The sequence below is a fragment of the Ovis canadensis genome, chromosome 7 (assembly GCF_042477335.2).
Source record: "Ovis canadensis isolate MfBH-ARS-UI-01 breed Bighorn chromosome 7, ARS-UI_OviCan_v2, whole genome shotgun sequence".
Taxonomy (NCBI): domain Eukaryota; kingdom Metazoa; phylum Chordata; class Mammalia; order Artiodactyla; family Bovidae; genus Ovis; species Ovis canadensis.
The window spans coordinates 77,288,964-77,350,840 of record NC_091251.1 but is presented as its reverse complement, the minus strand read 5'-3'; the positions used below and the strand labels follow the sequence as shown (position 1 = coordinate 77,350,840).

The window sequence follows — 61,877 nt, the reverse complement described above, 5'->3', positions numbered from 1 at the left end:
TTTCAACTTTAGCATCAGTCCTTCCAATGAATATTCAGGACTGATTTTCTTTAGGATGGACTGGTTGGATCTCCTTGCAGTCCAAGGGATTTCTAAGAGTCTTCTCCAACACCACAGTTCAAAGGCATCAGTTCTTCGGTGCTCATCTTTCTTTATAGTCCAACTCTCAAATCCATACATGACTACTGGAAAAAACATAGCTTTGACTAGAGGGGCGTTTGTTGGTAAAGTAATGTCTCTACTTTTTAATATGCTGTCTAGGTTAGTCATAGCTTTTCTTCCAAAGAGCAAGCGTCACTGCACTCACCATCTGCAGTGATTTTGGAGCCCCCCAAAATTAAGTCTGTCCCTATTTCTACTGTTTCCCCATCTAATTGCCATAAAGTGATGGGACCAGATGCCGTGATCTTAGTTTTTTGAATGTTAAGTTTTAAGCCAACTTTTTCACTCCTTTTCACTTTCTTCAAGAGGCTCTTTAGTTCCTCTTCACTTTCTGCCATAAGGGTGGTGTCATCTGCATATCTGAGGTTATTGATATTTCTCCCAGAAATCTTGATTCCAGCTTGTGCTTCATCCAGTCCGGCATTTCTCATGATGTACCTGCATATAAGTTAAATAAGCAGGGTGACAGTATACAGCCTTGACATATTCTTTTCCTGATTTGGAATCAGTCTGTTCCATGTCTGGTTCTAATTGTTGCTTCTTGACCTGCATACAGATTTCTCAGGAGGCATGTCAGATAGTCTGGTATTCCAGACTAATCTCTCAGAATTTTCCAAAGTTTATTGTGATCCATACAGTCAAAGACTTTGGCATAATCAATAAAGCAAAACCAGATGTTTTTCTGGAACTCTTGCTTTTTCGATGATCCAACAGATGTTGGCAATTTGATCTCTGGTTCCTCTGCCTTTTCTAAATCCAGCTTAAACATCTGGAAGTTCACAGTTCATGTACTGTTGAAGCTTGGCTTGGAGAATTTTGAGCATTACTTAACTAGCATGTGAGATGAGTGCAATTGTGCGGTAGTTTGAGCATTCTTTGGCATTGCTTTTCTTTGGAATTGAAATGAAAACTGACTTCCAGTCCTGTGGCCACTGCTGAGTTTTCCAAATTTGCCGGCATATTGAGTGCAGCACTTGCACAGCATCATCTTTTAGGATTTGAAATAACTCAACTGGAATTCTATCACCTCCATTAGCTTTGTTCGTAGTGATGCTTCCTAAGGCCCACTTGACTTGGCATTCCCAGGATGTCTGGCTCTAGGTGAGTGATCACACCATTGTGACTATCTAGGTCATGAAGGTCTTTTTTGTATAGTTCTGTGTATCCTTGCCGCCTTCTCTTAATATCTTCTGCTTCTGTTAGGTCCATACCATTTCTGTCCTTTATTGTGCCCATCTTTGCATGAAATGTTCCTTTGGTATCTCTAAGTTTCTTGAAGAGATCTCTAGTCTTTCCCATTCTATTGTTTTCCTCTATTTCTTTGCTTTGATTACTGAGGAAGGCTTTCTTATCTCTCCTTGCTATTCTTTGGAACTCTACATTCAAATGGGTATATCTTTCCTTTTCTCCTTTGCCTTTTGCTTCTCTTCTTTTCACAGCTATGAAAAGTAATGGACAGCACATCCCAATATGCCACAGACCTTTGTTAGGTAGAAACACCCCCGCCACTGATCCTTGCTGAAGGGGCAAGTCTGTAGGCAGCCATGATTTGTCCCACATGGTGGTGCTTTCCTGTGCTTAGCTCCCTCCCGATCCTCAGTACACACAAGATTTGTCCCAAGAGCCACCAGCCTTAGTGGCTGTTGTTGCCTGTGTGTGTGTGTGCTCAGTTGTATCTGACTCTTTGTGACCCCATGGACTGTAACCCCCCGGGCTCCTCTGTTCATGGGATTTCACAGGCAAGAATACTAGAGTGGGTTGCCGAGATGTTGCCTAACTGGTACCAAACACTGAGCTGGGCCAATTGCTTTCCCACTGTTAGTCTTGTTACTTTTACTTGTCACGATATAGAGAGGTACTTTATATTGTACCTCTTTACAATATAAAGTACTTTTTATATTGAATAGTTCAATTCCTGATAACAGGACCGTGTTCTCATTCTCTTAAATGAGGTTGTTAGCAGTGGGAACTGAGCTTCAAAGAATGCTATTTGATGGAGAAGAAGCCAAGTGCAACCTACAGAGCAGAGGGAAAGAAGATGCCAGCTGGGAAGTATAGAATGAAGCAGGTGTACAGCCAGCAGCTGAAGCATGTTAAAGATGGAGCCCTGAACTGAAGGGCTACCTTCTGACTTCGAGATTCCTGGAGCCCTCTTTGATCCAGGGCCACTCTTCAGAGCTCCCCCCCTTTCTGAGGCCTGGTTGGTTGGTCATCTTTTTCTGGGTTCCTCTGCGTGTCTATCCTTACTAGAAAGCCTCCATTACTTTTAATACTGATATGTCTGTTCACTTGCATAAAGTACCTACCTCCAGCATGACCTTTGTTTCCATCTGCCCTTCTCCCTACAGTTACTGTATCTCCAGCCCAGCTTGTGTACAGACATGCCCTGGTCTCATCCCCCACTGACAGAAACACTTGCCTACCCTGCTGCTGCCTGCCAAAATCAGTAGTCTTCAAAAAGCATCCAAAATGCCATGTAAACCATGACGTCTGCGGTCCATTGAACCAAACATATAGCATCTTCTTAAACACACAAAAGAAACTTGAACAACTAATATCATCAGAGAAAAATTAGAAAGTATAAATAAGCAGAAAGAGTAGAAATAAAGAGCCTCTTGCTGGAAGTGAAAGGGGAGAGTGAAAAAAACTGGCTTAAAACTCAACATTCAGAAAACTAAGATCATGGCATCTGGTCCCGTCACTTCATGGCAAATAAAAGGGGAAACAATGGAAACAGTAACAGTAAAAAAAACCAGTTTATTTTGGGGGCTCCAAAATCACTGCAGATGGTGACTGAAGCCATGAAATTAAAAGATGTTTGCTCCTTGGAAGAAAAGCTAGGACCAACCTAGACAGCATATTTTAAAAAAGGCAGAGACATTACTTTGCTGACAAAGGTCCATCTAGTCAAAGCTATGGTTTTTCCAGTAGTCACATATGGATATGAGAGTTGGACTATAAAGAAAGCTGAGTGCTGAAGAACTGATGCTTTTGAACTGTGGTGTTGGAGAAGATTCTTGGGAATCCCTGGACTGCAAGGAGATCCAACCAGTCAATCCTAAAGGAAATCGGTCCTGAATATTTTATTGGAAAGACTGATCCTGAAGCTGAAAGTCCAATACTTGGCCACCTGATGAGAAGAACTGATTCACTGGAAAAGACCCTGATGGTGGGAAAGATTGAAGGCAGGAGGAGAAGGGGATGACAGAGGAGGAGATGGTTGGATGGCATCACCAACTTGATGGACATGAGTTTCAGCAAGCTCTGGGAGTTGGTGATGGACAGGGAAGCCTGGTGTGCTGCAGTCCATGGGGTCGCAAAGAGTCGGACGTGACTAAGCGACTGAACTGAGCTGAAGAAAGTACAAATAAGCAAAAGGTAGAAAAGATCTACCACTTGGAGAAACCCAGTGACATTTTTGTATATCTCTTCCCTTGTCTCTGGAGGAATTCTCTGACTCCATAGCATTTCAGGTCACTCTTAAGAATTATGGAAATGGGACTTCGCTGGTGGTCCATAGGCTAAAATTCCACATTCCCAATGTATGCAGGAGGCTCAGGTTCAACCCCTGGTAAGGGAAATAGATCCCACTTGGCTGCAACTACAAATCCCGCATGTGGCAACTGAGACACAGAGCGGCCAAATAAGTATTTTAAATAAAGAATTATAGAATTATGCTCAGTTTTTCAGGTAATAAAAATTCCAATCTAATGTCAAAACTTCAATATCTTACTTTCTTTAAAGCTCCCTGTCTTCCCTCCCCTTTTCTTCCACTCCACCTCCTTTAGGCTGGGAAACCTGCAGCCATGGGGCTTGGGGTGTGGCCTGTCCCTCATTACTGCCTTGCTTTTCTCCTCCATTCACTGGTCTCTCTGGCCCTTGGGGATTAGAGGAAAGGGGCAACATAAGGGAGCAGAAAATGACGTATTCTGGTAGACGTGTAATCTGGAGTTGGTGCCCTCTGGGCTCAGTTCAATCAGTTCAGTCGCTCAGTCGTGTCCGACTCTGCGACCCCATGAATCGCAGCACGCCAGGCCTCCCTGTCCATCACCAACTCCCGGAGTTCACTCAGACTCATGTCCATCGAGTCCGTGATGCCATCCAGCCATCTCATCCTCGGTCGTCCCCTTCTCCTCATGCCCCCAATCCCTCCCAGCATCAGAGTCTTTTCCAATGAGTCAACTCTTCACATGAGGTGGCCAAAGTACGGGAGCTTCAGCTTTAGCATCATTCCTTCCAGAGAAATCCCAGGGTTGATCTTCAGAATGGACTGGTTGGATCTCCTTGCAGTCCAAGGGACTCTCAAGAGTCTTCTCCAACACCACAGTTCAAAAGCATCCATTCTTCAGCACTCAGCCTTCTTCACAGTCCAACTCTCACATCCATACATGACCACAGGAAAAACCATAGCCTTGACTAGACAGACCTGGGGTGCTCAGTGTCAAATACTAACTCTTTTTCCCTCATGAAATGATTTTGTTGGTTCCTTACCGATTCCCTCAGTGGGAGCTTTGGCTGCAAGATACTTGACTCAGGTCATCTTCCTAGAGCTGGTGACTTTACCACCGGCCCTCCCAGCTCTTGGCTTCTAGGAGTCAGCATGTCACTCTCCCTTTGTTTCTCCAGTCCGGCATCTTGAGTAGGGTCCCTGGTTCAGTTCCCTTCCTCAAGACCCATCTTGCCTATAAAAATCATGTGTCTTTGCCTTGCTGCTGTTGGTGAAGCGGGGAGGGGGTAGAATTTGCTTCTGACTTCAGGGTCAGCTCTCAGATCTAGCTCTGCATACCGGTCTGATCTCATTCTCTCCTGTTCCAGCCTGCTACGTCTGAGCCAAGCTGCCTTATTTTTGTCCTTCTATAACAGCAAGCTCAGCCTTTCTCACTTGCAGTAGCTTCTTATTGGAAAGATTGCCTACTCCTCGTGTCTACTCCTCACCACATCCCCTGCAACATTCCTGTGGCTGAACCCTTTTTTTATGAACTGAATTTAAATGGTGTCACTCAGACGATTTCCTGTCATCCTTCCTAAGGTGGCACCACATTCACACTCACATTCCATCTGTTCCCATTCTCCACACAGCACTTAACCACCATCTGATGTTTTTCTAATTTATGTAACTGGTCTGATGAAGTGTCCCCCCCCCCCCACCCGTTAGAAAGCTTCCTTAATGATATAATGTTTCCATAATATGTGAGTCCCTTAGTTGTTAAAAGTTCCTGTTCTGATACTAAGATGCAGGTCTGTTCCTTTTAAAAATTCCATCTCAGATTGAAATTAAACCTCTGCATCAGCACTGGCTAAACTTGTGACTGGGGGTTGGCGGGGGGTGGGGGGAAGTGCCTGGCCTCAGTCCCCTTGCACTGCTGCTTTCAATTACCGCCTGTGTGCAGATGGAGGAGGGAGGAGACAGGCAAGATGTTAGCTTATGTGCCTGCCCAGATCAAGCTGACCCTGTTCTCCTGGTTGGGTTTCTTTCTTTGAGCATCTCATGCTGCTGGTGGGTAGGTTGCTTCTGGATGTCATTGCTTCTTTGTTTAACACCAACTAGCTGTGGTTCCCAGAGAAGGCAATGGCACCCCACTCCAGTACTCTTGCCTGGAAAATCCCATGGATGGAGGCGCCTGGTAGGCTGCAGTCCATGGGGTTGCTGAGGGTCGGACACGGCTGAGCGACTTCACTTTCACTTTTCACTTTCATGCACTGGAGAAGGAAATGTCAAGCCACTCCAGTGTTCTTGCCTGGAGAATCCCAGGGATGGGGGAGCCTGGTGGGCTGCCATCTCTGGGGTCGCACAGAGTTGTACACGACTGAAGCGACTTAGCAGCAGCAGCAGCAGCTGTGGTTCCAAGAGTGGGGTAAGCATTCAGATGATGATTCCTAGGGGTCATCCTTTGGATTTTAAGGTGACTTTTGGGGGTTTCTTCATGATTACTTTTTCTACAACTTTGCTTTTACTGGATTAATAATGATCATTTCCCCCATTTTTCTTGTTTTTTTTTTTTTAATGTATCCATTGCTATTCCCTCCCCCAAATACCCCAACAGATTAATAAAATGCCTAGAGCAATGCCTCCAAATGCTTCAGCACGTAAGAAAATCTGTCAGTTCTCCTTTCCTCCTCAGAGCCCTACTTCCCCACCTCCCATTCTCTCTCTAAATCTACACACGCACTGGATGCTCTAGAGGCATGAGGCCAGCTGCTGTCCTGAAGCCTCCTGCTCTTGTTCGTTAGTTGAAGCCCCTTGGTTAGAACCCACGTATTCCTTATCTTATTAACTCATTACGCTGAGGCTCTTGGCACATGGGAGGACAGCTTTCATGTTTCTGAAAGTGTTTTTCCTCCATACTCACAGTTGATTTGTGGTTTGGCTGGTGTGCCAGATGGTTTTTGTTTGTTTCTCCAGAACCACTTTCTTCCTTTTCCCACCCTGGTCTCTGCCCTCAGGAGGCTGATCTTTAGGAACTATATAAACTGGTTCCCTTGCCTTCTGCTTTATTCTTGAGTTCAGCCAGTCTTTAAGGAGGATGGAGAGTGAAGGGAGGGTACTTATTCTCTCAGTCACTCCATTGGGTTTTCTTCTCCAGGGTATGGGCCTCCACTGAAAATCATTTCTAGGATTTCCCTGGCTGTCCAGTGGTTCTGACTCCATGCTTCCAAGGCAGGGTGCACGGGCCTGTCCCTGATCAAGGAACTCAGATTCCACACGCTGTGTGGCCAAAAAATAAGAAGAGAGAAAGAAAATCATTCCTGCACTCCATGGTAGTTCTTGCCACATGATGTGCCTTTTTCTGAATCCTGATAACCGCCACCTCCTCTCTATCCTCAGGCCCGGTGGTGGGAACAGCAAAGCTTTTAGGGCTGCAGCATCACTTCCCAGTCTTTAGTAATTAATAGTCCTTATTCAAATCTTCCTCAAGTCATTTGAATTTAGAGTGTCATCTCTTTTCTGGGTATTAAATTGTAGGGTAGAAATCACTTTCCCTCAGAATTTTAAAGTCATTGCTCCTCCACCTTCTACCTTCAATGTGCTGTTGAGTCTGTTGCCTGTTGAACTCTAATATTTGACAAAAATATTAATTAACAAGGAAAGGATAGTCTCTTCAATAAATAATGTTGGAAAAGCCAGATATTCACATGTAAAGGAATAACATTGGACCCCTATCTAGCACCACTTACAAAAATTAACTTGATATGAGTTAAAGACTTAAATGTAAGACCTGAAACTATAAAACTCCTAGAAGAAAACACAGAGAAAAAGCTCCTTGACTTTGGTCTTGGCAACAGGTTTGGATATGACACCAAAAAGTGAAAGCAACAAAATAAAAAATAAACAAGAGGGACACTATCAGGCTAAAAGCTTCTGCACAGCAAAAGAAACAATTAGCAAAATGGAATGGCAGCCTACAGAATGGGGAAAAATATTTGCAGACCAACTGTCTGACAAGGGATTAATAGCTAGTATACATAAGGAAGGCTGAACACCAAAGAATTGATGCTTTTGAACTGTGGTGTTGGAGAAGACTCTTGAGAGTCCCTGGGACTGCAAGGAGATCAAACCAGTCAATCCTAAAAGAAATCAGTCCTGAATATTCATTGGAAAGGCTGATGCTGAAGCTGAAGTTCCAATACTTTGGCCACACGATGTGAAGAGCTGACTCATTAGAAAAGACCCTGATGCTGGGGGAGATTGAAGGAAGGAGAAGAGGCCAATAGAGGATGAGATGGTTGGATGGCATCACTGACTCAATGGACATGAGTTTGAGCAAGCTCTGGGAGATGATGAAGGACAGGGAAGCCTGGCGTGCTGCAGTCCATGGGGTTGCAAAGAGTTGGGCACAACTGAGCAACTGAACAACAACTAATAAGGAACTCATACAACCCAGTAGCAAAAAACCTCAAACAATTCTATTAAAAAATGGGCAAAGGACTTGAAAGACTTTTCTCCAAAGATGACACACAAATAGCTAACAGGTACAAGGAAAGATGCTCAGTATTACTAGTCATCTGGGAAATGTAAATAAAAATCACAATGAGATATCACCTTGTGCCAGTTAGAATATGTGTGTGCTCAGTCATGTCCAACCTAGCCTGCCAGGCTCCTCTGTCCATGGGATTTTCCAGGTAAGAATACTGAAGCGGGTTGCTATTTCCTTCTCTAGGGGATCTTGCCGACCCAGGGATTGAGTCAGGGTCTCCTGCATTGGCAGGCAGATTCTTTACCACTGTGCCACCTGGGAAGGTGCCTGTTAGAATAGCTATCATCAAAAAGACAGAGGTAAAAACCATTAGCAAGGATGTGGAGAAAAGGGAACACTTGCGTATTGTTGGTCAAAATGTATACTGATATAGTTACTATAGGAAACAGTGTGGATATTGTTCAAAAAATTAAAAATAGAATTACTGTATGATTTAGCAATTTCACTTCAGTTATCCAAAGGTAAAGAAATTACTTTCCTAAAGAGATATGTGCACCCCCATGTTGATTGCAGCATTATTTATAATAGCCAAGGCATGGAGACCACCTAAGTATCAACTGGTGGATGAACGGATAAAAAAATATCACACACACCCAGCAGAATATCATTCATCCATAAAAAAGAAAATTTGATCTTTTTCAACAATAGTAAGGGACCTTGAGGGCATTATGCTAAGTGAAATTAGGCAAAGAAAGACAAAGTGTATGATTTGACTTGTGTGTAAAATCTAAAACAGCTGAACTCAGAGAGAGTAGAATGGAAGTTGCCAGGGGCTGGGGGTGGGGTGGTGGTGGGAAATGGGCAGATTTTGACCAGAGGATACAAACTTCCAGCTATAAGATGATTAAGATTTAATGTGCAGCATGGTGGCGGTAATTAATAGTCCTGTGTTATGTACTTGAATGTATTGATGTACTGTTAAGAGAAAATGATAATTATGTGGAGGTGACGAAGGTGTTAACTAACCTTATTGTGTTAATATTGCAATATGTTTGCATCAAATATTCATGTTGTATATCTTAAATGTATGTATAAGTCAATAATATTTCAATAAAGCTGGAAAAAAGCATTCTAATATACATTAGTTTCCTTTCAATCATTTCCCATGTATTATAGAAAGATAATTGTGTATAGTATGTATCCAATTTTATGAGTAATGTAATATGTAAGTTTTCCATTTAAAAAGGTACTATTTATAAACATAATTAGATAAATTTATAATATTTTTCTGAGTGCATATGTCATGGTTTAGTTAACAATTCTTTTATTGTTGGGATATTTTGGTCGTTTCCAATACCATTGCTAGGGATATTTTTTGTGCAAAAGGCTTTTCTATGCTTTGGGTGATTTTCAAGAGCGTTATTATCCTGAGCTGGGATCCCAATGGCTATGGGACAAGGGACCCTTGCCAATACAGAATGTTTTCCTTTATTTAAAGTACTACCTAATTTGATTTAATAAAATGGGATTTATTACTGGTTTTAGAGAGTTTTCATTGTGCTTATTTATCTTTTGTCTTTCTTTTTTTAAACTGAGAGTGTTTCAATTTCCTTATTTTGGTCTTTTTTTGTATTTTGAAATTGTTATTTATTTTATAATTGACTGTTGATTGGGTGCAGTTGTTTATGTGTATGATATATAACTAACTGGTTTTAGTTTAAAAGGTATACCAACGCCCAGAGATTTGACAGCCTATTTGTTCTCTCATTATTTTAAATGGTTAGCCTTGAATTTATCTAATCATATGGTATCAAGAGAGAATTTAAATTATTAATGTTATTATTATTAATTTATTAATAATGTTATTATTATTAATCAACAACGATTTTAACATCACTAAAAGTATTTTTTTCCAATAAGTTGGGATGCCTCCTTTAAAAAGTATTCAACTATAATGTGGAACTGGGTATTTTTCTGGAGTTCTAAGATATTGATATGTTTGTTGATTTTTGTGCCTCAATCATACTTATAATTATTACAGCTTTGTCAAATCTCATAAGGTGAATTTCTTTTCATCTTATTTTGTTTTCAAATATTATTTTGATATTTTCATGTATTCTTTAAGGTGAATTTTAAAATGTTCCAAATCTCATTTCATTACAACTGTGGTAACATAAATTCATTTGAGAGAAAATGACATCTCTTTAAACTTCAATCAAGGAAAACCTTTTAGTTAGGTCTTTCACTTTTCTTACTGAAGTGGTATCATTTTGGTTTTTTTCTTTTTTGTTTTCCGTATTGGTGGAACACATTCCTTGTTGAAGGTTCTGGGTATTTGTTTTAATTCATCTCTAGTCATGTGATTAATTGTGAGATCTCTCCCAACTGCTTACTGTCAGAAGCGCCTGACCCAGGGATGGCTGAACAAGTGAGTATCATTGGACTGGAATATGGCCCAGGAACTGGAAGCACCTAGCTTGACCTGCAAGACTGAATTTTCTGGTTTCCACATCAAATGCGGAAATTTCTTGATCATCTGCCACGAGGGTAATATAACACCTGTGTGTATTCCACTGTTAGCGCAGTTGAACTGCCTAGCCATTGATTTTGTTTGTCTTTTCTCAATCTCACCACTTTGGTGTTCTCAAAACCAACTACACTTCCCCTTACTCTTGGATCATCCTGACCCTTCTTGCCTCACAGCCACTTTCATTATAAATTCAGATTCAGTTCCCATTACAACCTTCTCAGCCTGGGAGTGGTAGTGGCTCCTGGCTATTTCTGGCTGCAGTGCACTGTACATCCCCGTGTTTGTCTCCGTCAGCCCTGCCCACACCACTGCAAACAGTCCAGTGCATTGCAACACGGTGACTGTCTCGGTCGGCACCTGCCCTGGCCTGACCTGGTTGCAGCCCAACTTCCAAAGGTGAGAGTCCTTATAACCCTGGAGGTGAGAGGTGGAATCTCATTATTGTTTTACTAGCCTGGGGCTGGGTTCAGTCTCTGGGTTGGGAAGATCCCCTGGAGAAGGGAAAGGCTACCCACTCCAGTATTCTGGCCTGGAGAACTCCATGGACTGTCCACGGGGTTGCAAAGAGTCAGAGGCGACTGAGCGACTTGCGCTTGCACTTTCAGCTTGGGGCTTTCTTTGAGAAACAAATGGGGTTGGTCCAACAGAACTGGAGGAAAATGAATTCTTTTAAAGTTGTAAACTTGTTACTTTAAAAAATTACAAAAGACTTCTATTAACAAAAGTGTATAAAGATCATGAGAGGGTACAGTTTAAAGATTAACCATAAGAGTGTAAAATCCAAAGGTTAACAGATAAAGCAGGTACCCATGCACTCATTGGGCTTCCCTGGTGGCTCAGTGGTAAAGAATCTGCCTGCCAATGCAGGAAACCCGAGGTTTGATCCCTGGGTCAGGGAGATCCCCTGGAGGGGGAAATGGCAACCCACTCCAGTATTCTTGCCTAGAAAATCCCATCCACACAGGAGCCTGGTGGGCTATGGTCCATGAGGACACAAAAGAGTCAAACACAACTTAGCAACTAAACAACAACAACAATGCACTCATTAGCCAGCCTAATTACCACACGTAGAAGCCCTGAGAAGGTGCTACACACGAGCTGAAAAGTACCTCCACGCACCACAACTTGCTGTTATATCGGCAGATTTGCTCTTTTTATTTTTTCCTCCTTTTTTTTTTTTTTCTGAGCCAGTGGAGTTACTAGACTCCCCACATCAGGTTCTGTGATGTTCAGGGTCTTTTAGAGGTTGGCTTAGGATGACATGAACAATATATACTCAAGCAGTGAACATGTTGAACTTTTGACTGTTACTGAGTTTGAATAACTTGCCATTCTTGTTTAGGAAAAGAAGCAGGCTCCAGTGGGGAAAGTGGCTACTTTACTTCTGGTTAGATATGGTTTTGGAGAAGGCAATGGCACCCCACTCCAGTATTCTTCCCTGGAAAATCCCATGGATGGAGGAGTCTGGTAGGCTGCGGTCCGTGGGGTCGCTAAGAGTCGGATACGACTGAGTGACTTCACTTTTCAGTTTCATGCATTGGAGAAGGAAATGGCAACCCACTCCAGTGTTCTTGCCTGGAGAATCCCAGGGACGGCGGAGCCTGGTGGGCTGGCATCTGTGGGGTCGCACAGTCGGACATGACTGAAGTGACTTAGCAGCAGCAGCAGCAGATATGGTTTTGGTCCACTCGTGTTATTTATGGTTTCAACTTACCCTGGGAGTCCACTTACTCCTGGGTTCTGTTGACTGCTTTCTCTTTAGCATCTCTTCACTTTTGGCCTGGCCTTCTATTGCCTGGTGCCCTTGTATATCTCACAGTCACACTCCCAGAGACACAGGGTGTGCGTGTGTGGTACACTTGGAGAAGCGGTGTTGGTTGGGTGGAGCAGCGCCCAGGCAGCAGTTCCAGGCTCCTCTACTTGCCAGTCTATGATCAGTTCAGTTCAGTTGTGTCCAACCCTTTGCGACCCCATGAATCGCAGCACGCCAGGCCTCCCTGTCTATCACCAACTCCCAGAGTTCACTCAAACTTACATCCATTGAGTCGGTGATGCCATCCAGCCATCTCATCCTCTGTCGTCCCCTTCTCCTGCCCCCAATCCCTCCCAGCATCAGAGTCTTTTCCAATGAGTCAACTCTTCACATGAGGTGGCCAAAGTACTGGAGTTTCAGCTTTAGCATCATTCCGTCCAAAGAACACCCAGGACTGATCTCCTTCAGAATGGACTTGTTGGATCTCCTTGCAGTCCAGGTGCTAACTATGATAAACTTCCCTAAACCCACACATCCTGGGCACGACCCTGTTCTTTGAGGTTCCAATGGGCCTGAAAAACCACTCACAGATCCAATTGGTAGAACATCTAGTAAAGGAAATTTGAGAGCAATGTGTCCCATAGGGAAAACGAAATACAGAAGGTGTTCTGATTACAATGTCAGGAAATCACACGTGCAAAGCCATCATACAGAAGATCAAGTGCTCCCTGGTGCTAAAAGGTGGCTAAATAATTTCTTGAAATAATTATTGTGTTTTTCTCTTGTATTTCCTTCTCCCCCCTATACTGTGAAGATGGCTAGGCTGTTTAGGCTTCCATGCCTAGGGGATATTTGCAGACTGGGCAGAATAAGCCATTGAGTTAATAGCTTCCTCGCTCTTTGTGAAAGCTCTAATTGCACTTAAGAAATTGCCAGGTGTTCCTTATGGAGAGGGTGATGTGTGAAGATTTTGGGGGTCAAGAAGAGAAAGAAGAGAGAATAGCTAGCCAGTCTCCTGAGCTGGAAAGCAATCAGAGGTCGGTGGTTTTGCACTGTTGTGGGTACCTAGCATCTAGGCACTGCTCTGCCCAACTAGGGCAACGTCCCCAAGCTGACCCTGTCTCTCAGGAGTTTGAATGTGAGATATATAAGGATGGTCAGCAACAGAGGTGAAAGGATTAGTCGCTAAGTTGTCTGACTCTTTGCGACCCCATGGACTGCAGCCCACCAGGCTCTTCTGTTAATGGAATTCTCCAGGCAAGAATACTGGAGTGGGTTGCCATTCCCTTCTCTATGGGATCTTCCTGACTCAGGGATCGAACCCCGGTCTCCTTCACTACAGGCAGGTTCTTTACCATCTGAGTCACCAAGGCCACAAATGGAGAGATACTAGAGAGAAGGTAGTCAATAGAATGTCAGAGTAGAGACCTGCGCCCTGCTCTGTGGGCCCTGGGGAGGTGGTGATGTAATAGAAAGGGGGACCCCAGGGTGCCGGAGGGACCAGAGTTTCTAACATTGGCAAAGATTCTAATACCTGCCAGTTTTGCTACTGTGGTCGCATACATTTCCAGGACACTGGTGTGACACTGGAAAGGAAGATCCCCAATAACACCTGGTACAGAAACTTCTACTAATGTAGTGGAAGCAGAATTGGAGTTGGAATTAAGTGATTTAAAAACAGTAAAGAACACAGCACCTTCTCTATGACTCAGCAATTTCACTCCTAAGTATTTACCTAAGAGAAATGAAAATATATGTCTGCAAAGAAAGACTTGTGCAAGAATGTATATAGCATATTTATCCATAATAACCCAAGACTGGAAATAATCTAGATGTCCTTGTGATATATTCTTGTACTAGAGTATTACAGAGCAACAAAAAGGAATGAGCTAGTAGCACAGCAATAACATTGATGAATCTCAGAAACATGCTGAAAGAATCCAGACATAAGAATACATACCATATAATTTTAATGGTAAGGTACTCTAGAAAAGACACATCTAATCTGTAATGACAGGTCAGCAGTAGCCTTGGGCTAGGCATTGGGAAGAAGCACAGTGGAAAATTTTGGTAATGTTGCAAATGTTGAACACACTGATTATGGGTGGTTACTTGAGTGTATAATTTTGCCTAAATTCTTGACTGTGCACTTGAAATGGGGATATTTTATTTTATGCAAAGCAAACTTTAATAAAGTTGATTTTAAAAATGAATGAACTCCTGTGGAAGAATCTCAGAGAAACCCTCCCCCCCCATATTATGCTGAGTCCAAGAAGCAAGATGCAAAGAATATATATAATATGACTCCGTTTAATGAAATTCAAGAAGGACAGATGAAGGTAATCTACAGTGCTAAAAGTAGGACAGGGGTGGGGATGGGCCATGTGGGAACTTTGTGGGGTGATGGTCGAGTTCTCTATCTTCTTTGGGAGTGGTCGTTACAAGCTTATGTGTATGTATTAAAACTTATACTCTTAAAATATGTGTTTTCCACTGTTTTAATATTTTACCTTCATGTGGCTTTATTAAAAAAGGCACACATGATAATAAAGAATAACAATAGACATATTTTGCATACATGAGATTGAGTCATTTTTGCACATTGATTCTTCTCATAGTGGTTGTATAATAGGCACTCCTAGGGCAAAGGGCAAGGTGGATGAGAAACCACATCTTGCTGGACAGCCTACTGCGGGCTGTTTGTGTGTGGTGGTTTAGTTGCTCTGCTGCTGCTGCTGCTAAGTCACTTCAGCTGTGTCTGACTCTGTGCGACCCCATAGACGGCAGCCCACCAGGCTCCCCCGTCCCTGGGATTCTCCAGGCAAGAACACTGGAGTGGGTTGCCATTTCCTTCTCCAATGAATGAACGTGAAAAGTGAAAGTGAAGTCGTTCACTTGTGTCCAACTCTGTGACCCCATGGACTGCAGCCCACCTGGCTCCTCTGCCCATGGGATTTTCCAGGCAAGAGTACTAGAGTGGGGTGCCATTGCCTTCTCCGTTTAGTCGTTCAATTGTGTCCAACTCTGTGACCCCATGGAATGTAGCCCACCAGGCTCCTCTGTCCATGGGATTTACCAGGCAAGAATACTGGAGTGGGTTGCCATTTCCTCCTCCAGGGGGATATTGCCAACCCAGGGACTGAACCCACATCCCCTACACTGCAGGCGGATTCTTTACTGCTGAGCCACCAGCAGTCTATTTGTATGTAGCCTTAATCCAATGATTTAGAAATGTATGTGGTAAACAGAAAAGAATAGAACAGTCATCAGCTCTGCCTCATACATAGCAGTTGCGAGTCAGACATCATTCTGGAGGGACAGCAGCTGCATTTCCCCAAAACTGGGGCTGCGGGAAGGGATTCTCCTTGAAGCACATGAAAAATCCTTGAACAAACCCTGAGCTCTGCCAACAAGAAGGAAGTGGGAGTGGCTTGAGGGACAACCAATACTTTCTGCTCCACCTCCTGTTTTCCCCAGCTCTAGAGCTATTCTTTCCGAGGCTTATGTCTCAGTCACATGTCCGGATCCAGGTGCTACCCACAATCACCAGGTGAGGTTGTTTTCCCCCAAATATGCAAACCTCTTCTGGAAGACTTGGAACTACAGACTCACAATTTCCTATGCTCATTACTCAATGTAAGGGCCCAGGTCCTCCCACAGCATCGTGGGTTCCTTATGGTATACGTCACCTGGGTGGCTTGTTCCCCACCTGTGGGAGACCTCGAGTTGGCTGAGGGCAAACTTAGCCATTATCATAGTGCTGGGGCTTTCTCTTTATGATACTGCCATGTCTTGGCGGAGTCTATCCACCCCTTTTTACAGAGAGGGTGCGTGGTCTGCGAGCCTACTGGGCTAAGGCAAGAGGAATGTCTCCTTGGTAGGACTGAATGTGGTGCTGAGTGGAGTGGAATCACTCCCACTCAGTGGTGGATGTGTGAAGACAACCTGCTGTCGAATGGCAGAGTTCTCTACAGACACCAGCGGAAAGGAAAACTGAGCTCAGCCGCCAAGTGCTCTTCAGAGTTTGGCAAGGTAGTGCTGGTTCCCATGGATGCTTGCAGCTTCCTGGAGCTCACGTTCTCCTGACGGCTCAGCACCTCCTCTTCCCTCTTCCTCAGCACTGGCTTTCTTTATTTAGTCTAAGGGGCTGGCAAGTTCTCTCACTTTGTATCTGAACTTTTGAGATCCATTTCCATTCCTGGGATGGGAAGATCCCCTGGAGAAGGGAAAGGCTACCCACCCCAGTATTCTGGCCTGGAGAATTCCATGGACTGTGTAGTCCATGAGGTCGCAAAGCGTTGGACACGACTGAGCGACTTTCACCTTCACTTTCTTACACTGCATGCTTTGTGTTTGTGGGCTTTATTTTCTAGCTCTGTGGTGGCTGACCTGCACCTAGCTATCTGGGCTGAGGACCTAGGCAGTGGGTGGAGTGGAAACAAACTCATAGAAAGATGACTTGAACAAAGGTGAGTCAGGGAAAGAGAGAGGAGGAGAGAGAGAGTGAGTGAGCAAGCAGAAGATTAATCTGCAGTAGCATCCAGTCCCAAGCATGTATGTAAATAGAAGCAAGAACTTACCTGACCCCATACTACAAAATTATTCCCATGGGCTAAAAAGGGTTAATGCAACTTCTAAAAAAATACTGAGATTTGTTTGCACTTACTGCTGATAATGGCCCTCCAAAATGTCAAATAAACCCAATCTTTTCCTCACAAGCTGCCTTGTCTATGGTTGGATGATCTAATTAACCATTTGCCCTCATTAAAATGGGTGTATTGGCTTGGTCAAAAAGTTTATTCAGGTTTTGCCACAACTTCTTATGGAAAACCAAACAAACTTTTTGGCCAACTCAATATTTTCTAAGCAGTTAACAGTTGTGTACCCTTGTCTGAAGCAATGCACTCCAATAGGACTTTATGTGATGATGGAAACAGTCTGTATCTACATTGTCCAATAGGGTCCAGAAGCCACAGCAGGCTATTGATCACTTGAAATAAGGCTAGTGGAGCTGAGGAACTGAGTTTTTAGTTTTATTCAATTTTAATCAATTTAAACAGCCACGTATGACTAATGGCTCCTATATTAGCCAGCACAGGCCTAAAGTTTACCTGTGTGCTCTGCTAAAATGTGAAGGGAGCCTCACATTGCCCCAGCCTCTGAGTGAATCAGTCAGCATTCTATCTGACTTCTACCTTCTCAGGTGATTCGTCCCTTCAAGAACTGAGGGTGGGTCCTTGGAAGGCTGTTGCACTTTGTGTGATAAGGTGTTTGACATAGTTACCAGGCAAGGGAAAGATATATTTCATGTCATGACCTGAAATAGACCGCCAGCTATTTCTTTAGCAAAGATGAATTTATTCCAGATCAGTTCAGTTCAGTCGCTCAGTCGTGTCCGACTCTTTGTGACCCCATGAATCGCAGCACACGACCCCATGAATCGCAGCACGCCAGGCCTCCCTGTCCATCACCAACTCCCAGAGTTCACTCAGACTCACGTCCATCGAGTCCGTGGTGCCATCCAGCCATCTCATCCTCGGTCGTCCCCTTCTCTTGCCCCTAGTCCCTCCCAGCATCAAAGTCTTTTCCAATGAGTCAACTCTTCGCATGAGGTGGCCAAAGTACTGGAGTTTCAGCTTCAGCATCATTCCCTCCAAAGAAATCCCAGGGCTGATCTCCTTCAGAATGGACTGGTTGGATCTCTTTGCAGTCCAAGGGACTCTCAAGAGTCTTCTCCAACACCACAGTTCAAAAGCATCAATTCTTCAGCACTCAGCCTTCTTCACAGTCCAACTCTCACATCCATACATGACCACTGGAAAAACCACAGCCTTGACTAGATGGATGGATGTGAGAGTTGGACTGTGAAGAAGGCTGAGCACCAAAGAATTGAAGCTTTTGAACTGTGGTGTTGGAGAAGACTCTTGACAGTCCCTTGGACTGCAAGGAGATCCAACCAGTCCATTCTGAAGGAGATCAGCCCTGGGATTTCTTTGGAAGGAATGATGCTGAAGCTGAAACTCCAGTACTTTGGCCACCTCATGAGAAGGGTTGACTCAATGGAAAAGACTCTGATGCTGGGAGGCGTTGGGGGCAAGAGCAGAAGGGGACGACCGAGGATGAGATGGCGGGATGGCACCACGGACTTGATGGACGTGAGTCTGAGTGAACTCCGGGAGTTGGTGATGGACAGGGAGGCCTGGTGTGCTGCGATTCATGGGGTTGCAAAGAGTCAGACACGACTGAGCGACTGAACTGAACTGACCTGAACTGACTAGATGGACCTTTGTTGGCAAAGTAATGTCTATGCTTTTGAATATTCTATCTAGGTTGGTCATAACTTTTCTTCCAAGGAGTAAGTGTCTTTTAATTTCATGGCTGCAATCACCATCTGCAGTGATTTTGGAGCCCCCCAAAATAAAGTCTGACACTGTTTCCCCATCTATTTCCCATGAAGTGATGGGACCAGATGCCATGATCTTCGTTTTCTGAATCTCCAGATCAGTAGAGAATTGCAATTTGGGATCTTTATCCATGTGCAAGTCCTCCAGTTGGCAAGGGAAGAACACTTTTATAAAGGGGGAAAAGGAAGTTGGGAGGACTGTCGCAAGCATAGAGCCCAGGGCTTTTTGTTGGCTGAGTCCTTAACCAGGAAAGAAGAGGAAGCTATTTTCTTCCTGTTGGGCTCTGCTATCATCACAGGGCATGAGAGCTCCCCCTTCTGGTCTCCAGACCCTGTTTAACTCAGGTTTCCATTTATTAATTTTTCACTAAGGGGACAGGGGAGCTTGTTGCCAAAAGGTAGATCCTCGAGGTAAATGGTGATGAAACATCATTTTCCAAAATGTAGATTGGATTCATTTACAAGAAGGTGGCTGGATCTCATGTTTGGCATGGACAGTTTTCCTCACAAACACTTGTTTACCCGGACAACAGGAGTCTGTCCGCTCTCATTAGATCACGAGTTCTCCTGGCACAAACGTTGCCTAGCGCTGCATTTTGCCATGCTTCCATGGCCTGCAGTACTATATACATCTTTTCTGACACCCTCTCTCTCACCACTGTATCCAGTCAATCAAGTCCTATTGAGCATTTCTCCTAAATATTATTACATCTATTCACTCCTTTCTCTCCTAGTTTCCACAGCTTTAGTCAGAGCCACAGCAACTTTTGCCTGGATCATTCTTGTGGGCTCCTTGCTTCCAATCTCTCGCTTCTCTAATTAGGGTCATCATGTCAGTTGGGCAATTTGTATACTGCCAGAGGTGACTGGCCAAGGAAGTTAGTGGGACTGAAGTATAACCTGCATTCTTGTGCCCAGGTATGAAGCTCTGTTTATCTGGAGAGAGTACCTTTGTAATTTGCACCAAGGTGCCACATAATCCTGATGGCTATCCAAGACGGCAGCCACTAGCCACATGTGGTTCTTTAAATTTTAATTAATTAAAATAAGTACAATGTAAAGTTCACTTCTTCAGTTATACTAGCTACATTGCAACTGCTCAATAACCACTATACTGAACAGCACCGATAAAGAAAACTTCCACTATTTCAGAAAATTCTGTGGGACAGCTCTAGATAGAGTGCTTCTAAACCACTCTCTATACATTTTGCTGGTGTGAGCGATCTTTTAACGGAAAGCTAAACGTATCGCTCTCTTGTTTAAAAGCTTTCAGTGATTTCCACTCCATCAACAGCAATATTTTAGCAGGCGGGTGAGCCAATTTTGTGGGTCTCAACCAATATTAAAAACAAAACAGCAAAAAAGAATAACAGGACAGGTACTCATGGATATGTAGTCTTGTTTTGTGAAATTTTTGTTATATCTGTATTTGTCTCTATATCCAGATGTCCATCTCTAATTCAACGTGTGTGATGTTCTGTTGTGTTGCAGTGAAAAAGTCAAATTATGTGTGATGAGCTGATTGAAAAACATAGGCTTATGGGATATGAAGTCTGAGCTCCTTAATCCGCATATCCTTGTATGATATGATCTAAACCCTAGGGAACCCCTTTCAGACTCTCAACACTGTCTTAACCACTAATTTAGAACAGCTAAGGTGGTTTCACCTAAGACATTGAGCTTTTTATCTTACTTTCATCTCTGCCTTTGCTTACGTTGAACCCTCTCCTTGGAAGGCTGATTCTATAGTCTGGACAAATATGCCTGGACAACTTCTACCCACCATGTTAGGCTTCGCTTAAGAAACACGTACTCCAGGAATCCTTTCCTGAACGGGCGGGCTGGTTGCTGTGCTCTGACCTTTCATAACGTGCCGCAGGGTTATAATACTGTAATAATTTATTTACATATTCATTTCCGGCATTATCCTAACTTCTTTCCGTGCAAGTATTATGTTACTCATCTTCGTATCTCAAAGGAGAAGCACAGTATTTGGAAGATATTGGGCACTCATTCAGTGAACATTTTTGTTCAAAGAATAGACAAGCGGAGTAAACAAAATAAATCAATCCGCTATGCAAACAATATAAGCGCATGGCGGACTCTGGCCACCGGAGGGCGCACTGCACCGGGACCGGTGCGCAGGCGCGTTGGGAGGGCAGGCGCCGCGGCGGCGGAGGCGGTGGCAAGCGGCTGTGTGGGCTGTGGCCGCGGGAAGTGAATGGTTTTACCCAGAGGGCCCTGCGCGGCCTTTCTCCGCTGGCACCGGCGCTGCTCCCTTTCCCCCGGCCATGGCGTTCACGTTCGCGGCCTTCTGTTATATGCTGGCGCTGCTGCTCACCGCCGCGCTCATCTTTTTCGCCATTTGGCACGTGAGTAGCCGGGGCCGGGGGAAGGAGGGCGAGGTGGCTGCGCAGCCTCTTCTTGCCCCGGGCCCGTGGTCTGGGCGGCCACGGTCTTCGGAGGTCGGCACGCTGGGGATGGGGCCAGGCCGGGGCGGTGCAGGCCGCGCGGCCGGGGGTCTACGCGTCCCTCCGTCCCCGGGTCGGGAGCTGCAGGTCCAAGAGGAGTCGAGACGTCGGGCGGCTGGCTGGCTGCGCCCGCGGTATCCCGGCGCAGGCCGCGCGCGCCGCTGCTCTTCCCGCGCGGGGTGGGGCGGCCACGGTGCTGATGGGCCCTGAGGGACAGCGCTTAGCTAACCGGCTCCGCCTCCTCGAGGTCTCGCATCACTCCGCAGGATGTCAAGGGCGCAGAGGGGCGTGCTACGTGCTTAGCTGTAATGAATTTTGCCTAATTATTGTTAATATTTAATATAGATTGCCTTTGTTCTCGGGTATTCACAGGAGTGTGGCCCAAATGAGATAATTGTAACCTGCTTTAGATAAATTTCCAACTCTACTTTTCAGCGCAAGTAAAATCACTTTTTCCTCCCCGGATTCTTGTTGCCCGGTGAACTTTGATGCACGTTGAATTGATTACTTTGTTGACCTTAAATCCGAATTTTTCCCTGAAATCATACTTTGACCGACAGAGTTTGTTCAGAGACAAGTCTTCTTAGCCACCTCTGTATTCGGAGTAGCTTGACGTAGTAGTTTGAATTTGATTTTGAAAATGCTCAGAAAACTTACGTTTCTCTAGGACAATTTCCCCCCGCCTTTTTTTACTCATATCGTGTTGCATCCTTACTAGTCCCTGTAAGGAACAAGTTAAGTTCTCTGTGAAATAGTTCTACAAGAGATTTTTAAGGATTCTTGTTTCTCTGAAATAGTTCTGCAAGATATATATATATATATTTTAATTTAAATTTATTTTTGGCTGCCCTGGGTCTTTGTTGTGGTCGCGGGCTTCTCACTGCAGTGTCTTCTCTTGTTTTGGAGCTTGGGCTCCAGGGCTTACAGGTTTCAGAAGTTGTGGCACGCAGGCTTAGTTGCCCTGCCGGATGTGGGGTCTCTGAACCAGGGATCCAGCTGGTGTCTCCTGCCTTGCAAGGCAGATTATTAACAACTGGTCCACCAGGGAAGCCCTCTTCAAGAGATTTTTTAAGGATTCCTGTTTCTCTAACATAAGATTAGAAGCAGCCTGTTGGAAATCAGCATTCATTTAAAATTTATCTTATGTTTGCCCTGCCCTCCATACCTTTTGGAATATTGGTCTTAATTTGGATGATGGGGCAAGTTCACTCTTATGTAAATCTTAAGTCAGGTTTCATCATGTCCATAGCAAGGATTTGTTATGGAACATAGAGGAGCAGAGTGATTTAAATGGCAGCAGTGTCGTGTGCAAAAAAAAAAAAAAATTAAAATCCATTCCCTTTTGCTAAAGGGTGTGATTATGTTTGTAAGTATTTGAAACCCAGCTGCTTGTGTAGTGGGGAATGTTTATGTAGGCTATTAAGTAACTGTTCTCTCGAAATGCTTTTCATTAGGAACCCATAACTTGAAGAGCATTTTGGACTCTTCTTCCACTCTTCCTTAATAAGTAAAGATAATTCGGGATGCAAACTAGCTCTGCCTTAGTAAGCCTCTGATGAAACTGAAATGTGTGGTTCCCTGCCATCTGTAGATGAGGATTTAATTATTTCCTGCTTCATGGGCACTTGTTTTCTGATGAGCTGATGAGGATTCTTAGAGCTGTGGATGCTTACATTTTGAACTAGATTGTGTTTGGCTTAAAGAAAACCTGGAACTGCACTTTTAAAAAAATGGGCAATTTAAATGAATATGTGTCTGGGTGAAATAGGTATTTTTTTTGGGGGTGTGGTTTTCCCAGGTGGTGCTAGTGGTAAAGAACCTGCCGGAGGAGATGTAAGAGACACAGGCTTGATCCCTGAGTTGGGAAGATCCCCTGGAGGAGGGCACGGCAACCCATTGCAGTCTTCTTGCCTGGAGAATCCCAAGGACAGAGGAGCCTGGTGAGCTTTGGTCCATAGGGTCGCAGAGAGTCTGACACGACTGAAGTGACCTAGCATGCAGCTCGCACAGATAGAGTCTTGTTATAGAATTAAAAATTTGTTTGTACTCAGATTAGTGGAGAGCTTATGTCCTTAGGGATTTCTTAGTAGTTCAGAAGATTATGCATCCTTGGGGAACAAATTGAAAATTCTAAATAGAGACATAGTTTTAATTTTTTTCTGTTAACTATGTAACCTTCAGTTTGTTTTCTTAGGTTGTTTAAGTATCTGTGAGAAGACTCATCTGGAAATTTAAAGTATTAAATTAAAAAAATCTCCTTTATGTTAACTGTTCTATGGAGGATTTTTTAATGCTGATGGTTACATCTGTCAGTGTAGTCCTAATTCATGTGCTTGATGCTTTTTGGAGAACAGAGCTGGGGAACACAGGCTTGTTTGAAAGCTAAAAATGCAGAAGTCATTCCCCAAAGATGTGCATCAAATTATTTATTTTTGTTTTTGAACTTTTGTGGAAAATTTTGTGAACATCCTTGTCCAGATACACAGTCACAAAAGATTTGAAAACCACTAGTTTAAGAGTCTCTTCAGAAGAGTTTTGACAACTCTAGCTTATAGCACTCAAACAGAAACCCATTCAGCAACATACTCATTAAAAGATCCTTTGAAATCGCCTGAAGAAAATGTCCAGTGGGAAAAAAGTTTAAGCACAAGTTTCATACTTTGCTATTAAATTGAATCTTGTTAAAGGGAAGTAATTGTATTTGTGATCATGGTCCTTGTCTTAAAACTTATTGTGGTAGTGGTTTAGTCGCTAAGTTGGGTCCAAGTCTTTTCAGCTCCATGGACTGTAGCCCACCAAGCTCCTCTGTCCATGGAATTTTCCCGGCAAGAATTCTGGAATGGGTTGCCATTCCACTGGGAGTATATCACAGCTGATATCAGATAAGTGACTAATCATATCTATAAAACATAAATTAATATCTTTAATTGTACGCTTGTATTTTTAACATGTATGTGTGTTATGGGTCATTGAAAGTGAAAGTCACTCAGTCGTGTCTGACTCTTTGCGACCCTGTGGACTGTACAGTCCATGGAATTCTCCAGGCCAGAATACTGGAGTGGGTAGCCTTTCCCTTTTCCAGGGGATCTTCCCAACCCAGGGATCAGACCCAGGTCTCCGACCCAGGTCTCCCACATTGCAGGAGATTCTTTACCAGCTGAGCCACAAGGGAAGCCCAAAAATACTGGAGTGGGTAGCCTATCCCTTCTCCAGGGGATCTTCCCGACCCAGGAATTGAACCAGGGTCTCCTGCATTGCAGGTGGATTCTTTGGGCTATCAGGGAAGCTCAAAGGAAAATGCCTTTTGGTGAGTTCTGTACTTTATTTTAAGCATAGGGCTATTTTTTTCCCCTTCCCCCCCCCCCCCTTTATTCAGTAAATATTGATTGAACATTTAAGTATGTGCCAGGCACTATTTTAGGCCCTAGAACAGAGCAGTGAACCCAGCAAAACTCTTTGCTTTCATGGAGCTTACATTTTAATGTTTAATTAATTTCCTTCCATTTCTGTTTGCATTAGAATTTTTATTAGGGCAGGTTGGTAAATTTTATAAAATTCCAGAAATTAAACTCATCTTTTTGTGAAACTAAGGATTTTAACAGGATTTAAGGATTAAGGTTTAAGGATTTAAACCAGCATTTATTAAAAGGTAGAAATATATGACCTAAGTGAATTTTGGTACTATTGAGTAGCACTGTCTCACATATAAAGATGGTAGTGCTAGCCCATCCAAGGAAGGGCGGATTAAATTATTTGTCCCCTGGGTGGTTAGTGGCAGCAATTAAAATAGCTTCCCCATAAACTTGGGGCCTTTGGCTTCTTATTTTGACACTGAACACCACAAAGTGGTGTGTCACCCCAATTTGATTTTTCGTGTACTTTGGCTTTGAAATTCTGTGTTCATTGACCCTAAATGTTAATGCCACATTTCTTTTCAGAGTTTGGACAGAAACATTTTTAGCCCCCATTGACATATTTTTTTTAATTAAACTTTTTATTTTGTATTGGAGTATAGCAACTTAACAGTGTTATGGTCGTATCAGGTGGACAGCAAAGGGACTCAGCCATACATATATGTGTATTCATTCTCCCTCAAACTCCCTTCCCATCCAGGCTGACACACAACGTTGAGCAGAGTTCCCTGAGCTATGCAGTAGGTCTTTGTTGGTTGTCCATTTTAAATACAGCAGTGTGTACCTGTCCATCCCAGACTCCCTATCTTTTCCCCTCCATCCTTTCCCCCTGGCAACCATAAGATCATTCTCTTGAGTCTGTGAGTCTATTTCTTGGACAGAATAATTTGTGGTTCTTGCCATGTTTGTTTTTTTTGTTTGTTTGTTTTTTAATGGTATGATTTTAAAATATGTATTTGTTCATTTATTTATTTATATAAAAGTTGATTTTAGTTGATTTACTCTTACCATGTATTTTAAGAGAGTGAGCTCTCCCCCGCCCCTTACCATGTATATAACTGTTTCACTTAGCACCCCATGAGAAGCTGGCCTTAACCTGGGCTTTACCTTTCTTTAGTCTTCCATTTGGTGACCAAATGAAAGGACCTGCACGTGGTAGGAAGATACTGAGGACATGAAACAAGGTCAGATTGATCACTTTTGCAGTGGCCTTAAACAGGCCTACTCTTTCCTGTGTGGTACTTAAGGTGAATTAGAATAAGATGCTCCTTGAGGCAGAAAGACTGAGAAAGTCCTCCCTTCTGAACAACCCCTGGGTGCAAAGCCCATGCCCGGGTGTTTGGCAGCAGGAGCCTGTGATGGCATTGTGCCCCTACCTGGCCTTTGGTCCTGTGCAGAAGCTGCACTACTGTATGTGGTGATCCTGGCTGTGAAATTTAATAATCTTAGTGTTCCTCTATTCTGAGGCCATTTCTTGAAATTTCCAAATCAAAGCAGGACCTTGAAATACATGTGTTTGGACACAAATGGGAACAAGCTGACGCATGCGAGTCCATTTCTGCTGTCCCACTGAACACTGTGATGGAGGTATACATGCACAGATGATGAAAACCACTTCACCCGAAGGGGTAGGGTACAGAGTTTGGGGGAGGGTATAAACCTGACCTTAAATCCTCTCCTCTAGTATGAGAAATGCCAGCCTGGTAGCATTATAAAGCCCTGTGCTATGCGGAGATTATAGACAGGGCATGCAGTTATTTCTGCCCAAGGAAGTCAGGGAAATCTACTGGGAGGGGTTGACATAGGAAGAGTGTTTTTTAGGATGATCAAAGAGGAGTTTCTGTAAATAATTATGGCTGAGGGAAAGACCATTTCAAGCAGAGAAAATAACGAGTGGAGGCATTGAAAAAATTGAACATTGAAGATATTTATCATTTTAGTGATAATGATGTACGTGTTTTTAGTTCTTTAAATGTGATTCTAGTTATTTAATGAACACATACTGTGTTTACTGTAAACTGGCACAGGCAAAGTTGGTACACTTCCTCGTTAACTTTATTCAATGAGGCAGGTTTGTTGCCACTCTTTGTTAAAGTGAGAGATCCTAACTATTTTATTTTTATTTTAGATTATAGCATTTGATGAGCTGAAGACTGACTACAAGAATCCTATAGACCAGTGTAATACCCTGAATCCTGTAAGTTATAATCTAGGGTATTTCTCTAGATTTTTAAACTGTTTTTGCTTTTAACTTGATACACTTTGAAAATGGCCAGTATTCTCAGTAGCCTGATAAATTTGTACTTTTTTTAAGTAGGCAGAATTTTAAAAAATATCCTTTTTCCTGTCCTGCTTGACTATTCTGACTATTATTAATCTGCTGGTGATCTTGTCAGCTGTCATACTAACATTCTTCCAATCTGCTTTTTACATTGTCGGCCAAAGACAGTTGAAAAGGTCAAAAAGATTAAAAGAGTCAAAATTGCATTAAAGGTGTGTACTGCTTTTTAGTTTAATATTTTAATGCTGCATTCATTTCATGGGGAGGGCTAGGCATTTGTATTTGTAAACTGTTGTGTTCAGTGTGCTTGTTCATATGCCTGTTGAGGTTTCTGATTTCATGAAATTTCATATTTTATGCAAATGTTTGCTTGCTGGCCCAGTCAAGTAGGGAAAGCTGTTAAATGCTCATGCATTTTAAAAAATGTTATAGCCATAGGCACTTTGATATTAGATTATTAGGTGCAGTGTTTGAAAGTTGGTTAACCTGAAATGACTTTAATAGGTGAGATGAGTATTCTTTTGTGACTTACTCTGAGATAGTCTGTAGGTGGAGCCTTTAACACTATATCTACTTTTGTCTTTGGTTCTGGAATTTATTTACTCTTTCAGCTGCTCTTTGTTCAGAACCTTTAAGGTGGGTAGCTCTGTTCTTGGGCTCTGAGATTTTGGAGTAATGCTTACCCTGGACTCATGCTGTCAGAACTTTGTGGTTAACAATTTATATACAGATGTCTACATAGTTATTTCTAGTATATCCAATCTAAGTTTCTAAAACAGAACTGTCTTACACTAAGTTCTGAGCTCTTCTGATTTAGTTATAATGTGGCCCTATTGTGCTTGGGGCCATATGTTTATTTTTACCTCATTTAGTTTGCTCATTCAGGAAGATTCTCCTTTAGACTGTAGGTTTGATTTTTGTTGAACTGGTCAGAAACCGAAAGGTTGTTTGTAAGAAAGCAGTGTGTATGTCTTCAATAGACTATTAATTCATCTTTAAAAATTACTTAATGAAGATGAAAACATATATAGACTTGAGCTGTGTAAAACTGAAACACTGGCATGCCAGATGGATTTTATTTGGAAAGGGTCTGTAAAGTTAATTCGCTTCTTTATCATTGTTTCCTAGATAAACAGGCATGATGGAGAACATTCCTAGTTTGTCTTTAAAGAACTGATAACGATAAGACTTGATGTAGGTACAGTTAAAAGTATTAACTGTTTCTCTACTCTTACGAAACAAAATATAAGATAAATCTGCCTTCTTATTGGAAAGTGGTAATGTTCATTGTAAAACGTCTTAACTTTTTAATTGTTACCAAGAAGTTGAACTGAAATTTCTCCTTTTGATGTTTGTTTATTAATAGTTTACTATTTTCATTGGCTTTTCATTACTTCAAATAACCAAATGATGATGAAGATAATCATAGCTGAAATCAGATGAGGGCTACCCTGGGTGCCAGGCTCTGTGCTAAACATCTTTACCTGAGTTTTTCATTCAGTTTTCATGACAGTCCTAAGAGGTGGGTGTATCATACTCTAAAGGAGAGTAAACTGGGGCTTAACGAGGTTCGAGCACTTTGCTCAGGGTCACACTGCTAACATAGAGTCAGAATTGGAACTCGGCCTGATTTTTAGGTTCAAATTCTTCTGTTTTCCTAATTTAATGTAAATCTAAGATGGACTCACTTCATTTTAACATATAGTTTGTGGTTTCTAGCTTTTTTTAATGGAAAGAAATTCTCACTTTGTGCCTGGGACCTCCAAATGTTGTAGTGGGTCAGAAGGAAGTTTTTACATCAGCCTAAGTTGTGGTTTGGATAGGGTGCCGATAATTGGCTGAATAGCAGTGCATCTGACAGTTTTCCCTATTGAAAATTTGTTTTGACAATTCTGCCAAAGTATGGGGGAAGACAAATACAATTATTGTTTAGAATGTGAACCTTATCTAGAGAATATTATGATTTGCATGTTTGAGTACTATTATTTCAGCCATATTTGCATGAGGTGTTTTTTATGAATACTAGTTTTTGTGTAAATGTTGGTTCCTAAATGGAATAATTTTGTGGCACTTATGGGGAAATTCCATTATTAAGGACTGAAGAGTGCTGGTCCTTATGAGAGATGTATAGTACAAGTTTCTGGACTGCTTTGAGGAGAAGGGAGGGAGTGTGGCATTTGTTTCATACTAGAACTGGTAGAATTGCAGGTGACCTTTATTATCAGTCTTATTAAAAAAGACTGTTTAAAAGCAGTAGGGAGCATGCTTTTAGTCATTTTCTCCACATACATCAGTCTGGGAGTGTAGAATGAAAACTTGAATGATGATTTGTATTGTTAGATCAGTTGGTTTTTAGAGAGCTGAAATAGGCTTATTATATTGTAAAGAAAACTCTTGTTATTTAAACTAGTATTATAAACTGAAGCGCTAGTGGAACTCCTAATAAAATGTATATTTTTCTTGGTTTGTCCTGGTTGTAGTCTTTGTGTTTCAAAGATTTCCCTGTAGATATTTTCTTGTTTTCTTACAGATGTGTAACTTTGATCTTAACTAAATGCTGATTTAACAGTTCATATTATTTATATTTATATGTTTATATATATGTGCAGAGTTTAATCTTATTATTATATTGCTTAAATTTGTGGAAAATATCTGGTTAGTGGTACAGATTAATTGGTTTTACTGGAATTTTATTTAAAATAGTATTAATTAAGAACTTTGCTTTACAGCTTTGAATGGGAAGGATAATTTGGGAGTACTAGAAAATGGGCTTGAATAAGTAATATAATTATATTATTTCTATAGCTGTAGTTTTCCCTCAGGAAAGATCTGATGGTACAGTACAGACACATTTGAGAAACTGGCTTTGCAGCTGTGACTTACTGTAGGAAATTCTTTGGCTGAAACTTGGAATGAAAGGTTTTAGTATTTATATTTAACAGTCATTAGATTGAAATCTCTAGGATGAGAAAGATAATTTAAAGCATGAACTCTTGGTCGTTTATGAAAAGCATTTTCCTTGGACTAGTTTTTCTTCACTTAATACTGCTTGCTATCAAAAGATGTATTTTGTCTTCGAGTTCAGAGCTGCTACCGGTCTGCTGTGTTTGTAGCACTTCACTGGAGAAAGCAGGCTGTAAGAAACAGAAAAGCTGTGTAGGAACGGGAGCTCAGGAACGGGGAGAATTCCAGTGGCATGGTTTAGATCCCAGTCTTTTCCCTCCTACGTTGCAGAAAGCACATCGTTTGCATCTGTGCATTTTAGTGTTCTTCCACTCCGACTGTGCTGAGATGATTGGCTGTTGGCTTTCCATTGAAAAATTACTTTTGTGGTAATGTGCGTTTTGCTAACTATTGTATTTGTAGCACCCTGGTTTCTGTTAAAGGCTTAAAAACACTAATGTGTGAACTTATAAAGGGAGCTTTGCTCTTGTGAATTTTTTTATATCATGTTGCATGTGATCAGATACCTCATTTTTATATTTTTATCATTTTTAAATAGTGGAAAGAAAAAATATTCTAAGTTATTCTAAGTGATTAGCACATAGCTGTGTTTGAACAATCTGGGTGGTAACTTTGTATACTTTAACCTATTGTAAGAATTTGGGTTTTAAATTTTTTGAGTCACATATTATTGTTTTAGTGCAAGCTATAACCTCTGGTCAGTTTGCATATAATCCTGCTTTTGGTCAGAAGTTAAATATGAAAATAAAACTCAATAGCATTTTTCATTTCTGATTCTAAGAAAACAAGTGATTTTTCACTATGGAAACTTAGTTGCCACCTGCTCTCCACATTAGCAGTTGACTTAATGCCAAGGTGCTCTGATAGCCTCTAACTGGCTTGTGTTTTTCTTCCAGCTCGTCCTTCCGGAGTACCTCATCCATGCTTTCTTCTGTGTCATGTTTCTCTGTGCAGCAGAGTGGCTCACACTGGGTCTCAATATGCCCCTCTTGGCATATCATATTTGGAGGTAATATTGAGATACACTTCTAATACTTTTCCTAATCAAATTTTAATTATACTATGGTTGATACGATTATCTTAACATACTAGTCACCTAAATGAAAGTGGTGGTGGTTTAGGCGCTAAGTCATGTCTGACTCTTGCGACCCCATGGACCGTAGCCCACCAGGCTGCTCTGTCCATGGGATTCTTCAGGCAAGAATATTGGAGTGGGTTGCCATTTCCTTCTTCAGGGGATCTTTCTGACCCAGGGATTAAACCTGGGTCTTCCGTACTGCAGGCAGTTTCTTTACTGACTGAGCTACCAGGGAAGCCCCCTAAATGAAACTAGTTGGCATTTATTTTTTAAACCACATGGATGAACAAATACTGCTTTAATGCCTCTTATGGAGCTTATGTTACTATTTGTTAAAGGGTTTTTAAAAATTAAGCTATATCTTAGATACAATAATGTGTGTACAATCTGAAGTGTACAGCTCAGTGGATTTTTATGTCTGTGTACACTTGTGAAACCACCACCCAGATCAAGATATATATTAATTCCAGCCCCCAGAAGAGTCCCTTGTGTCCCATTCCAGTTACCCTCTAACTTCCTCAGGAGAACCAGTGATCTTTTGTCACTTAGATTAGTTTTGTCCTTTTCTGAACGTCATGTAAATCAGATTGTACAGTGTGTGTCTTTATTTCTTTCTCCTTGTTTACTTTAGGACTCTAAATTTGGTTATTTATAAAAGATTCATATTTCATAACTTCTACATGTTTTGTTTCAGATAGGCAAAGTCTCATTGCCCTTGACTTTAGGAAGTACATGTGGAAGAAATACTTAGAAGTAAAGTGATTTCACATCTGTGATGGGCTCTGATACAGCTCAGTGTATTTAGAGAAAGAAAAGAGGACAAAGCCAAATGTGAGCATTTGGAACATCTTGGTGAAGGCTTCTTTATGTTAAAATAGAAAGTTGAGAGGAAAAAAATTGTATTTCCTTTTTACAGTTATTTGTAATTCTCTTGGATTTCTGAAAGTGTAGAGGAGACCATATATACCATGTTTTAACTGTTCCGTTTTCCCCTTTAGGGGCTCTAGTTTTAAAATTAAGATGATAAAAGGAAAGAACTCCACCTAGAACTAAAAGTATGCTTCTCTCTGTGGGCCATCTCTCATTGTAACCGGTATTATTTGAGAAGAATGTTGCTGTCCATCTTGAAGGTTCGCTTCCATTCTGAGTGGCTAATCACTTGTGCTTATTACAGGTATATGAGTAGACCAGTGATGAGTGGACCAGGACTCTATGATCCTACAACCATCATGAATGCAGATATTCTAGCATATTGTCAGAAAGAAGGATGGTGCAAATTAGCTTTTTATCTTCTAGCATTTTTTTACTACCTATATGGGTAAGTTTAAAAAATGAAAATACCATTTTACTTTGCTGCCTGAAACATTTGTAGGCATTAGGTCTGAACACCTTAAAACCCACTTGAAGAATAACTCATGTCCTGAATGGTGGTACTGGTAATGGCACAGCGCACACTGACAAATTCACGCACATTGAATAAACTGGTACTTGTCAAGGCAGCCAGCTGATGTGCAGTCAGAGGCAGAAAACTGGGGCAGGTCCTCATTTTTCATGGCAGAGCAAGAGCATGTGGCTGTGTGCATTTGCAAAAAAGTTTTTGCTTGCCTCAGGGTCTGTCTCAAGATTATGTTTAATTTTTTTTTTAATCATTCTTGTTAAACTATATGTTCTACTCTTTATATTCTGGTTTGCATGCTCTGTATGGCATGAAGGAAAGAAAAGTTCTATCATACAGGATGGTGCAGTTACTGATTTTCATGTTTATATACTTAGATGGACTCATATCATTCCTCTCGATCAGGGTTTCTTGACCTTGGCACTATTGATATTCTGGGCAAGACAGAATTTGTTGTGAGAAGCTGTCCTGTGCATTGTACAATGTTCAGCAGCATTCCTGGCCTCTATCCACTAGATGCCAGTAGCATCCCCCTGCCCCAGTGATAATAATCAGAAATGTCTCTAGACGCTACCAGATGCTCTCTGTGGGGCAAAATCACCCTGGTTGAGAGCCACCATTCTAGCTGTACTGTAGGTGGAGGAAAACAGCTGCTTATTAAAACTAGAGCTAGAATACAGTTATAATTTTTCTTTATATAAATACATCTCTCTCACTTTTTATTAATATATATTCAACTTGGAGAGAAATTTCCACCCGATTTTCAAAATATGAAGAAGATTGTATTAGATGAAATTATTGCAGTAATTAAGGTTCTCGTCCCTCTCCTTTTTGTTACTTGAAAACTTTCTTAGTGTTAAATGGTAGGCATGTAGTCATATTTCTTGTTCATATTATTTTCCATTATGGAAGAGGGACTTAAATTTATGGAAAATGCATTTTTATGCCTTTAGAGGTATATTTGTGAAAAATCAGTGTCTGCAGATGTTCATACATGAAACTGAAAAAGTTCTGAAAAGTGAAGTTCCATATGTCCTTTTAATTTCTGTTAATTTTCATATTTTAGTTTCTATAATAAGTGTCTGAAACAATGCTGGCATTTAGTAGACACTTAAAACATACTTGTTGAAGGAAGGCAAATGAATGAATAAATGATAGAGTTGTGGGAAAATGTTCACCAGGAGATGGTAGCACTATGTGGTTCGTTTTATTTAAACAATTTTTTTTGGCTGCGCTAGGTTGTCGTTGCTTTGTGAGGGCTTTCTCCAGTTCCGGCAAGCAGGGCCTACCCTGTTGTGGCATGCAGGCTTCAGCAGTTGTGGCTCGTGGGCTCTAGAGCGTGGGTTCAGCAGTTGTGGCATATGGGCTTAGTTACTCTGTGGCATGTGGAATCTTTCCAGACTAGAGATCAAAGCCTTGTCCTCTGCACTGGCAGGCGGATTCCTATCCACTGTGCCACCAGGGAAGTCCCATTCATTTGTTTTAAATTGTCTGTCAAGCTTGCTCACCTCCTTGCTTTGTATTTCCGTTTAGACACACATGCCCTTGAACCATGCCTCTCTCACCTCGCCCTACCTGTAGGATCAAATGGTTATTGCTTTTTATTTTGCTTGTTGGTCGTCTCCTTTTCTTTTTTTAAACTTGCTGCTGTTGCCTAGAGTCCTTCTCTAATGGAAAAATTCCTTGATTATTCCTGTCTGTAAAATGGGGATAATAATGGTACGTACCCTACCTCCTAGGACCTAGCAGAAGGCCTGGCATGAAGTGAGCCCTTGGAGATGCTCACTTCTATTCTTAGATACAGCTCTGGAGCAGTGTGCTGTTTTGGATTGCTTCTCTAAGCTCTGATCCCCCATTAAGCTTTCAGCTGTGCTGTTCTACTTGCTAAAATTGGAAAGGAAATAGGGGACAACTCAGCCCATGTACTGAGCTAGTTGTACCTTAGGCAAAAGTCCATAAACACAGATTAAAATCGTATCGTGAGCTTGTCATTGGTCTTACCATTTTCTGTGATGTTGTGATACTACAAACTACTATATAAAGCAGACTCAACTTTTTGGTGCTGTTAGTTTTTATAGTTAGAAATGTTTGAATTAACAATAGCCTTTTTCTTCTTTTCAGCATGATCTATGTTTTGGTGAGCTCTTAGAACAACGCTTAGAAGAATTGGTCCAGTTAAGTGCATGCAAAAAGCCACCAACGAAGGGATTCTATCCAGCAAGATCCTGTTTCCAAGAGTAGCCTATGGAATCTGATCAGTTACTTTAAAAATGACTCCTTATTTTTTAAATGTTTCCACATTTTTTGCTTGTGGAAAGACTGTTTTCATATGTTATACTCGGATAAAGAATTTAAATGGAATTACGTATAAATTAATATAAAATGATACCTCTGGTGTTGACAGGTTTGAACTTGCACTCCTTAAGGAACAGCCATAATCCCTTGAATGATTGCATTAATTATTGACTGTCCTTAGTCCATTGGAAGCTTTCGTTTATAGGAACTTGTAGGGCTCATTTTGGTTTTATTGAAATGCCATTTAATTATAAATTAGCTGTAGATATGAGGTGCTTCTGATGAACTGAAAATATGTATCTGACCTGTGGGAAACTACATGGTTTTCCTTATCTATCATGTAGGTGATTATATATGGATGCATTAAAAAAATAAGAGTGGGATTTTTTTCCCCTTGGGCTTGAAATACTATCCCTGTATATTGCATGAATGAGAGATTTCCCCATATTTCCACCAGAGTAATATACTTGCTTTAATTCTTAAGCATAAGTGAACATGATATAAAAATACACGCTAACTTACTTGTGAAGAATGCATTTAAAGCTATTTTAAATGTGTTTTAATTTGTGAGACTTTACTTATTAAGAAATTGGTTACTAAATGTTCTAATCTGGTGGTAAAGGTATTCTTAAGAATTTGCAAGTACTTTAGATTTTCAAAACCGAATGAGAGAGAACATTGTATAACCATCCTGCTGTTCCTTTAGTGCAATACAATAAAACTCTGAAATTAAGACTTATTTTCAGTGCATTGTTTTAAAGAGTATAAATAGCTATTTCTTAAACTTGCTTATTCCAAATAAAGACATATCACTGTCAATTTTTTAAGAAGATAGTAGAGTATTACTTTTTTGTTTTTTAATACCATGCTTGGATCTAAAAAGGACAATTTTTAAATGGTTAAGTACATTACCGTCTGTTGTCACTTGACAAGATTCATAAACACTGATGGCATAGCATCATCATTTTTCTAATTAAAATTATTGTGAAACTTAAAAGGTTTAAAGTATTTTTTTCCTTTTTGAAACAGCAGGTTTTTAAGGCGAAATGAATTATACATTTGTGTTTGTTTTTTTTTCGCTGCTGCTTGAAAGGCAGGTGATTTATGGCTTGCATGTTTTCATAAGCATTCTTGTGGTTTATTTGAGAGGACTAAGTTAAGGCAATTGAAAATAGTGTAAGTGGTTCAAAGTTTCTTAAAAGATCAGGAAGAAAATCATATGTAGAAATTCCACATAATGACCAAGGGGATTTATAGATGTGTTTGTGCAAGTCTTATTCTAAGTAGCCCTTGAATTAGATGCTGTTTTATGCTCTACTAGTAAAGAAATGCTTCCCCACCTTTGGGAGAAGGTTACTATTTTGAGATTGGGTAATAGGAGTAAATACATTGAAGAAGAGGATATAGAACCAGAGATTGAGGAGAGTCAAACCATTTCATAATGAGAGCCGCTTAAAGACCTTGTAGTCTGGAGCACACCTCAAGGGATCTGACTGTTCATTAGTTCATGCAGTAAATTGTTTATTGAGCCCTAGTTAGGCACTGTAGACTCGCGATCTGAGTATAAGCAACCATTCAGCTTCTAATCCACCCAATTGTACTAGCATGCACTCATTTTTCTTTCTTGTTCACAAGAACGTTTCATCATGAGAGACTTGGCCAAGTCTTCTGTATTTCAGATAAGTTTTCTGGGGTAGTTACTTTTGTATTCCTGTTAAAGTATTTTCATGAGCCCCTCCTGTCTGTTAGCAAACACCACATTCCTTTATGAATTTTAACAAACATCCTTTTAATAATTATTTCACAGTATTCTCCAGGATTAGTGCCAGGTTTATTGGTTGCGATTTGTGGAAGCCACCTTCACATGTTTCAAAAGTTAGATATGTAGTCCTTAGCTGATACTTCAAGGATGATTGACAGTCAGTGGTAGGCTGTTAGGTCCTAGGCATATAGATAATTAGAATATTGGGTACCTGGATGCTCTCATAATATCTGCTCTTTATCTTCACCAGTGTTTTAAGAAATTAAGTCACTTACCAAGAAAAAGCAGAAACTATTTGCATTTGACAGTATGCCAGTGGTTCTTTTCTTTGCTCTAAATTTAATTTGTTTCCCTGTTAATCTGGTTTGGGTGGTCCTAGCCATATTTCTATTATTCCTGCACGTCCAGCTGAAACATAGTCTGGGTTCATAATCCTTTCTAGCTTTAGTCAAGATTGTACCCTGTGCAGCCACAGCTGTTTATTTAGGAATTCTTTTTTCCCTTGTTACAGTTACTTTTGCTGTTGTGTTTTAAGAGCTTTCTAACTCTTTGAAGTCATTCCTGTAACTTACTGTGGTTTTTATCTATATCAGCAACTTGCTATTGGTAATACAGATTCCCCTGCATTAAAAATATTATTTAACAAATGTAGTCTATTTAGCAGTTATTCTATTGAGTAATAATACTGTATCATGGCAATATGTCCTATTAGTGCTAAGGAGGTATAGGGGTAGATTCTCGAATGCCTGAATCTGAATTTTATTAATATTATTTGATAATTTTCACAATATTTAACTGATACTCCCCACTCCCCATCCCAGGGTAGAGGAGAGTTGGGTAATAGGCTGCACATAAACTACTAATTTGTTTGAATTACTTTTCATGGGAAGAGGGTAGTGACAGGAAATGACCAGATAATCCACTTTTGATGTGTATCAGATAGTACTAAAGCATTTGAGAAGCCTCATACCATGAATGGTCAGACCTATAGTCAAGTTCAGATACCCAGGTAATAGTCTCACATAGAGCAACAGAATGCATGACAGTTTGCAGTATGTGTCTTTTAAAGCCTCTTCAGTATTTTTGGCTCGAGGACCACTTATGCTAATAGTGTTCATCGAGCTCTCTGCAGATAACATGTTTTGAAAATATGTAAGATAATTGCATAGAAAGGAAATAGAGATGTAGATACAGTTTGAAACTAGCAAATTATTCTCGTTGCTACAACACTTCTCTTTTCCTCCAATATATACTTAGAGACAGCATTCATGGAATATTACTGTCATAGTACAAAGAATGACTTTTGTGGATTTTTTCTTATACTCTGCAGGAGGGCCAGCTTTCATTTTGGGTGTGGCTGTGTCACACAACACTGTGATAATATCAAGTCCATTAAAATGATTTATATATCTAAAAGTACATATCTAATTTACTTAAAGCTCAGTTGGTAAAGAACCTGCCTGAATTCAGGAGACCCGGGTTTGATCCCAGGCTCAGGAAGATCCCCTGGAGAAGGAAATGGCAACCCACTCCAATATTCTTGTCTGGAGAATTCCAAGGACAGAGGACCCTGGTGGGCTACAGTCCATGGGATCACAAAGAGTCGGACACGACTGTGCAACTAACTTTCGCCACTCACAAATGTGCATTTGTTGATAATCACTTGTATAATTGTAAATCAGAAGCCAAAATATTTGAAACAACACTTCTCAAAGGGGACAGATAGAAATACTGATACCTTGTCTAGCGTTGTTCATGAAACTTCGTAGTCATTGTTTTAGGAAACTATTGAAAATGTTAATCTCATAATTTAAACTCTTTTGCTCAAACCAGGCATTGATCTGTGGTCAGACCAGTAGCTAATTAGTCTCTGGCACTAGTATTACAGGTCAGCAGATAATTCTGAACTAATACTGCAGGGCGATGCCAAGAGAGAAAATGGGGTTCTCTTTCGGGATATGTTGAATAGCTTTCTTGGAACAATTTTGCTTTGATTAAAATTAATGGTTTTAAAGCTAAATGTCTTAAAAAGGGTAAACAACTCTGCTGCTTGGTTTTGGAAAACAGTATTAACCATTCAGGTGATCTATGGGATTGGAGTGAAGGTTTTACCCTACATTAGTTTTATTAATGTATATTGTGGAAGATGTAGAGAACATCTTGACATAGAAAAGAATGAATAAGTTAACTTATCGTACAGTGCTTTTCCTAAACATTTACATTTCTTTGTTTACAATCTTCTTGTACTATGGAGAAGAAAAATTTCTTAAATAATAAATTGATGACTAGATATATCTTAAAACTACTAAGGGAAACACAGAATGTAGTTAGCTATCTGTGTTCATGGTTTGTTAAAATCTAAGTTAACCTTAATGGTGCTGTACACCATCCAAAGACAATGTCCTTATGTTGTCCTGCCTTCGTTGAGCTTGCTTGCTTTATTTTGCTTTTGTATATTTAATAAAAACTCTCTGAAATGTTTCCTTGTGTAGTTTGTGGATAACGGTTGAGTTTTGTGTGTTGATTCTATTTCAGCAACTAATTGGCTTGTGTATGACCAGGATTTCAGCAGGTCTTTCTGCCTCCCTTCCCTCATTTTCAGGGCTGTCCTGTAGATTAACCAGAGAAAATTCTTTTTCAAGAATGTTGGAATTACATGTTATTAAACTTTATTGGATAATTATATTTGAATAGTGACATCCCATGTTTGTTATGGAATAATTGATGTTTTTCCTTATACTTAGTAAAATAGTCAAGCATTTTATTGTGGACGGCTTAACTAGCACTTGGCAGTGGAAATTGAGATGCGTGTACTTTGAAAATTCAACTGATTAAAGGATTTGATTAGTCCATGCTAATATCTTTTCTGCTATTTTTAAATATTCATGAGTAAGCTATATATTGAGAGAAAGCTGGTAATAAGATTTGGTAATGTCAATTTCATTGACTGTTTAAAGCTTAATGGAGTGATTTTAAATTGTACTTGGTTATAACAACAAAATCATGAGAAAGCTCAATCTATTACTGCAGCCTGTACTTAAATAACTTCCTTGTTACAACTTTTGGCATTTATTATCTTCGGTCGGAAATCCTTAAGGATATGTGATTCTCCCATCTTCCTTAAGAGTCTTAGAACAAAAACCTTAAGTTCTAAAGTATTAAAACATTGATTTTTATATTATGGTACATTCTGAATCTCTGATCTGAAGTTCCCAAACAGTGCTAGTAAATGTTTTAAAGTATTCTTTAATGAGATTAGTAGCTCATCAGGGCAAGAAGGGCGAGAGACAGTAAGACTTGGTAATTATATGACTATTTACAAATCAAGAGTTGATGTGGTGAAGTCTGCTTTGCTTGTGTGGAAGTGCCTCCTCTGTTGGTCACCTTCGTGACTGCCAGTAGCCAAGAGAGCCGTGGGATTCCAGTGCTGCAGTCTCTTAAAACAGGTAACTTTGGCTCACGGTATGATCCTTGCCTGCAAATGCTTGCTTTCAGTAGCTCAGTGTGAAATTTAAAGACAAAGACACAGGTAACAGAGAGTAAAGTGAAGGAGTGAGAAAACTGGAGACTTAAGCTTTAGGTAAGTGCTTTATAAAATAAATGTGAAAGAGATTAAATTCATTCCATTGTAGTTCCTAGGGTTAAAAAAACAATGCTGTAAAAAATAGCAGCTGTCTGAACCAATGAATTCCTTATCTTGGAAAATTCCAGCAACTGCTGGATAAACACTTGGGGATGATCTGGCATTGGGAGGGAGGTGACAGATTCACAATTCTATTTATCTGTGAGGCAGAGAAAACAATGGGGGAAATTTTCAGAGGAATAGAGGGTAAGAGTCATTTAAATAATTTTAGCCTGGGTGCTTGTAGCAATTTTCATATGTGTTACTATGTCATATGCCACCCAGCAATTACCAATGATAATATGAGGTAAGAATGTGGTAAAAAAATAAAAATATATTTTCCCATATGCTGTTTTTCAGCATTACCTCTAGGTAAAATACAGCAGAACAGCTGGTGTATTTTTAAAAGGAAAATTGTATTAACAGTTTTTCTATCTCCTATAAGATGAAAGAGACACAATGAAATTTGTCAGTAAAAGCTTTAGGAATATCTGCACATGTACATTGACATTCGTTACATTCAGTTTGATAACACTAGTAGTTTCAATACAAATGCTATTAGAGAACTCAAATTTCAGACATGGTCATGTATATATGCTATTTGAAATTCTTTTATCTAGATACAGATCTTGATAGTGAATTTCTTGATGAAAGGTGTGCAGCTAGCTTGTCCCGGAACTCATGAAGATAATTATATTGCTGAAAAAAGTAAAGATACACTGAAATACATTGTAGAAAGCTAATTGCCAGAGTAGTCATGATACTAGTTGGAATCAGGAATCAAAATAATGGTAAAAATGATTCTACGTCCTTTCGGGTAAGGAGGTATTTACATCTTGGGGAAGTTTTATCTTTCAGTGAAGCTACGTAAAGGGCTTCCCTCATGGCTCAGTGGTAAAGAATCCACTTACAATGCAGAAGACCCGAGGTCGATCTCTAGGTCAGAAAGATCCCCTGGAGGAGGGCATGGCAACCCACTCGTTTTCTTGCCTTGGAAATCCCATGGCCAGAGCAGCCTGGAGGGCTACAGTCCATGGGGTTGCAAAGAGTTGGGCATGACTTAGTGACTAAACAACAACAAAAGCTATATATAGTGTGAAAAACTTGCTTTAAAAATCTCTAAAAATTAGCAGGTATCATGAAATACAGATGAGCATTTTACGTCTGTAAAATCGTTTCTCTCTTTACTGGCAGGAGCAAATAAGATTAAAAATAACACATGAAGTGAAAGTGAAAGTCGATCAGTTGTGTCCAACTCTTTGCGACCCCATGGAATTCTTTAGACCAGAATACTGGAGTGGGTACGTGCCCTTCTCCAGGGGATCTTCCCAACCCAGGGATCGAAACCAGGTCTGGTATTCTATTTCTAATGCATTTTCTCCTGGGGAGTAAGTCCACAGGGAAGGGCACTGTCTGCAGCAATTAACAGTATATTCAAGAAAAATCTATTTCTTGATTTACAGAAGCCTTAGTTGTCTGCTTTTTGTGATGATAAAATCATTTTGGAACAATTTTCATAATAGAAAATACTGAAATAAAATTACTAATCTTAACAGATAAGCAAAATAGATTCTTTAATTAATTCATTTGGAGTTTTTAACAGCTGCCCAGAGGATATTCTTACCCTGCCCAAAATCTCATTTTGTACTACTATTGAGAAGTTGGGCTTGCATACTGCTAACTTAACTTACATCAGCTTAGAGATGGAAAAACCATGTTTGCCCCAGAATGCTGAGGTGATAAATAGCCCATATCAATGTGGGCTTAAGACTAAAGATGCAAAACACTCATATACACACACATATACATATATTTGTCCATGTAATTTGTTCTTGTCAAAGAGACACTTGGGAACATCTTAAATTTGAGGCATCATTTGATTTTAACAGGTGACAAGAGGGAGCTTCTGTTTTCAGAACCTGCTCCTCTGACTTAGTCCTAAAGCTGAGACCAGGCAACTGGGAAAGGAAGGCAAGTTAGCATTGTTGTTCTGTTGCTAAGTCGTGTCCAACTCTTTGCAACCCCATGAACTGCTGCATGCCATGCTTCTCTGTCCATAACTATCTCCTTGAGTTTCCTCAAACTCATGTCCATTGAATCAGTGATGCCATTCAACTATCTCATCCTCTGTGACCCCCTTCTCTTGCCCTCAATTTTTCCCAGCATCCGTCTTTTCCAGTGAGCCGGCTCTTCTCATCAGGTGGCTGAAGGTTGGCTTCAGCATCACCCCTTCCAATGAATATTCAGGGTTGATTTCCTTTAGGATTGACTGGTCCAAGGGACTCTCAAGAGTCTTCTCCAGCACCACAGTTTGAAAGTGTTAATTCTTTGGCACTCAGCCTTCTTTATGGTCCAACTCTCACATCCATTCCTGACTGTTGGAAAAACCATAGCTTTGACTATACAGACCCTTGTTGGCAAAGTGATGTCTCTGCTTTTTAAAACCCTGTCACTGCTAAGTTTTCCAAAGTTTCTGTGTCTAGGTTTGACATAGCTATTCTTCCAAAGAGCAAGCATCTTTTAATTTCGTGACTGCAGTCACCATCTGCGTTGATTTTGGAGCCCAAGAAAATGAAATCTGACACTGTTTCCACATTTTCCCCATCTATTTGCCAAGAAGTGATAGGCTCTCTTACACCTTCATCAAAAGACTTTAGTTTCTTTTCACTTTCTGCCGTTAAAGTGGTATAACCTGAATATCTGAGGTTGCTGATATTTCTCCTGGCAATCTTGATTCCAGTTTGTGATTCATCTAGCCCAGCATTTTGCATGATGTACTCTGCATATAAGTTAAATAAGCAGGGTGACGATATACAGCCTTGATGTATTCTTTTCCCAATTTGGAAACAGTCTGTTGTTCCATGTCCAGTTCTAACTTGCTTCTTTTCAGCATACAGGTTCTCAGGAGGAAGGTAAGGTGGCCTGGTATTCCCATCTCTAAGAATTTTCCATAGCTTGTTGTGATCCACAGACAAAGGCTTTAGCATTGTCAGTGAAGCAGATGGTGTTTTTTTTAAATTCCCTTGCTTTTTCTATGATCCAGTGTATGTTGGAGATTTGATCTCTGGTTCCTCTGCCATTTCTAAATCCAGCTTGTACATCTGGAGGTTCTGGGTTCACATACTGCAGAAGCCTAGCTTGAAGGGTTTTAAGTAAAAGCTTGCTGGCATGTAAGATGAGTGCAATTGTATGGTAATGTGAACATTGTTTGGCATTGCTTTTCTTTGGGATTGAAATGAAAACGACCTTTCCAGTCCTGTGGCCACTGCTGAGTTTTAAAAATTTGCTGGCATAATAAGTGCAGCAGTTTATAACAGCATCATCTTTTAAAGCTCAGCTGGGATTCCATTATCTCCACTAGTTTTGTCTATAGTAATGCTTCCTAAGATCCATTTGACTTCACACTGCAGGATGTCTGGTTCTAGGTGAGCACACCATTGTGGTTATCTGGGTCATTACTATCTTTTTTGTATAGTTCTGTGTATTCTTGCCACCTCTTCTTAATATCTTTTGCTTCTGTTAGGTCCATACCGTTTCTGTCCTTTATTGTGCCCATCTCTGAATGAAATGTTCCCTTGGTAACTCCAATTAAAGAGATCTCTAGTCTTCCCATTCTATTGTTTTCCGCTATTTCTTTTCATTGGTTACTTAAGAAGGCTTTCTTATCTCTCCTTGCTATTTTCTGGAACTCTGCATTCAGTTGGGTGTATTGTTCTGTTGGCATTACAGATCTACAAATCAGTAATATCCTTGGGGCACTGCTACTCAGTGTTTTTGGTTTTAAAGAGAAAGTAATGGAAAGATGTCACTTTGGTTAGTCACAGCAAAGGATAACTAGAATGACTTTACATTTTTTTTTTTCTATTAGTCATTCATCTGTGTTTGCTAAATGTTTAATGATACCATAAGAGGATTTTCATGAGCTACTTTAAGGTCAAAAGTCTACCCAGGAAACTACCAATTTTATAGTAAAAATTGCCTCATTTTTCCAGGTGACAGAATTCATTCCCAGAACTGAATGGGCAAAAACTGAAAAGGAATTCTGGAAGAATAAACTGGAAAGTTGATAATTTTTCATTATTTTGTTTGGAAAAGCTGAACTTATTTAAATGTAAATTTAAAAAGTCAAAATAAAAACAGGTGATACATGGATAATAGGATGCTTTGGATTTTCACGGCCCCTTTGAGGACGTGTTGCACTGTGACAGTTCGTCCCTAACCACAGCCTCATGAGAACAGTCACCCTTCTTACTTTTATGGTCTGTATTGCTCCAGATCCTCTCAGGTCCCTCAGGCTGTCGATGGCTTGCTGCGGTGATACTGTGTCAGACAGGTATAGGAGGAGACAAGCAGCTACTAATAGAACATGAGAGAAAAAGCATATATTATGTATATTATAAACTGATGATGGGGTACAACAATTCATATTTAGTTTAGACTTCTGTTGTGCAGAAGACTGAGTTTGCTCTAATTGTTTGAAATGAATTAAAAAACTAAGACTTTAGTGTGTGTTTTTGACAGTTAAATTATGATTTTAAATGACTGCAGTTGAATTAAAATTTAACACTGGCTTCATTCTTTTTTATTAAAACTGCTTTATTGAGTGGTTAAAATTCATATCCCACCATTCATCGAAAGTATATAGTTTAGTGGATTTTAGTGCAGCCCTTGCCACAGTTTCGGAATATTTTCATTACCTCAGGAAGAAACCCTGTACCCTTTTGTTATCATCCCCCTATCACTCATCATCCTGTTACCCCTCCCCTAAGCAACATTTAATCTACTTTCTGTTTTTATGGATTTGCCTGTTCTAGACATTTCAAATAAATGGAATCATATGTTGTCTTTTGTGATTGACTTCTTTCACTTAGCATTATGTGTTCAAGATATTTACATATGGTGGCATGTACTTCATTCCTTTTTTATGCTGCTGCTGCTGCTGCTAAGTCACTTCAGTCATGTCCGACTCTGTGCGACCCCATAGATGGCAGCCCACCAGGCTCCGCCGTCCCTGAGATTCTCCAGGCAAGAACACTGGAGTGGGTTGTCATTTCCTTCTCCAGTGCATGAAAGTGAAAAGTGAAAGTGAAGTCGCTCAGTCGTGTCTGACTCTTTGCAACCCCATGGACTGCAGCCTACCAGGCTCCTCTGTCCATGGGATTTTCCAGGCAAGAGTACTGGAGTGGGGTGCCATCGCCTTCTCCAGCCAATAGGTTTATGAATACCTAAATTGATAATTTACTCATTATAATGGGAAATAGGATTATCATCGTATGAGGGCAAAACAAAAATATGGTCAAATTCTAGAAACATGATTTCACATAATGAGGGGGACAAGTTAGAAAATAATGACCACCGGCTAACAGGAAGGGTCAGAATCACTCATTTTGTCATATTCTACATAAAAAATTAGCATCTTCTGCTTTCCCTCTTCAGGAAGTACCACACTGAAGGGTTTGAGTGAGTGAGTGAAGGAGAAGGAAATGGCAACCCACTCCAGTATTCTTGCCTGGAGAATCCCATGGACAGAGAATCCTTTTTTATAGCTGAATAATATTCCACTGTACGGCTATACATTTTGTTTATCCATTTGTCAGTTGATGTGGACATTTAGGCTTTTCCATTTTTTGGCTGTCATAAATAATATGGCTATAAATGTTTGTAAGTTTTGTGTGAACATGTTTTCATTTCTTTTGGCTATATACATAGGAGTGAAATTGCTGGGTCGGACAGTAACTCGATGGGTAAGGAGGAGGAGGGACTGCCTGGCTATTTTCCAAAGCAGCTGCACCATTTTTCATTCCAAGCAGCAGAGTATAAGTTTCCAGTTGGCTCTACACCCTTGCCAACTCTTGCTTTCCATTTTTTGGATAATAGCCATCCTAATGGGTGTTAGGTGGTATCTCATTGTGGTTTTGATTTGCATTTCTCTGATGACTAAGACGCTGAGCATTTTTCTGTGTGCTAATTAGTGATTTGTGTATTTTGTTTGGAGAAATGTCTGCTCATATCCTTTGCCCAGTTTTTAACTGTGGTGTCTGTCTTTTTATTGAGTCGTAGGACTCATGGGGTCGCAAAGAGTCGGACACGACTGAGCGACTGAACTGAACTGAACTGAGGAGTTCTTTATGTAGTCTAGGTAAGTCCCTTATCAGATACATGGTTTGCAAATATTTTCTCCCATTCTGTGGGTTGACTTTCATCCTGATAGTATCTTTACACAAAAGTTTGTAATTTTGATACTGTCCAACACTAAAAGGAATAATTGTTACTCCCACTGTGTTATTTCATTAACTGTTTTTCCAACATACTTGTTAACATATTAACTAAGGTTTTTATGCCATGTTACCCATGGATATTTAGAAGTTACTGTATCATAATACCTGCATAGGGAAGATAGTAGAAAATAAAACATAAGAAGGCAGGTGCTAAGACATAAAAATTGTTTTCCAGAATCCTCTAAAACAATGCTGAAAACACCTCCCACTCCACTCTCACCCAAGATTTCTAAGGAACACTAAATGTAGGGCCTTAAGTAATCCTTTGGGTCTTAGTAGACATATATTATGTTTTGTCTGACTTTCATACAAAGTGAGCATATGGCCCAGAAAAATGAGTTTTCCTGCTTTGAGGTAAAAAACAAAAACTGAATAATGGAAATACATTTCTTACCAAGACAAGATCTCCCAAGTCCTCCATAACAGCTGAAAGGGAAATACAGTTTTGAAGTTTGTATATTTTTATTCCATCCCAACAATTATAACCAGAGACTTGTTCTTTCTGCCTTCTATTTCTAGTCTAATGCCTAGCACAGTGCCTTGCACCCACGGAGATTAATAAGTATCTTGGAATGAATCAGTCAAGAGCAAAGTATGCTTATGTATTTGCTGGGAGGTATTCTGTATACCTCAAAGGGCCAAGGAAAGCAAGACCTTTTTATTGACCTTTTGCAACATCTGGTAGTTCAGCTGGTAAAGAATCCGCCTGCAGTGTGGAAGACCTGGGTTTGATCCCTGGGTTGAGAAGATCACCTGGAGAAGGGAACAGCTATCCACTCGAGTATTCTGGCCTAGAGAATTCCATGGGGTCACGGAGTCATGAGCCACCTTCACTTTCAACATCTGAGGAGTGTAACGTGTTACTAAATTGATAGAAATCAGACTAGTTTTACCAACTGCCTCTTTATTTTTCTCTAAATAAAACCTTAGTAGTTGTGAGACAAATCCATATAAATAACTCTTCAGTCATGTAATAACAGTACAGAGGTAGTGTATCCTGTAGGTTTAGAGCTTGGGCTCTGGAGCCCCACGGCCTGGGGCTGAGAATCATGACTTGTCACTTATTAGATGTGTCAGCCTAAGTTATTTAACCTCTCTGGGCCTCAGGCTTTTCACCTGTATGATGGGGGCAGCAACAGTATCTATGTCATAGTGAGGATTGAATGGGTAACATTTGTAAAGCTTATAACAGAGCTTGGCACAGAGTAAGAAATAAATGAACATTAGCTGTTATTATGTAGCATTGTGAAGAAATGAGCAGTTCTATATAACTGGATTTTCTAGGAAAATGAGGATCAATTCTTAAAGCAATGAAAACATTCACTTTAATCAGTTTCAAAGATCCTAAAAAAGTCTATTAGACACTTCCTGACTTTTCTAAGAGAGTGTACTGATTCCATTTAGGTGCTGGCAACTCATCAAGTACATCAGTTGCAGTGGTGTATACATAGACAGAACTGTAGATAGGTGTCTTGTGACAGGATGTGAGACAGGGGATCAAACAGGTACTGACCCCTGGGCAACTGATGAACTTGCTTTTTACAGTGTCCTGGCTATAGGCCTGTTTCAGAGATGAGGCTCTACTGTATACCGACAGAAAGAGACTATTTCAGTGGCTTTCTGTAAGATTAAAATGTACCACTTATATCTCTTGCTGCCTTTATCTTTCCTCCTCTGTTTGGTTGATTCCTACTTATCCTTCAAAATCTAGCTCAAATTTCAACTTCTGAAGTGCCTCTGTCCCCCCACAGAAACTACTGCCATCCTGTGTTCTGTGGCATATACATCTGTTTGAGTATTATTACACTTTTGTGATAGCGTCATTAGCTGTGGTTTCTTTGAGGGTGGAACTGCATCTCAGAGTGTGTGCTTTGTATTCATAATATTTCGTATACAATGCTTCATACACTGGGTTGAACTGTGTCCCTGAAAAGATATGTACCTAATCCCTGGTACGATGAACGTGACCTAACATTTTTGTTAGTCGCTCAGTCGTGTCTGACTTTTTGTGACCCCATGGTCTGTAGCCTGGCAGGCTCCTCTGTCTATGGAATTCTCCAGGCAAGAATACTGGAGTGGGTTGCTGTTCCCTTCTCCAGGGGATCTTCCTGACCCAACGATTGAACCTTGGGTGTCCTGTATTGCAGGTGGATTCTTTACTGTCTGAGTCACCAAGGAAGCCCAATCCACTCTGAGTGGTGTCCCTCTAAGAGGAAACTCCATATGAAAACACAGACATGCTCTGTCAAGTGATGACAGAGGCAGGGAGTAGAGTGATGCAATTACAAGCCAGGATATGCCAAGGATTGCCGGCCACTACCAGAAGGTAGGAACAAGGCAGGAAGGGATCTACCCAGGCTTTACAAAGGAGCAAGAAGCCCCAGGACAGCAGTCAGGCAGCACAGATAGAAAACAGAACAGGAAAAAAAGTTTACCGGATGCTGTTTCTGAGGAATAAACTCCAGAGCTGTCTAGCAATGTCAGCACTCAAGGATGGGAGAATGAATAGAAAATCTTCTTTGTCTGAACAAACATTAGTCACTGTAGGGACACTTTTGAAAAGTCTAGGATAATGAAAATTTCTAGTCATCAGATGCTTTATTTTATGGGAGCCCGAAGCATTCGACATAAGCAAGACAGCCCATTCACTTTTCCATCCTGTTTGTGTTCAAACATCAGAGCATTTGCTTTGCTGGAACCTGCTAGAGTAGAATTTGTTAAGCTTCTCTAAATTGAGCTAGTTTGATTTCTAGTAATCTTTTGGCAGAAACTTTCAAAGATTTTGGGGGAAAAAAAATCACAGAATTTGTTTCAAAAATGGGTCCCAAAATTGTAAATTATTTTTTCACCAACTCCATGTATCTAATGCTATTTTACTTAGACTTATCAGCAAATTTATCATAGATAACTGTATTTATTCTAAAATTGTGTTTCTACAATTAGTACTAGATGAGAGGTGATGTTTTTCTATAGAGTAAGTTTGGAAACTAGAATATAAAATGACTTCTAGTTCTTTCTCCCCTCCTTTACAGTTCTCTACATCAGGATTTAGTTTGGTGATAAACAGATGTGTGTTCCCAAAGACCTCTGTACTAGGTTGGTTTGTTTTTAAAAACATAAACTATTGGTGTGAAGCCCCAGAACTCTTGATCTAAGGCAAGAGAAGCTGGCTGGGCTTGCTCTTTAAATAGGTGCCCTGAGACTATGTTATTTGGTATAGTTTATATACTTTCTAGCCCATAGTAGTGACCTTAGAGCTTTTGAGGTATCGCACTACTTAATGTCCTGTGTGGCTCCAGAAAGGATTACACAGACTAAGATATCAAAAAAGAAAAAAAAAAATGCAATCACAAAGAAGGACTAGTTTTCTCTCTGTAGCTGGTTCCCCTCTGCTTTGTGGGGCTCACCTCTGGCATAACTACGTTACTTTCCATGACACCACTTTGAGTCTTTGCAGTATTACTGTCTACTGCTGATTGTCTCTCTCTTCCTTTCTTGAAGCTTTTTTCTTCTCTCCCTTTTTTCTCCCTTAATTCATTTTGTTTTATTTTAAACTTTGATACCAGTAGCTTATGTACAACCACTGACAAAAATTGCGAGTCTCTTTTCTCTTTCTTTCAGGTAGCAAATTCATATCATCAAATAAAATTTTCAAGTCCTGTTTTTAGGATTGCTCATGGGTTAGGGATGATTCCTTTGCTGCTAATGTTTTAAAAAATTGACTTTCTTGCTGTTGGAAAAAAGTAACTGAAAGGTCGACTGATAGTTAAGGTGTTGTTATATAACAAGAATGACACCTTGACCTTTTTGGGAAGGATAGTATCCCCAAATTGAGTAAAGGTCTAAGGCAAAAGGAAAAGAAAAAAAAAAAAAAAAGCCTGTTACCCTAGTCTAAAAATTTCCCAATCTACTCATTCATTGTCCTTACTCTTCAAAAATCATCATGGCAAATATCTGAGTGCTTGTTCTGTGCCAGGCATTGTACAGGACTTTTCAAGTGTTACCTCCTTTAAATCTTTGCAATGAAATATAAGGTAGGTAATAAGTGCATACAGATGCAATAATTTGACAAATCATTTTTGACTGGGACATTTCTCACGTATTATATGGAGAAAAGGAGAACGTACTGTATTAAGGTTTTTCGGTTATTTTTAAGGCAAACTTCAAGCTCCTCCATAATTTCACAGCAGCTGGTGATGTCAGGAGTCCCTCCATCTGGAATTGGATGGTGATGAGTGATAATTCCATACTGATGGTAGAGATCCAAAAGGTTTGGAACTCTATATTTTGATAGTTCCCCTCTGGTGCAGAAAACAAATATGTCTTGTATACCATAGCTCTTTAGTTCTTCTGCCAATAGACCGAGATACACAGGACACACATGGACAAAACATTATAAATTTAAATACAGTCAGGAGGGAAAATATGAAGTTAAGTCCCTTAAGCTGAACAAATTAAGTAAATAACAAATGATAACCTGTTAACTTTGAAGTGCTTATTGATAACCTAAAACAATGATGATCTGTCTTCAAACTAGGGTAAAAAGTAACTATACACAAATAGGAATTAGAAACATCTGAACCAAAACATGATTAAAATGAGATCTGACTTTATAAGTCAAAATACCTTTATTGGATTTTGAAATGTCAATTGTATTGCTGCTTTGAAAAATAATTTTTATAATAAATACTGCTTTAAATTTTAAAACGTCTAATATTTCAAAATAGGAAGGAATGAGAGCACATTTTCCCTGTTTTCTTCTCACCAAATCAACCTTGTTTGCTCTGTTTAAAACTATTTTGTTTCACCCTAAGCATTGTATATAAAATCTCCAGCATAGCCATGGTGCCTGAGCTCTTGTATTCTCTCTTATATTTGCACTGTACCACACAATTATGCATTTAATTTTATGAACTAGGGTTTCAAGGAAATAAAAGCATTAGCTGTATGAAAATTATATGACCTAGTGAGTTTCAGGGTAATGATATGAACCAAGCAACAGTCATTCTGAACAGCAACGTGTAGCAACCAAGCTACACGTCATTCTATTTACTGGAGCTTCCTCGTGGCAATATTCACCACAGAGCATTTGGTTCATAATGAATAATTCTGGCTCATCTGATTCCTCTTTTTCTCTCCCCGCCAACCAAATCCAAGGACATTTAGCTATTTTAAGTACAAAGTACTTTTATCATGAAATGCTAAACCTGTACTTGAATTATGGCTAGTCCATTTGAGATGTATTGTAAATGTAAAATACATATATGATTTCAAAGACCAAGTACAGAACAAAAACACCCCTATCTCATTAATAATTTGTTTTATACTTAAAACCCACTGAAATGAGTTAACTTTACCTGTTTTTACTTTTTTAACGTGGCCCCTAGATAATGTCAAAGTGCATATATGGCTTCTATTTGTGGTTCCCAGGATGTTTCTAAGGACAGCTGTTCTAGATAATATTATTATGCTTTTGTACTTGTGAAAGGGTTTAACATGTAGTTGACATACTTAACCATTTTTAGGAGAGTAGATAATTTCCTATTTGCCTCATGTACACATTAAATAATTTCTATTATTTACTTTGGATTAGTAGATTTCAACTTTCCCAGAAAGGACTCTGAGGAAGGACACAGGAAGTGCTGCTAGGAGAGTCTACATCTCCCCCCTTCAAACACTGTTATCTGTTTTGTATGTTGGATTCCATTGATTTCATTGGAAGAAAAAAATTTTGGTAAAAAAACTGGAAACACCTTTCACAGAAGAGACTAAATGAATAGGGCTTTCCAGAGTGTGCAAGATTATTTCTTGAACCAATGATTTAAATGTTATTTTGCTCATGACATAAATGATTGTTCTCCAAATGGAAATTGCCTACCAAGGTGGGTATCTCTAAAGCAGAAAATCTTTACAAATACTGCAAGGGTCAACTAATCTATTAGTCTTTTAAGTCTTTTTTGGGAGGTAAATTAAAGAAAGTATATTAGCAAATTGATATTCTAGGATAACAAGGAAAGGACTTTGAGATTTATAAAATCTATAGTAATCAGAATCAAACAATATATACATTTTTGCTTTGGTTTATTATAAGGACATTGGTAGGTCAAGTAAGCTTGAGATATTCCAGGTCAACCAGAAAAAGATATTTTTAAAATCTAAATTTGTTAGTATCATGCAATTTATAAATGCCAAATCAGGGTAGATTATCAGTGTATTTGTAGGATTATTAAACTTCAGGCTATGAATATCTTTGGGCATGTGGAGATCACATCCTATTCCATCTTTTCTACCTATACCCTGGTTCTATAAATTTTCTGTCTGGGATAGACAATTTCAATACTACCTCTGGGTTCCCAACTCAGGCTTAATTTCCAATACAGTGAAGTCTGCAAAGAACAGTATGTTCAAAGTTCTAGGCATTGCAATTCCAGTTTTCTATTACATTACTTTTCTCCCTCCAACTTATACATTCTAACCTCAAAAACAGTTTATATGCACAAAATGACAACAATTAGTGAAAAACAGCACCATGTTTAGTACATGATAGTTCTCTTTGCTCTTCACAAATACATCTTCATATATTAGAATAAGTCTATAGTTTGAAACTTAATGAAATACTGAACATTTCTGTGAAAATTCAGAAGAGACTACAGTTTGTTCTTTATGACAAGGAGATTTTCAGTATTATTTTTTAAAAACCTGTTAAGATGGTTTTCTCATATTACACCTACCTGTATCTTTTTGGATATTTCTTCTAACATCTTTAAATTTGCAACCTGTAAGTAATGACAAGGCAAGTCAAAGAGTCAGTTTTTGACCATAAATAACAAATATATTTAAACACATATATAGCTACTGTAGAAAATCATTACACATGATCATTTATACGCACCAATTCCATTTGGAATGTGAATTTCAATTTCTTATATTCTTAGGAATATAATTCCAGGGATTCAGACTTCTGTAACAAGAACCTGGCTGTAGTCTTTAGACTCACGTTGTACTCCCATGTTACATTTAAGATAGGTAAATCAGAAATGTAGACCTGTGAATGTGGGGTTGGAGGGCTGAAGAAGAGACATATGTTCCTTTATCAAAAGCCCACCAACAGGGTTTCCAGAACTGAGTTCCTATGCTGACAGTCTGTGAAATTCTCTTACTCCTCAGTACAGAGAATGATGTGCTAGCTGACACAAAAATTATTTCTAATAGATGAGTAGTGTCACCTACCTGGAAGAGCACATAAACCAAGAAACTGAGAACAATTCACTCGTGACAGGGGTAGCCTGAAAGGAAGAAAACTTAATCAAGTTCAGTTTAAAGTCATAGATGGACATTTACACAAACATGTGTGCTGGGCCCCAAACAAAGGTGTTTTAAAGTTTTATAGCAGTCACAAAACAAAAATTCAGTTAAGTATCAATGTGTTTGCCATAAAAAGGCTTGGAAAGACTAGGAGTTTTAAAATAGGGACTTATCATTTGCTTTGTAGAATTTAAGTCTTAAAAGTGGCAAACTTATTTAAACTAACTTAAACATAGTAATGCCAAGATTACCTACAGCTAGTATAAAGTGTACTTAAATTATCCTGCAGTATGTTACTGAGATATTTTGTATTAGTAACCTTAGGTAATAAGCTGAAAATGAGCATTTTGACAATTTCATCTCCAGATTTCTGTATAGGACTTCCTTAAACAGATACAATTTCATAGAATAAAAACCACAGGCCACCTATTCTTTGTGTAATGGATTTTGGTTAAAATGAAATAATTTTAATAAATCCTGTTCCCAGTTTGCAGTACTCAGGGACCAAGGAGGCAGAGGCTTACCTTGTCTGCAAAAGAGATGAGTTTAGAGGAAAAGAGGGGGTATCATACAAATACTACCTGACTGAAAATTAGATAAGTTTTTGAGTCTAAATGGGGTTTAGAAAGGGAAATGAAAAGTAATTGCTATTTGATGGCAGAATAAAATAACTATAGGGCCAACACTTTTTCCCTCTTGATTAAAGAGAGAGATTATTACCTTTACAAGGATAAGAGGAAGCATTTGATTGCTGGTTGTAGAGAATCTGATGTAAGTCACTGCTAAGATTTAGAAGCTGATTTTCTATAAAAACATTTGCTTTGTTATTGTATCTCACTGTGGCAAGTACTAGGATTTGAATAAAGGATGACATAGAATATCTCATTCTATATTTCATACACTATTCCTTTGCCATGAAAGAATAAGAAGGTTTTGGTACTAAATGGGAGGTCATTGCAATCTTAACTCATTTCTATTATGGTTTTCTCAATGAATAAGGAAGGAACTCCTACCACTCCCACCTCCCCCCTTCCAAAAAATCTTATTCTGTCATAGATATAAAAAGAATTATATAATCATCAGAAGAAAATCATTTACAATATATAGACTAAATTATACAAAGATTATGATGTACACCTCAAATATTTTAGCTCATTAACTCTCAGAAATGTTAACATACCATGATATCTGAATTGGAGTCTGTTCATCTTCAATAGGCTCTTCATCTGATGAGTCAAACTCACTTGTTTGCATTGAACTAGGCTTCAAAAGAAATCAATTATGTTAAATAGCTGTAAGAGTATTTGCATATAGTTTTAGCAAAACTGAGCCTTGCTTAAACACACACTGAGGCATATTTGCAATTTATTCAACCTGGAATATCAGAGATCAGTAATATCAATAATAAACTATTGCTGTTTACCATCCTATTAATAATTACAGGACTATGCAGTGGAAAGAGTGTTACAGTGGGAACCAAGAAGCCTGTTGTCTGGTCTTGACTCTGCCACTTACTGTATAAGCTCAGACAAGTGATCTCAGTTTCTACTGGATCTCAGTTTTCCAAAACTATAAAGTGAGGATATTTATTTTTCACAAACACTTCTTGGACACTTTCATTTGCCAAGCTTTGGAGATGCAAAGATCCATAAACTAAATAGCCTGCCTTCAGTATAGTTGGCGAGACAATGTGTACATAGATTCAAAAAAGTTAGAAGTGCTAAAATGGAAGCATAAACTATGACCTTCAGAGCAGAGAAGGTAGTGACTGCTTAGGGAGTTAGAGAAAGCTTCACATAGGAGAGATCCATTAGTTGGATTTTGATGGAAGAGCAGGAGGTTTTCAGGCTGATGGAGAAGTTAAGGCAATTAAGACAAAACACTAAAACCACATATGCTTGTGTACAGTATAGTCCCTCAGCATCCGAGTGGGGACTGGTTGGTTCCAGGAGCAACCCCCCTCACCCATACACACTCTGTGGGTTCCAAAATCCCCTGATGGTCAGTTCAGTTCAGTCGCTCAGTCGTGTCCGACTCTTTGCAACCCCATGAATCATAGCACACCAGGCCTCCCTGTCCATCACCAACTCCTGGAGTCTACTCAAACTCGTGTCCATTGAGTCGGTGATGCCATCCCGCCATCTCATCCTCTGTCGTCCCCTTTTTCTCCTGCCCCCAATCCCTCCCAGCATCAGAGTCTTTTCCAATGAGTCAACTCTTCGCATGAGGTGGCCAGAGTACTGGAGTTTCAGCTTTAGCATCAGTCCTTCCAAAGAACACCCAGGACTGATCTCCTTTAGGATGGACTGGTTGGATCTCCTCGCAGTCCAAGGGACTCTCAAGAGTCTTCTCCAACACCACAGTTCAAAAGATCAATTCTTCGGTGCTCAGCTTTCTTCACAGTCGAACTCTCACATCCATACATGACCACAGGAAAAACCATAGCCTTGACTAGACGGACCTTTGTTGGCAAAGTAATGTCTCTGCTTTTTAATATGCTATCTAGGTTGGTCATAACTCTCCTTGATGGTCAAGTCCCTTACAAAAAAACCAAAATGGTACAGTTGTTCCTCTGCATCTGTGGATACTGAGGGCCAGCTGTATTCAGGAATTGTGACATCAGAGCAGAGGAGAGGAAGCTAAAGAAGTAGCTTTCTCATTTCTCTAAAGATAACCCCCATACAGCCTAGTAGTTTGATAACAACTTGCCCCTAACTTTGTGAATGACCGAGCTAGAGAGATTGAGATGGACTTTGTGTGCTAATCTAAGAAGTCAAAACTCAATCGTGTGAGAAGAATTTCTACATGGAAGATTTGTGTTATAAGACCAATAAAAAAAAGACACCTTTCTTCTACTTCCTAGTTGGAGCCAATTGAGGGATGAGACACTGGAGAGGTATGGAGATCAATATGTCAGTTTTATTATGGAGGGTCGGATGGAGGATGCGGCTTTAAAGCTGAGGTCAAATGGGCTTGTCAATTCTTCACTTCAGAATTGGACTTATCCACTCAGGCACCAGCAGTGATGGACAATTCAGCTCCCCTCCCCCACCCTGTGGCAGACAGCACCCTAGAAAGTACTCTCTGTGAAGAGAAGGGAAGGAAAGAATGAGTTCCTTGAGTTCAGCTCCTCCCAAACAGGAATCAGATCATTCACTCTCCCCCTCCTGGGGACAAGTGACAGCTGATGTCCCTCCACGTTGAAACACAGGGATTAGCAAGTATAACTGCTTAATGTCTTTTCTAGCTCTGAAGCTATATTCTGTAATGGTCTTGTTTGTTACTACAAGATCACATTACAGAGTCAATTTAGGCTGTGGATTTGAGGTGCTTTGGATCTATCTGTATTGTTATTGTCAAGTCACCGCAAAGGAAGACCCTTCAGGGGGTTGTCAACCATGGTGGTAGGTGATGTGAGTCAGGTGGTATTTCTGGTCCTTAAGCCTGCTTTTTCTTTCTTTCTCTTTAAGGCAGTTTTGGTGATTTGAGTTTCAATTTGTGTGGCCCCTTCACTCAGGCTTTCCCACCCAGGTTTACAAATCCTAACAGAGCGGGACGTTTCTGCTTCCTTGGGCCCAGAGATTCTGAACGCCAGGGAAAGGGAAGCAGTGCTTGGTGGCCCAGTGGCATGGTGACAGTCGTGACACACCCACAAGCGGGGTTTGTTAATCATCTTTCATAAAGTTTTCCCCGTCAGCGGTGAGGACTGCTTCTCAGGGGGCCCAGGCAGCCTGGGATAGGCTTTGGAACTGGGGTATCAGGCTGAATGATGCACGGAGACACAAGCTCTCTACGCCTCAGTTTCCTTCTTAAAATGGGACTCAGCCCTTTCTGGCAGGGCTGTCGCCGAGGCTTAGGAGACCCTGTATGCGACAGCTCACAGCCCTCAACAGGCGCGTAGCGAATGTCCGTCTTCCCCTGGCCAGCCACCTACCCTGTTCCTTTGCTGTCATCCTCGCAGGTCCGGGGATAGCGCCGCCTCCCCTAGCCTGGACAGTTACTGAGAGACTTGTGCGGCAGCCAGGCCCGGGCTGTCACCAGGCTCAAGAACTGGCCCCAGGACCGCTCCCATTCCTGCGGCTCCGTTCCTCCAATCCCCGGCCCCACTCACCGGCTTCATTGCGGGCCACCCCACGTCCTGATCGGCCACCACCTCCCTTAGGCAGCACCGGTATCTCAGCCTCCGCCCCGAGCCGAGGCAGCCCTTCTACTCAGCTCATTGGTACATCCTTCTGTGAGGTGGGGCGAGGCGTCTTCTTGAAACCAATCGGACCCGCACTTCCTGTTTCTTACTCTGCCCCCGGGCGCCCTGGCTCGGCCTCTAACCGCTCATTGGTTCGTAGGAGGCCTTTGAAAGACGCGCGGGAGGAGAGCCCTGCTGAGCGTTGATTGGCTGGGAGGGCTCTCTCCTCCCGCCGGTTGGAAGCGTAGAGGGGGCTGGGAAAGGGGCGGAGCGATATCGTTTAAAGGCAGCCCAGGCGCAGTGAAGATGTTGGAAAGGGAGGCTTCTTGGTAAAGTTCTAAGGTGGTACCGAGTACGGAATTTTGTTTTCTTAATTTTTTAAAAACTTATTTTCTAAGGGCATGGTGGGGAGCATTGGCCTGAGGCACCTTGTGAAAACACACCACATCCTATAGACTTTATAATTATGGTATGTCTCGTCTATGGGGTCGCACAAGGTCGGACACGACTGAAGCGACTTAGCAGCAGCAGCAGTCCTACAAATACTGCGGAAATTGCCCAAACCCAGAATATAAACATACTTTGTATGTTTGATATTTTATGTTCCTTAGCATTCCGGGATATAGACAGGTTAAGATGTAGATCAACCTTCCTGTTCATGAAATATGAATGAAGTAGTATGTTATGAAGGGGAGACTAAAAGTCTCCAGATGGTTTGTCAGTTTTTCTAAATAATTGGCTCTAATTTTTTTAAAAATATGTTCGATTATTCTCTCTCCCATTCTCCAGTGTCCATTTAGTTGGCTCTGAGGAAGAAGACCTTCTTCCTGGAGCAGTATTACCGGCAGATCTGACAAAAATATGCAGAACTTTCAGCGGCCTGACTCATCTTATGGAAACCAGTGGGAAGAGAGCTATTGAGAAGAATTCTTTAGTAAAAAAGGTAGCACAGTTGGACTTAGAGACTGTATTAGGGTTCTCCAGGGAGGGGGGATAGGATATAAAGAGATTTATATTAAGGAATTGGCTCTCACAACTGTGGAGGCTTGGCAAGTCAAAAAGCTGATGGGAGATGCTAGGGGGGATGGAGACTAGGGAAAACGTTGTGGTTGTAGTTCAGAGGCAGTCTGCTGCAGAACCAGGACTAGCTGATGCTGCAGATGAAGGCCAAAGCCCATTTGCTGCAAAATGTTTACTTACCTTCTTGTTCAGACTTTCAGTTGATTGGATGAGGATCGTCAACACTGTAGAGCAGAATCTGCTTTCCTCAAAGGTCACCAATTTAAATGTTAACCTCATCCAAAAACGCCATCACAGAAACGTCTTGAATACATTTTGAGCAGCTATTTAGGCACAATAACCTATCCAAGTTAACACATAAAATTACCCATCACAAATAGGTTGAACTTGAGTCATTCATTTATTCAGTAAATATTTATTGGGCACCCAGGTCCTATTCAAGGTACAAAGAATACTTGAGTGAACTAAATAAAGTCCTTGATGTTATGGGGGCTCACATGCTATTGGGGGAGGCTGTCAGGTTGTGGTATATGCTATGAAGAAAAAACAAGTGGAGTCTGATGAGGATGCTAGATAGAAAAGTCAGGGAAGGCATTTTTGAGATGTTACTTGAGAAACCCAAATGAAGAGAGAGAGTGAACCATATGAATATTTAGAGGGAGAGTTTTCAGTCTGTCTGAAGAGTGAGGAGGTGCAAAGACCCTGAGGTGGGAATGTGTTGCTGCTGCTGCTGCTGTTGCTAAGTCGCTTCAGTTGTGTCCGACTCTGTGCGACCCCATAGACGGCAGCCCACCAGGCTCCCCCGTCCCTGGGATTCTCCAAGCAAGAACACTGGAGTGGGTTGCCATTTCCTTCTCCAATGCATGAAAGTGCAAAGTGAAAGTGAAGTCGCTCGGTTGTGTCCGACCCGTAGCGACCCCATGGGCTGCAGCCTACCAGGCTCCTCCGTCCATGGGATTTTCCAGGCAAGAGTACTAGAGTGGGGTGCCGTATCCTTCTCCGGGGAATGTGTTGGGTGTGCTCAAAAAACAGCAAGAAGACGAGTATGGGAGAAGCTGATTGAGTGAGGCAGGCAATTAAGCAGAACCTTGTGGGAGGCTTAAGAGCCTCTTTTCTGAAGCATTCTGAGAGTGTTCAAGGAAAGATTGGGACCTGGGTTTCAGGTACTTTCGGGGTGGGCTTCAGGATATTTGGACTCCTTCATTCCCTAATGCTCACCTTCTTTCCACTTCTCCCAGTGTTGTCTCCACAGATCTCTTTAATCTTCAACATCAGACATTTCTCAGAACTTATCCACCCCTCCCATACCCTTCAGTTCAGTTCAGTCGCTCAGTCATGTCTGACTCTTTGCGACCCCATGAATCACAGCACGCCAGGCCTCCCTCTCCATCACCATCTCCCGGAGTTCACTCAGACTCATGTCCATCGAGTCCATGATGCCATCCAGCCATCTCATCCTCAGTCATCCCCTTCTCCTCCTGCCCCCAATCCCTCCCAGCTTCAGAGTCTTTTCCAATGAGTCAACTCTTCTCATGAGGTGGCCAAAGTACTGGAGCTTCAGCTTTAGCATCATTCCTTCCAAAGAAATCCCAGGGTTGATCTTCAGAATGGACTGGTTGGATCTCCTTGCAGTCCAAGGGACTCTCAAGAGTCTTCTCCAACACCACAGTTCAAAAGCATCAATTCTTTGGCGCTCAGCCTTCTTCACAGTCCAACTCTCACATCCATACATGACCACAGGAAAAACCATAGCCTTGACTAGACGGACCTTAGTCGGCAAAGTAATGTCTCTGCTTTTGAATATGCTATCTAGGTTGGTCATAACTTTCCTTCCAAGGAGTAAGCGTCTTTTAATTTCATGGCTGCAATCACCATCTGCAGTGATTTTGGAGCCCAGAAAAATAAAGTCTGACACTGTTTCCACTGTTTCCCCATCTATTTCCCATGAAGTGATGGGACCGGATGCCATGATCTTCATTTTCTGAATGTTGAGCTTTAGGCCAACTTTTTCACTCTCCTCTTTCACTTTCATCAAGAGGCTTTTTAGTTCCTCTTCACTTTCTGCCATAAGGGTGGTGTCATCTGCATATCTGAGGTGATTGATATTTCTCCTGGCAATCTTAATTCCAGCTTGTGTTTCTTCCAGTCCAGCGTTTCTCATGATGTACTCTGCATAGAAGTTAAATAAGCAGGGTGACAATATATGGCCTTGACGTACTCCTTTTCCTATTTGGAACCAGTCTGTTGTTCCATGTCCAGTTCTAACTGTTGCTTCCTGACCTGCATACAGATTTCTCAAGAAGCAGGTCAGGTGGTCTGGTATTCCCATCTCTTTCAGAATTTTCCATAGTTTATTGTGATCCACACAGTCAAAGGCTTTGGCATAGTCAGTAAAACAGAAATAGATGTTTTACTGGAACTCTCTTGTTTTTTCCATGATCCAGCGGATATTGGCAATTTGATCTCTGGTTCCTCTGCCTTTTCTAAAACCAGCTTGAACATCAGGAAGTTCATGGTTCACATATTGCTGAAGCCTGGCTTGGAGAATTTTGAGCATTACTTTACTAGCATGTGAGGTGAGTGCAATTGTGTGGTGGTTTGAGCATTCTTTTGCATTGCCTTTCTTTGGGATTGGAATGAAAACTGACCTTTTCTAGTCCTGTGGCCACTGCTGAGTTTTCCAAATTTGCTGGCATATTGAGGTCAGCACTTTCACAGCATCATCTTTCAGGATTTGAAACAACTCAATTGGAATTCCATCACCTCCACTAGCTTTGTTCGTAGTGATGCTTTCTAAGGCCCACTTGACTTCACTTTCCAAGATGTCTGGCTCTAGATTAGTGATCACATCATCATGATTGTCTGGGTCGTGGAATTAGTGAAACCCCAGTCCTTTTGATCATGAAGCGACATGCAAATTCTGCCACGTGTGGCCTCTGCTGGATATGAACATAGTCTCAATCTGTTCTAGCTCTTGCTGATTCTGCAAGAGGAGAGGATGAGCTCCAGTCCCATGGTAGGAAGAGGGCTACCTACTGAAGGGCT

General features: G+C 40.7%; 2 protein-coding genes and 1 long non-coding RNA gene across 15 annotated transcripts; 1 reads left to right on the top strand and 2 right to left on the bottom strand.

The window, feature by feature from the left end:
* Window positions 1-20,890: 20,890 nt before the first annotated feature.
* Window positions 20,891-38,905, top strand: CNIH1 (cornichon family member 1). Its single transcript, XM_069597951.1, has 5 exons — window positions 20,891-21,136; window positions 26,777-26,845; window positions 30,790-30,902; window positions 32,146-32,289; window positions 34,489-38,905. The coding sequence occupies exons 1-5, from the start codon at window positions 21,056-21,058 to the stop codon at window positions 34,514-34,516; spliced, it is 435 nt and encodes a 144-aa protein (XP_069454052.1). The 5' UTR covers window positions 20,891-21,055; the 3' UTR covers window positions 34,517-38,905.
* CDKN3 (cyclin dependent kinase inhibitor 3) lies at window positions 29,603-57,913 on the bottom strand. Of its 13 annotated transcripts, none has more exons than XM_069597947.1 (9): window positions 57,741-57,866; window positions 54,810-54,892; window positions 53,555-53,610; window positions 53,056-53,100; window positions 50,657-50,674; window positions 50,452-50,539; window positions 46,719-46,750; window positions 44,299-44,402; window positions 39,655-40,745 (listed from the first exon to the last, which is right to left on the bottom strand). In XM_069597947.1, the coding sequence occupies exons 1-9, from the start codon at window positions 57,747-57,749 to the stop codon at window positions 40,659-40,661; spliced, it is 522 nt and encodes a 173-aa protein (XP_069454048.1). In that variant the 5' UTR covers window positions 57,750-57,866; the 3' UTR covers window positions 39,655-40,658. The 13 variants fall into 13 exon arrangements, with proteins under 13 accessions (XP_069454038.1, XP_069454050.1, XP_069454039.1 ...); XM_069597948.1 differs by having other exon boundaries at window positions 44,299-44,399; window positions 57,741-57,865; XM_069597937.1 differs by lacking the exon at window positions 39,655-40,745 and adding an exon at window positions 29,603-30,063 and having other exon boundaries at window positions 50,452-50,674.
* LOC138444423 (uncharacterized) lies at window positions 56,529-57,650 on the bottom strand. Its single transcript, XR_011258460.1, has 2 exons — window positions 57,564-57,650; window positions 56,529-56,713 (listed from the first exon to the last, which is right to left on the bottom strand). It is a non-coding gene; the product is annotated as an uncharacterized lncRNA (long non-coding RNA).
* Window positions 57,914-61,877: the final 3,964 nt, after the last annotated feature.

Excerpts from the sequence above, each read along its gene's own strand:
- CDKN3 (XM_069597937.1), bottom strand. Across the intron at positions 53,101-53,554 it reads TGGTTTATGTGCTCTTCCAG|GTTGCAAATTTAAAGATGTT; the intron begins GTAGGTGACACT and ends CATTACTTACAG. Across the intron at positions 30,064-44,298 it reads GAGCAATACAGACCATAAAA|CCTGCTTTCTCCAGTGAAGT; the intron begins GTAAGAAGGGTG and ends TGTTTCTTACAG.
- CNIH1 (XM_069597951.1), top strand. The coding sequence starts at position 21,056 with ATGGCGTTCACGTTCGCGGCCTTCTGTTATATGCTGGCGCTGCTGCTC. Across the intron at positions 26,846-30,789 it reads AGTGTAATACCCTGAATCCT|CTCGTCCTTCCGGAGTACCT; the intron begins GTAAGTTATAAT and ends TTTTTCTTCCAG. Across the intron at positions 32,290-34,488 it reads TTTTTTTACTACCTATATGG|CATGATCTATGTTTTGGTGA; the intron begins GTAAGTTTAAAA and ends TCTTCTTTTCAG.